Raw genomic sequence first — 71,596 nt, 5'->3', positions numbered from 1 at the left:
CCAACCGAGTGAATAATCCACAAGATCTAACAGACGCGTTGTTGAAAGCAAAGAAGGAAGCTGAAGAGGAAGACAAGTCAATCAAAGGCTTCCTTACAGATGAGCATCTCATCTTCACACTGACTGAGGTCTTCATGGCTGGGATGGAAACCACTGCAAGTACGTTGTGCTGGGCACTTCTTTACCTGATACGTAACCCAAACATCCAAGACATGTTGCATCAAGAGCTGGATCAGGTCATTGGAGAAAATGGCTCTCCAGACCTCGGGGACAAAAAGAAACTCCCTTATTTGGAAGCTACGATTGCAGAGACCCTGAGGATTACGTCCCTTACCCCTTTGGCAATTCCTCACAAAGCGACGGTGGATGCAACTCTGCAGGGATATCAAATTCCAAAGGACACCACAGTGCTGGTCAATTTATGGTCCCTTCACCACGACCCAGAGATATGGGATGCCCCCGATGAATTCAGGCCTGAAAGATTCCTGGACGACAATGGTGACTTTCTGCCTCCGAAAGCTGATCTTTTCGTTCCGTTTTCGGGAGGGCGTCGTGGTTGTCCGGGTGAGTCTCTGGCTCGAATTGAGCTCTTCTTGGTGTTGGCACGCCTGCTGCACAGATTCAGGTTTGAGAACCCACCAGGATGTGACCTTCCAACCTTGGAGCCTACCGCAGGGATTGTTTTGATGCCGCAGCCGTTCGACGTTTGCGCGATCAAGAGGCATGTATTTTAATGGTCTTAATCTTCTTAACGTTTGATTGATCTCCAATAACTGCCATCAATGCTATGGTGAATTGATCTAGCTCCAAGTACGCTAACGTTCTTTGAGGATCTCAAAAAATTGCGTTATTGAAGACTTGTTGCTGGTTTTAGTTTAAAAATAGATCGAGTGAACTCCAGATCTAACCTCAACTTTGTATGAGTAGATACAGACCGGAGACAGCCCACAGTTCAGTAAATAGAGTTAAAATTCATGTGTATCTTAATTCCTGTTGGGGGTCAGTCTTTAATTTCACTAGTCCATTCCTTAAATAAATAACTCCCTTCCAAGACAAGTCACTTCATGAGTTTTTGTCCAGACTTTGAAATGTGAGATTGTGACAGATTGCACTTTGTAGGCAAACAATAAGAGTAGAAAACATTAAAAGTAACTCTATTTGTGATATTTAAGGATTGGATCGGAGTCTTTTCAATCTCATGATTTAGAATCGGATATTTTCTTGAAATTAAAACATTAACACCCGTTTTGGAGTTAAAATTGATCTTTTAAAAACGTCTCCGCTGTACGCGAATAGAATAGAACCGCCGGTTTATCAGTTCATGCAGCACTTAGTATACTATACATTGTTTCAGTATATGAATGGTGTATTTTTCTAAACTAATTTGTTACATTTTTGTGCTTATGGTAGCAGTAATTCATTGTATCATTGTAAAAATTGTCAAGAATATTAAATGAAATGTGAAAAACTGAAATATGAAGTGAATCCTCTCTTGGTTGATTGCAAAGAAATCCTCTTTTTTTGTCCAGGGGACACCCTTCAACACAGGACTTGCCAAGCAACATTTTTAATCACTGATCGGACGCATAAACTCTTTACAAACACTTCTTTTTTTTTTATTTAACACGCTTTATTTAAATACGCAAATACCCTAATACACTTAGGTTGCTTACACGTATATAAATTACTTTCACTTATACAGCATCTGAATTTTACAAAGTACTTTTCTGTTAAGTTAAAAGAGGAAAAAATAAAGACAACTAAGTAATAGAGAAAAAGAAAAGAAGAGACGAAAAAAATATTAGGATAACAAAAGAAGTTAAACGAAAAAACTACAAAATCGAGCCTCTGCATTAGCTTACATATGTGAGTTACGAGAAAAAAAAATGCATCGCATCATTCATTTTGATTGAGAGCAGAAATTCCATTTAAGCACATTTTTCTAATTTCCATTGAATAGTAAGTTTGTTTACAAGTTCATCTAAAGACAATTCTTTCTGAAGGTGTTTAGAGGAGTAGATATATTGCTTGACCAAGATGATGAGTAAATCTAGCCTGCGTCTTTCGGGGTCCGAGAGCGCATCAGTTACATGATGTATATCACGAAAGACAATTTGTTCGCTCGAGAGTGTTATTGTAGTACCTTGGCACTGGTTGAACCATGATATAATTTGCGAGTAAAGTTTTACAGACTCCCTGCAATCAATAAAGGTGTGTTCTATTGAATCAGCACTAGAGCAATACAAACACTTCACTACGAGAATATATTCGTCAAAAACTAAACAGAGCCTGTTCCGAACACATTACATCGGAGCTATAATCTTGTCTCTCCCATTTAAAATCATAAAATCGAGTCAGCCTGTTTAGATCTGTTTAAATAATTCCGTGGAACTTGGTATAACAGATGCCAAACGTTATAACTATTTGTACTCTACCCAGAAGGGAAAGATCCCTCCATTTCCACGTGATAATTGTTTTCTTAAGTGGTTTTAAAGTTTTCCTAAAATTTAATTCATTTCTTTGTTTATCTTCACTTCTAAATTAAACTCCTGAAATCTGGACAGCATTACAAAGGCAGTTATACGAGTTAGAAGGATCTTCCCAAACTGAGATCTGTTCGGCCAAGAACAAAGGCTTCTGTTTTCTGCATTCAGTGTTGACTTTCAGACCAGAATACTCTCCAAAAGTACGCAATAAATTTGTATAGGACACTCTGTCTTTCAGAGAGCAAGTTATATCATTAGCAAAGAGTGAAAACTTACCTTTTTAGTAGTTCACAATCATAAAAACTTGGATGCCGTGTCATTTCTAATCCTGTTAACAGCCAAGATTTCTAGTTCGATTATGAAGAGCTAAAGGGAGAGGGGGCTCCCCCTACCTTACCCCTCTATAATAACAACAACAACAACAATAATAATAATAATAATAATAATAATAATAATTTATTCACTTAATAATATAGCGCCTTTTAACATTAAAATGACCAAAAGCGCTTTACATGAATTTAAAAAATTTATATAAAAATATAATAACTATGAAGAATTATGAGAAATATCAATAAAAACTAATACTAAAATAAACAATTGACCATCCCCAATGCCATTGCTAAGAATTACTTGCAGTAAGCTAAATTAAAAAGATATGTCTTAAGTTTTTTCTTTTCCCTTTACAAATGGTCCTGTTTAGAATCGTTGTTCATTACGCAACTAGAAGATGTCAGTGGAAGATCGATTCAAGTCTCCGCTGCCACCCCGCTTAACTGATCCTCATAGTATTGGCTGTCTCACTGATTGCAGACAAGAGAAAATAAGGGGACAGAGGGAAACTAGGGGCGTTGGCTGGGATATGTGAATTTCACTTAATTTATTTTTAGACACCGTCTAAACGGAAGTCGGTTTCCTGAGATGCCCGCAAACGGTCAGTGTGACGTCACGAGAAGTCATTTTTGTGTGCCAACCCCTCTCTGTCCCCTTGTTGCAGATCATTGCATGTCTTGACTTCGTAAGAGCTGCCATGAGCGAAAATGCTCCTCTCACGTACCCAAGCACAGAAATTCTGTGGTAAACTGAGACATAGCTGTAAACAGAGCAGCCAATCAAAAACAATTTTGTTTTCAATTTCCCCAGAGTCTCTCCAGGCGATCAACCGCTGGCCAAAGAGCCTGAGGACACTGGGTATGGAAGTATGTTATTTGTACCCGCTAGAACCTACGAAACACGTGACTAGTCACCCGTCTAAAATCAAACCGACGATTCAACTGTTTTTCAGTATTATTTAAAATTATATTAATTTGATAGCATCTGGAAGTTTATGAGATGCGTTTAGGGTGTTGTTGCCCGATTTATGAATGGAATAAATTGCATGGGCTTAGCGAAAATGAACGAGACAAGCGGCGCCAGAGAAACATTTGTAATGATGTATCTATTCAAGTATGAGTCAATTAAAGTAATCAGTCTTGAATACAAATTCCGCCGAAACGCCATAATTACAGGCGACGATTTCAGGCGGTTTTTTTTTTCATTGTTTTTGTTGCGGAGATAATTTCATCCTTGACTTAAATGAAAACCTTGGTAAAGTGAAAAAGAGATTTGAAAACATGACTTTTTGAGTGCAAGAAATGACCGGACGATGCTTAAGTTATCGATTTCAAGTAAACTTCTTTGTTGTCTTTTCATTGTGTTGAATATTTGTTTATCACTTGTACTTAATTAAGCCCTTTGTTCTTATTTCTTTACACATCTTGAACACGTTTACACAACTTAAACAAAGCTTCAATAGAACAACCATGTCATTTAATGAATTCACGATTAGCCGACAAGCTTAGGCAAGTAAACATTCAAACAGTTTGGCGGTGAGTCACTCCACTCTCGGTTCCATTTAGTGAAGAATAAAATAAACTCGAGTGCTTCTTTTCAGTCTTTCCGCTGGAGCAAGAGGACAAGAAGTGAGCAGCAAACTTTATCAAATCAGGTAAGTTCGTGTGTTTTATAAAATATTTATAAGAATAGTTTTGTTTTGCGTGAACTTAAATACACGGTGGATGAATCGCACGTTAGCGTTTTGTCCACGTGGATTTTAATACAATTTTAGCTAACTCTCGCCATCGAAGTGCAATATTAACAAAGAAATATTTTCTGAACTATCGCTGACACTGACTGCTGTACTCAATAAAAACTGGTGTTTCCAGTTCCATTTGTTTAGTTGAATTAGTTCTTACACGAGCTGCATCGTGGTTTCTTATCATGAAAATGCTTTCTTCAAATTTTTATATTTGGTATTTATAATCTGTCTCAATCCTACCGACCCAGTTTCGACTATCTTCGCTTTTAGTGCTTTGTTATCAGCTCTTTGACATTTTATGCCTTAGTCCATTGTCTTTTAAAGGTTTTTTTGATATGAAAAATATCTTTGTCGAACTCGCCGAAAATAATGTTGGATAGCCGGGCTCAGCTCGTCTGCAACTGGAATTATCAAAAAGCATTCTCACGGCAAAAGATAAGCAGTTCCGTAGCAACTATTTTTCCTTTTCAATTTAAATCACTGCAAGGCGAAAAAGATTTTCCGGAACAAGATAAACAACGTACAGATCTGAAACCGACATGAAAACGAGAAATGAAAAAATGGTGATCCATCATATCAACATTAAATCACTACAACTAATTGTGAACCATAAGGATTTTACTAACAATTGTAACGTTCTTTTAACTGAAATATATGTTAAGTTAAGTAGAGCAGAAAAAGGGTTAAAAATATGAAGGGATGCAGAAACTCATTTATTTAATATTTTTATTAACTTACTCTTCCAAAGAGAATAAACCGCAGATATTTAATGTTTAGTATTTCAAAAGCTCCCTTTTCAATCATCAACAAAACGCATTCCATCACGAATTTAAGCTTTGTTTGTGGTGGTGTACACGTGCTCTACCCGCCAAAATTACATTCAGAGCCCTCGCTTATTGTGGTCAGTCATTTTCATTTTCTTTATGTATGCCACCACTGACTATCTCGGTTTGTGCACGGTGCTGATCTGATACAAAGAAATACACGTTTCTAGTAGGGTCAGATACATTATGCCGGCATAATTTTGAGCATTATACTATGGATGGAGCATCAATCATAATGCCGGCATAATAGGTCTTTTTTTCTGCAAAAATATTAAAAAGCAATGAAAAATCATAAAAACGATCTTGGAATCCATTCTTCATGAAATCGTAACGAGTGTGTCAAAGGATTTCATATTCCAAAGATCAATAAGAGATAGAAACATTCGCGATGGCTAGGTTCATTGAACTTGAATTGAAAAAGGTGTAGAAAAGATATGTAAATAAGATATTTCTTTTGCTAACAAGTTGTAAGACTAACAAGTTGTAAGGCATGAGCTTTCTAGTATTTGTGCTTCTCACTTGGAGAGACCAAGAGATCGTTTTACTATACAGTTGTTATTAAAACATGTTGAATGCAATAAAAATCAGGTGAGCATAATGCTATATTTTTTCGAGCATAATTTCGGGCATAAAACTAGGTTTTTTTGGGTGACGCTCAAAAGCATAATACTCGAATTTTCGAGCATAATGTATCTGACCCTAGTTTCTAGCCGCTCACTGTTTCTTGTTTCTTCAATTTTCCTGTCTTGTTCAATTACAACTAAGCTACTGAGGCAAACCGGTCATTCGACAGTCGGCGACCATATTGAAATACTCGGATGTTCGCGAGAATCCTCAGTGGACGGAAAGAAGTCAAGTTGTAACATTTTCAGTTTATTGCATAAATCTTGCATAGTTTTTGAACATCGCTTCCTCCAAATGAGGGCCAATCTAGAAGAAGTTACCTGAACGAAATATTATTTACTGACAAATGGCAAAAATGTTCTCTAAATTGATTAACCTTGTGACAGCCCCTGAAGTTGCTGTATCCCGTTCCGCTCAACTAATCCTCTTACTCAGCTATAGCTACTGATATTGCTTAAGTATTTACGCTCATTAAAAGGTTTCATTACTTGTCGTTAGTCAGCATCGTGGAATCAGGTGACAAAATATAAAAGATACTTTGTATTTTTTGAGGTTTTTCTGTAAAACTTTCACAGAATCAGCAGATTTGCCTTAAATATTGAGCAGCTTACCTGAGTGCTGTGTTCACGGATACGCTCCATGAGTCAGGGTGTTTTACAACGCAATGTTCTAATCATATTTTAAATGCACAAATTTCAGCTTTTAAACCCTCCACTGAGCATACATTTACACCACGAATCTCACTAATTTTTGCAACAAATCTACTTCCTATAGCCCCCCCCCCCCCCCCCCTGAATGAAAATTAAGCAGAAATCCTGCCCAAACTCCTAATCTCTCCGCTTCCCCTTCAAAACAAACTGGAAAACCACTGGTGTTCCTGTCTTTTGATAAGATAAGGCAATCTCTATAAGCTTTGCTGAGGAGGATAGCCCAGTTGCGTGTTTACGGTATGACACGATGGCCGTATCGGGCAAGTTCACCCATCCGCACGGCTCTGTATAGGTTTTATTTATATATAAGTTTCCTTTTTCCTGCCCATCACGACATCAGAGGGTCTAAATTGAACTAAATTCGCGCTAATTTAACTGAAAAATGCCTCGTCGCGGGAAACCATATTAACGTTCATTACTACAGGAAACCGCTCAACTCACTGATCATGAGATCTTGAAGTATAAGCCACTTGGAGGATGTGGTATGTTATGATAAATTTAAAAAACAGTAACGTCAACGTTATCAGTTTTAAAACCTTTCTTCAGTTTTTTTTTAAAACAGTCAAGTTACGTTATTGGTCGCTTGCAGAGAATAGAAATTTATAAGAGTGTCCAAAGAACCCGCTTTACATTCATGAACCGATGCCAGATCGCTGATGAAAATAGTAAAATGCCTTGCACAAAAGGGCGTAACCGCAAAATCTGAAATTTTTTGAATACCAAAAGTGATATTAACTAGCTGCTCTTATGTTTAATAAATACGTCTAGACTGATTTATAATCTTAATATTGTTGCTCCTTAAATGCCTCCCCGGCTGCTGAATATTTCCGAAATTTACTGGATTTTGATTAAGACCCACTAAAGGTCACTTAAGGAAATCCTGAATTGCCAGTTACCTTTTTTTATCTATTTTAGCAAATTGTTGTTGTCTGCGTGTGTGTTGAAACACAAGCATAGCCGACGGGATGATGAATTAAAAGGGTATTTACGCCGAAGGGTTTTTTTTTTTTTCTATTATTGATTGCTTTTGCATTTGAGTTTTTGTCGGGCGATAAATCCGGCAGTAAATTACAAGTTAGTTCCATCGGAATTCTAGAGGTACAGAAATACAAAAAACTATGTTAAACATTCCTTCACCCATGAAGTAAATTCTACGACTTCCACCAAAAGCTGTGCCCCCGCCAAAATCGAATTACATAATAACATGATTCATCGGGAAATTTAATTCTCTCCCAGTTCGGTAGTCCCACTATGCAATGTGTCTTTTGTAAAAAGCTAATTGGCTGTGCATTGAACTTTCTGTTTATTTAAGAAACAGTGAACATTCCTCCTTGTTTCAGCTCCCGAAAAAGAGTTGTTTACCTGCTTCTTCCAAATTTTCTTAGAAAAATCTGGTTATGTTTATCCAGTGACAATCTGTAACCGGGAAAACGTGATTCTCGTGATATAAACAGTCTACCTTAATATAATTAAAACTGAAAATTTAACAAATTCATTGAAGGTTATATAAGGAGCTTACTGACTAATCGGTTTATTGAAATAACTCAATGGGTCTTTTTGAATACCTCCAGTGACTTTTTCCGGGTGGAAGTCCTTTTCCATATACCCTTATCTTTTTAGTATACTCTCATCCATTCTAAGTGCAATTTGTATATTTTGTTTGAAGATTTAAAATACTTGTTCAGGTGTTTGAGTATCAAAAGACTCTTATACCATTTATTTCAGTGATCTTGCTAAGCAGTGTGCTGCCACCATCACGAAGTTCGTTTTTAACGTTAAACCAAATTCTTCTTTAAAGCAGCAGGAAAATAATGAGACTCCAGTATTAAAGGCTCCCCAAATAACTGGCAGGTCGAGTACCGTGATGGGCCATTCTCAAACCCCCCCCCCCCCCCCCCCCGCACTCACTCCCTAATTCTGTTTGTACATCTTGCAGTATTGATACTGCTCACTTTTCAACTGACATAGCTTTTACTAACTTCAGTTCTGTTTAATGTAAACTCGTAGCACCATGACATGACATGATTAAGTCTAAAATGCCCACTTGAATGTTAACTCAAATGTGTCGTAAGCTTTGATTTGTTTGCACACGAAATGTTCGGAACTCTTATTTAGTATGACCCTTAGCAAAAATTGAACTTTAAAGAGTTGAGCTCAGCCGGCAAACAAAGCTGGACAAATTATGAATGGATAAATTATAGCTAAGCAGTTACTGAATTTCATGCTGTTTTCATGTAAGGGACGGTGATTTGTGTTATTCAGTCGTTTTTGGCTGTTTCTGTTAATTGTAATTATGCTTAAAATAATTATTCCTTGAAAAAGCCTGCGCGATTAATGTTTGGTTATGCAGGTGAACATTGAGGCTTGACATTATGAGTCAACGGAATCTTAAATGAATGCCAACACGAGCTTTAAATCCAACACTCCAGTTGCAAGAGCTCTAGAGGGAAGGCGTGAGCTTCCTGTGCCACCCCCTGCTACGGTCCTGTAATACAGTTAACATTATTGAGAATCTCTACAGGGTTTTTCTACAGGAAACCCTATTTTTATTGTTGTTGTTTTTCTTTGAAATCTTTCAGCCACTTGTTGTATGGCCCACTTAATGTGGGGGGTATGTGTTGAAATACAGGTGTGGGTGGAAAACAATGAATTTAGAAGGCCTTTTGTTTGGCTATGTTTAGTTAATGCATGCTTTAAACGTCTCTCTTTGAATTTATTGTTCAAGTTGAGTTCGTCGAAAATCTTTATGGAACACTCTTGACGTTTGAAGTAAATGTTAATCACCACTTCTAACAAAAAATGCCTCTTCTAAAATCGAAAAAAATAGCGATTATTTTGGACAACATATTTCGTTAACAAAAAGTATTCAAGCACTTGCGCGAATAGCTCGACCAATATGCAATTGCTCACTGATTCAGCGTAGAAGTACTTCCCTCTCCAACGAGAACTTTGCCAGTTCGAAACTGCAGAGTCGACTGCACGCAAACATTCTTTTTTAATATACTGCTTCTTAAACCGCTAACAATTTGAAGTGATTTTCGTGAGAAAATTAGAAAATTAATTACCTTTTAGCCGAGATTGCAAATGATTGAAAGTGTAAAAAAAAAAGAAAAATCATTAGCGTGTGTTTTCCAGGGGTAGTCAATCGATAAACAGATAATCGATAACAATCGATACCAATCGATATCTGATATCGATTGCAATCGATGAAAAAGTTGTGAGATCAATTACTATCCATTGCCGATGTAAATCGATAACGATTGATTCATTGATTCTTATCGATTACTATCGATTGTTACCGGAAACGAATTTTGTCTTTTTACAAGACAGTGATAAAATCATTGATACAGTTTGTCTTTGGGTTTTAATGAGTTATTCAATCTTTGAACATGCAAGTGTTTTACAACTGTATCAACAAAACACTAGTAACTAAATCAACTAAAAGCAACTCTGTGGTCGTAGTGGTGTGCAATCCTCGGCTAGTCTTGTTGTAGCATCGCGATAAAGATGCTACAACAAAAAAAAAAAGACTAAATTCAGTGTCTTTGTGACTTGAATTATTTGTATTAGGAAAGATAAAATAAAGGAAATAAAATTTCAGAGTAAACAAAAGAAAAAACAAATAGTTACAAAGCATAGCAGTAGTCACTTTGGCGCCATAAGCGATCGACTTATCTCGTGTTATACCGCCATCTTCAGTTTAGAAAAATGGTCACATGCTTGAAACAACAAGATTGCAAATTATTGATGACATCACGACACGATAGACAGACCTGGATAGACCATCGATTGTAATCAATAACAAGCGACAAAAAATTTTTTCGGTGAGTTCGATTGTCATTGATTACCGATATCAATCGATAGCAATCGACAATTGAATTCGATTGATTTCCGATATCGATTTCAATCGATTGGCTATACCTGTGGGTGTTTTTAATTGAAGTTATCTCTTTTTTGGTTTTTATCATTACTATCTTGCATGTTTGGGGCCTTTGGGACTTTGTGGTTAATTCCGTAAAGTGATTTGATTCACAATTTTTAAATTGTTATTTACAGACTTTTTTCGCCATTAGTTTCCAAAACATGTTACCCCATATGTTTTGTACATTTAAATGTTATACCTGTACACTTATTAATAGATGCAATTATGATTTCTAATCCGTGCAAATGCCGACTGAATTCTCCCTTTGCTTGTGGCCGCGTCGTCTCCAACTACATCCAGGTGGTGTTCCCGCACCTCAGGCGGATGATACTCATGGTTTTTTGTTTTTCAAAACCAACCAATTCTAATTGTTAGGAAAGAAAAATAATTCAGCGCCACTTTTGCAGGAAAAAAGATGTCACCCGTCGACATGCGGACCGGCCAATGGTCCAAGCCGGTTTTCACTTTGAAGCACAAGATTACGACGCTAAATTAGAAGGTCTGAATAATTTGATCAACTTATCGCACTATTTTCGGTTTAAAAGCCTCTTGTTGGAAAATCCAATCGGGTTAAATTATTAGGTACTCAGTGGCGGGCTGAATAGGATCACGAGTTTATTGGATTATCCTACACGAGCCGCAAGCAATGGTCTCCACTTGAATTCATCAGTTGTCATTTTATTAAAGGGAAATATTCTAAGCACGATGGGGATACCACAACAATGTTTCCTTTAATAGAACGTTTATTCCTTGACACTTAAAGCTTTCGTGCAGTTCTCAAGACTTTTTTCTCTTTAGTATTTCCTGTCTCTCTTAAGAGCTCCTTGTTGAGGCGGCCGTAGTCACGAACTCTGTCAAAAGAGGTGCCTATAGATTAACTGTCAACGGTTCAACTTTGACGACAACCGTCTCAGAGGAAATCATTTCTAACATTATCGAAACGACCACGAAAAACATCCTACGGAAATTCAATCATTATAATGCAATGGAGGTCTGGATAACTCGAAACACAAATCCGATATTCGTTTTTATAAAAGGAAAACCTCACGTCAACAAGTCGATTTATTAATTATAAATAATATACTGAAGAAATAGAGCGTTGCAGTACGTCCACTGTGTTACGCCGTAACCTATGTGAACAAACGTCGGGTTGGTTGGTTCCTCTTTCTTTCAAAGCTTTGTCCGTTTGTTTCTATTGTATATCTCTAAGAGAAACGGCGACAGTAAAGAGCTGACAAGTGCAGCGAGGAAACAGAACCAACTCTTGTATGACTATGGCCCCCAGGTCCGGCGATTGCGTGCTACAAACCGAACGAGTGCACGCACCATAAATCTTCAGTGAACTCATTTCTTTTTTCTCGAAAAAAAAAAGTTAAAAAAACTTTATTTGAGTGTCAATGAATTTAGCGCAGAACACTAACTGTGGACACTCTCCAGATCGAATTGAAATTTGGAGATGTCGAGAAAAGAAAAGAAAAGCTGGGGTCAGAAGAATCGAAATGTTTGTTGTCCGAATCGACGTCTACGCCGTCTTTTTTTTTTTTTTTTTGAAAAATGACTTCTTCTTCAAGACTGAAACTAAAATAGATTTACCCAGTTCATAAACTATCCAAATGTTAAGAACTCCCTTTAAAAAAACTTAGGGTAGATATGAATCACGTGATTTCATTTCGTGTCTCTTAGGATCAGCAAAAACTAAGAAATAGTCACATTATATAATGAAAATATTTTGTATTTTTCGAGATATGAACATTTTTCTCACGCCTAGGCTGTCCTACTGAAATCAGCCAAGATCTTTGCCTTTAATTTAAAGCTTTGGTGTCAGTGCCTTTCTGGACTCTAGTTACTAGCTTCAGCTATTACAACAACAACAACAACAACAACTAACAAACAAACAAAAGAAAAAGAGAAAAAGTGAGAAAACATTTCTCGTATAAATGTGTGACTGTTTCAGAAATGTTTGTCGCTGGACAAGACTGATTTCCGTGTATCATGCCGGTTGAATTTAGTTATTTCTCCATTTTTCAAAAGTAATTTATTGCGTTTTAAACAAACTTGAATACGGTAAATGCTTAAGCATTTAGTTGTTGCGCATTAATTGCGATAGAGTCGGTTGATGCTTTCATCCTTCTTTGTACAACCAGCAGTTTAACTAGGCAACGCAACTGACAAAACAGCACCGTGACAACAATATTCGATCATTGAACTCGACTTTCTCTGATCTTAAGTGTCCATATTTCATATTTTCCTTAAAAGGAAGACAACGAAATAAACATTAGTAAATTATTTTCCATTTATTCAAACTACGAAGATAAATGAATCCGTGACAAAATTTATCTCTCAATGACGGACCATCTTATAACTATCGTGAAGGGTCGCTTAGCTCACATTTGTTCACAAGTGCTTTCATCTGCTGCTATAATTTGCAGCGGTTACTGAATAAATTTGTTCTCCAGACTGGCATTTATAGTCTATAGTGATTTGATCATGACTATCTATTATGTTGAGATCTCAGCAAAAATGGCCTTGACTGACCTTTAGTAGTATTGATGATTTTCACGTCACGACTGTGCCCAGTCTGCTCAATGTTGTCCAGCACTTTTTCTAAAGTACTGCTAGAAAAAAAGTGTGATTTCGAAATAACAGTTGACGTTACTTTTTATTTTCTCGGAAAACATCGCAATAAGTTTTCAAGTGTTTATCACCGCATAACCGAGATTGGTGACTTTAGTTTTTCTAGACCCTTGGCGCTTTCCTTTTAATGGGGATTCCTTTCTTTTCTTTGTAAACTGCAGTCTTTAATACTCAGATCTACAGAGCAGACTGAACGACCCATCAGTGGATCATTCCGTTTCGTGAACGTGCCTTTTCAACGAGGGAAGAGGGTAAGAAAATGTGTTAGTCTGTGGTTGTAATTTTATGAGATCGACTTAACCAGGTGAAAAAAGGATATTTGGTGCGGTTAACTGCCACACTGATTGGAGTTCTAGTAGTTGTATAGATTATTGCTCGAAAATATTTTTAAAAACATGCTTAATGGATTGCAAAGGTCACGGGGTTCATGTGGAGTTGTCGCTTATCTTCCCGGGTTATCTTTTATCGCATCACAACTGCTCCGCAGGCAGCGAAAGTTTGCTTACATAATATAAACATAACCTATTTCTAGTTATGCCTTGTGCGTATGCACGTGGGACAGACCTTACGTTTCCATATGTATATATGCTACACGGCATCTAAATTTAGACAAACTGACCTTCCATGTTTGCACGTGGCTAAAAATAACTTCCTTAAAATTTTTAAAAAAGCCCGGCGTTCGTGAAATAAATTCGCCGCTCGAGTTTCAAGAGCATTTGAATTGATACAACACACTGATTTCTGCTCACGATCTTTCTTCGCCCTTGTAGCGCAAAACTTGAGATTAAACATGTGGTAAATTTAATCTGAAATGGATTTAAAAATCACATCGGATTAAAGAATGGAAAGTCCGATTGAATTATAGTTAATCCTATTGATTGAAAAAAAAAAATTAAAAACTGTAGCCACGTAGCGCCCAGACGCTTATTAGGGTTCAAATTTACCTCAGTCTATATTGTCTAAAACACAACATGAAACAAAAGAAAAAACCAAAACAAACACTGCACACGCACATGAAAACAGCTCACGGTGCAAAGTCACGTTTATGTTAATATCATATTGCGTCAGTGTTTAGAGAAAATCAAAGGAAATTAACTCAAACGCATCGCAAGGCTGCCCATGGTCTGCAAAGGTGAAGATAACACATTCATGGTTGTGTTGATGCATTTTGTGGCTTTATCTGTCATTTTATCTTCTTTTGTTCCATACAAAAAGGAGCGGAAAATTAACCTCTTCAAGTTTGACCTTGTTATCACCCAGCCAGCGTTAAAAATAATTACAAAAGAATCATTTCTTTGTACGACCTTCATTTACAATTAAAGCATTGTTTAATTCACACATGGTAAACGTTGTCTTGTTAACACGAAGCTAAAAATATATTTGCTCATACTTTTAATGAGTGAATGAGAAATTTATTATGCGGCGCGCGCGCCTAAACTCACAGCACGGAAGCATAAAGTACAATTTTCGCGCTTAAACTGTCGGCTGTTTGCTCTGATCGATAACACACTTGTCACTACCCTACCCCACTGAGCCACACCTCCACTACTGGCATGCTGTCCGATCCTGACGTAACAGCAAAACCGCTATAATTGTTTTCGCTTTCTTCCGAAGCCGAGTGTGTTAAAGTGCACCACTTAAGCCCAATATCAGCCGTTTGTGTCATCGTTCCTACATACGTCAGTTGGTTTCAGAACTCGGGAACTTCGGCCGGCATCAATTGCGTCTTGAAGGCTGCTGTGAAGGTTGCCCCGGTCGAAGCGAATGTTACAGGGTATGTATTTTGGACAGTAATACACTTCTCCTTTCTTTGTCTTGGTTGACTTCGGCTCTTTGTAAATATTGTAGTCTCATTGCTCACAACTTGGCATACAGCATAAATCGCGTTTCTAGCTGCAAACCTCTCCCCTGGGGAAACATTTGTACTTTTTATTTACATTCGTGTTGCGTGTATAAAGCACTAGTAAGGCAACTTCTGACATGCATTGTATTTGTACGGATTTTTATGTTGGAAGCAAATCTCGCGGTATAACATAGGCTCATCTTCTAACCATGACAAATACTACTTCTCGGGATATTTTTAATTGAGTTCGAATTGACTCTTTGCTGAGAATAATTAACACACCGTTGCTTGATAAATTTATATATATATTTTATTTTTTCTATTGTTGCTCGAATCAGTAGGATATCAAATTTGTCATTGTTTTACGAATTCAGTTTTAATGTTTTCTTCTGTCTGTCGTCACCAAAACGTTTCCTGTCACGGAAGAGCAAACCGAAATTTAGTAATTACCGGCTGCTTCAGTGAGAGTCTAGAGAGTACAGTTTGACAGAGAAAAATGCCTCTAAGAGAGGAATGCTTTTGTTTTTCAATTCTTTGTTCGCAATCAATTTGCTGAGCGGAAGACCTCTTCATCAATGAAATCTTGGGCTTTGAAACAAGAGGCTTTTCCGGTTTCATGGTTTGGTCGAAATTTCCTGTTACGATGAGAGCTAGATAAGAGCTCAGCGCGTCGTACGTAAGCCCAGCTGTTATGGAGGTCGTCTTTGAAAAATGTTATCCTCAAGTAAGTCTGCAGAGTAAAGTTTATTGGATTATTGTGAAACTGATTTCGGTTTCGAGATACCTTTTGTGGCCTTTTGTGTTTTTGGTTGTTATGAACGCCCACAATAGCGATCAAGAGATCGAAATCTTAACTATTCTGCATAAACTGATTAGCTGAGATACGATTGACCACACATCAACCTTGAACTGTCATACATATTCAATATGAACCCTCACGGATGAGGTGACTCAAAAGCTGACTTTTTAAATTCATTTTCCACAATATTGAAATTACACTTCCACAAAGCTATCCTTTGTTAATCAAGGAAAGGTTTGTGAACGTGATTTCCTGTTGTCACCGACAGTCAGTTTGGCGTGCGTTTGATAAGACTAAAATAACACACAGTCCACTGAGTCATCCAATACGTTATTTTAGGACTGAAGTTATCTTTATACTGGAACATGAATGGCACCAATAGCTTCGCGCGGATCAGTGATATCCTTTGTTATCTATCATAAACCTTTCGTTCTCAATTGAAAATGTTATCTCAAGACAAGATATACACCCACATTTTCTAGAATTTACACGATTTCTAGCTCTCTGCTATGGATGCTTTATTGTCACGTACTTTTACGGTATAAATTCATCGTTTATGCGTCACTCGCTTCAACACTGGATCGAGTAACACAAGCCGGTATTTGTTGCCATACCGGCAAACTTCTTTTTGGCGGGAAACACTCCGCGCGAAATCCTTTACGCAGACGACGGAATCTGTGAAGTTGGAGCTACCTTCGCACTGTGGCGGTATTTTTAATCCTTTTAACACAATTAACCTAGCTAGAAATATCTTAAACGAATTCTGTGGCTTTCACCGAGTGAAATGACACATGACAAGCTCTTTGGATCGATCGTAAATCAGAAGTACTTGACAATTGGCATTTATTTGAAAATTGCGTGATGATGGCCCGCAATTGGCTACTGAACTGCCTCATGTCTTTGAAACATTTTAAATAAATTCAAATGGGATCAACTCTTGGTTTTAAAGCTTTACTGATGTATCATGCTACCAAATGAGCCACTGAGATAAGGGCCACAGAAAAGTGAGCAAATATTAACGGTATGAGTGTGAATAATTAATATATTGGTCCAACATTAACATAGGTGGCTAATGTTTGCTCATTACGCTGCTGCGAGTAATTAATGTACGGAGTTTGGCCGGAAGACACGTTAAGGGTTGATAAGAGCTCACAACTGAGAGCTACACTGGTTTAAAGGACAGTTCAAAACTCTGGTGACGAGGTTTGTATTTATTCTTTCTCAAACTTGGGATTTTTTCAAATGAGTTAGATATCATGAAAAAGAGGGTTACTATCGAGCTTCAGTTGTAGACTGGTTCAAACGATTTTTTTTCTTCTTCTTCTTCTTCTTCTCTCTCTTTCTCTTCATCTTAAAGATATAGCGCTACGAGAAAGAATCCTGGGTGGTTTGTGATACGTATTTTCGCTGATCTGTACTCTGTAGTTTCCACCCGGCGTCAGCCGGGAGTCCAGTTGGAAATAGAGCACACTCATGATACTCCAGGCAAAGGGAAACTATAAGCTATCTTCTGATTCACACCAACTGTAATGAATTCTACAAAATGCGTTTTAAATTTGTCCACACAACTTTAACTGTATCGTGATATTTTGAACATGTCTCTTTATCGGAATCTTCTTTACCAGCTCCGGTTATACTGCTCTTGTCTTTATCTAATCGATAAGATGCAGCTATCCTTCATATCTGGTCGGATTATGCGAACTGGCAATCCATTACCTCATCTGTAGGGTTAAACGATAAAGATAATTCACTACATTTGTAGTTCAGCTCAATGAAACTTTAGCGACATTTCCTTCAGTAGTACATTAATGTGCCAATACTGCCTGTGTATCTTTCCAGCTTACAAACACCGTTAGATTCGCTATATTGGATGTATGTTAGGAGGACTCTTTATGCTCTCGTGTTGGCTATGTAATGCTAGAGTAGTGATTATTTGGGATCCGGTGATAGAGCGCGACTTTTCCGTCTATCCTTTACTTTAAACTGACCGGCTAAATGTTGGTATCCAAAGATACGATTTAATGTTAGTGAATGTGGAAAGGGTGTTTAAACGGGAAAATTCGTTTGAATTGGAGGGAGTGTTACCTTAGAGTACTCATTGTTATCTTGTGGTATTGACGCTGTGGTCACTAAAGATGCTTCTTTTGCTTCAAAAACGATAAATGAACTAAGAAATACTCTCTGTTCCTTTTTGTTTATCGACGGATACGTCGTGTTTACTCTCACTAAGTGATATCTCACTTTTGTCATGTTACTCACTCACGTCTGATGTCAGAGCAAAACTAAATCTATTGCAAGAGCTTTATGGACTTACATTTATAAAATCCCCCAGGGGAGTAGGGTGTACTACATACTTCAAACTTTAATTTTAGTATTTTAAAGGGTCTAAAAAAATGTCAACTGAAACTCATTCGACTCACTCATCTTCATTGCTCCCGGCCCCGGCATGCAGTGAGAACCGAGGACAAATCCTGGTAGGAATTACAACGCAAAGATTTGGCTTGCCGCCGGAAAAGAAATGGAGTTTTTGTTGATCTTTGAGGTAGAAAGGGGATATATATATTTTTTTTAATGAAAGGAGTACCAATATCGCTAAGATTCGGTGTGTGAAAGGCTTTGGATCGAGTACCCCCCCCCCCCCCCCCCCCACTTTTCCAGGCTGAAACCTCCAATAACATCTATCCAGCTAACGCAGGCTGCTCGTTCAATGAGGCCTTCGGGCAAAACCTTCGCGTGGGTTAACTGTTCTTGCTCTGGTGGTAGAGTTGATCACTTGTAATTTCTGTTTTACAATATCGGCTGCAATTTTACTTTGCGTCACTTCATTCTCTAGTTTTCGTTCCTAATCGTTGTGGTCAGATCACATCACACTTTTTTCTCCAAAAACGAACAATTATTGCCGGAAATGAGCTAGGATTGCTATAAGATTGTAGAAAGTGCCCTTAATTTCGTTGTAATTTGCAAATAACATTTGCTTAAGGTCGCGCTGTTAATTACCACAAATGGCTTTTAGCAATGACCTTACAGAGCTCCAGGTCATGTTGAACCCTCTAAGCTAATCACGGGCTTTATCCCTTACTTTAAGAGCGCCAAACGTGAAAATGCTGTTTTTAAAATTGCATTCGAGAAAACGGCTTTTAGTTGCTTCTCTGATTTGAATGAATAATCACACTTAGTAACTTTATGAATACACATAAGCTTCAGCCGTATTTTTCTGCAAAAACAATCCCTCACAAAAATATTGCTCTATAGATAAAATCGTCCTCTGTCTCAAAAGCTTTCACTAGCTTACTAAATCGTTACAGATCCACAGAAAATTACTGTTTCATACTTTGTATGTGAATTTATATATAGCCACCTGACAGTATACTAAACAGCAAGGCACTGGAAACACACCCCGCACGCACTGAGGGCCTTCATGCACGCATGAGAGGAACTCAGTACTCTTCAGATGGTACATTATACCTCGTAATTATCAGGACCCCTGTCAATAACAAATTAAATGCAAATGCAAGCCTGATCATATTTCATGGCCACATAGGAACCGTGGGAGGGAAAGTCTTTCAGATCCACCTACTGAGTTTTTTTTTTTTTGTATCGACTGTAGTACTGCAAGTCTGCGTGCAAAATACAGTTAACATGGTGAAGAAAGAAACTTACAAACCCTCTTCTTCGAACAGATAAATGGCGGACGTGACTGTTACAGATCATTACAAGCGTGAATAGAGTAAAGTGGAATTTTCTCGCATCTTTGAAGGTCATCATATCGGTCACTCTTTGTTCTGATTTTAGCAGGATCATGATGACATAAGCTTCTTAAATCGTTGTTGTACGTGGAGTGAGCCTACAAGCGTGTTTCTTCGAACTGAAGTTGTTTGCGAATATCCGGTTCATATTGCTTTCATGAGGTCAGCCCAGCTCAATACTCAGGCAGAACAGTACGTGTGCTTCGCATAAACACAGAGATCATCGGCTGAGTCTCGACAATGAATAAATAACAAAAGCAGCACTTGAGAGCTGTAATAGATATGTTGTAAGACAAGAAAGTGAAGAAGCCAGTTACGCACTTATCAATGTCATTAGGCCAGGCTGGTGTGGGGCATCCAACGAAAAATAATAAACCATAATTGCACTACCAGTAGGCGTTTGAAAGGTTTATCAAATCTCCCGGCTTGGTTCTGGGATTTGACTTGACATTCCAACCCCATGATGGACATTCTGGGGAAAACCGACACTTCTACTCCTTGCCCATCTATCCCAACCCTTTTATCACCCTCTCCCCCTCTCCCCCTCCCCCTCCCAAAGATATTTTGTCTGGGCGTTTTATATGTCATAAAGTTAACCTTCATCCCAACATTTCATGTCTCGTGCAGCTTCCAAATGGGCTGTTAGCAAATTACCTAAAAAGTGTTCTGCCCACGTGGCCTATTCTTAAGGCCGTAAGATAATTTTAGAACTGTCACCAACTATTGGAAGTGTGCCCCTTTTTTATTTGCTCACCGAGTGGAAAAACGGACTTACGACGAGTCGATTACGTGTGATTTACGTCAACAGCATGATTGAATGACAAACATAGTTCTTGGGGCAACAACATAAAGCGGGGCACGCCAGGTTAATTACCAAAAGGGAACGTTGCGCTGCGAACATTGTGTATGTCACGTACAGGGCTAAAGAGTCCCAGTGTGAATCGTCGAAGTAATGTGCATTTAATGTCTTCCCATACCTCTAGGGTAAATTGTGATATCAACCGGTCTCTCGGTCTGTACGGATTTCTTACAGTGCCTTTGATTTTGCAGCTTAGTCATGGATCTGTGGAGATATTTGCTGATACAGGCAACAACTTTATTTTTCAATGGAAATCTCTGTTATTCAAGTCCCGTTAACATGAACAGTCATCCAGGTAATAACGAATAGCCACTACTTTTTTTCCTTTGGAGTCTTTGTTTTCTTGGTCGGCCTATTTGTTTGTTTTGGATCATTTCCCGCAAGGAGTTGACACATTATGCCGGCATAATTTCGAGCATCGAACATATGCCGGCATAATGGTACTATCTTCCGCCACAATTATTTTGTCTGTTTTACTTTTGAAGCCATCAATGTCAGTTAAGGTCAAGTCTGTATTTTAAAAATTTCTCTTGATATGCTGCTCGATTCTATGCTCTCACGTTTAATATAACAACTCATCAGCCAATCGCTGTTGTAGCTTCGGACAGTGGTTCTCATTATCATTTATTATCATAATTATCTTTTATTTTTGTTTCCAGTTTGTTTATTTATTTAATTATTTAATTTTCTTTCTCGAAGATTTCGATTTATATTCGATTTTTCTCTTATCAGGGATGTCCGTTATCTCTCAACCTTTAGACGATGGACAGGACTTTACTGTAATGGACTGGATTAGCGAGGCCAACAAACGTAAGCATTACATACATGTAATACAATGGTTTAAAGACCACTTGACAGGATTATCTTTTGGGTTTTCTTCTCATCGAAATAAAATGCTTTAAAATCGTCCCTTTTTGTTCCAAACACGTCAAAACAAATATTTGACTCAACCGTTCTCGTGGAGACCGAAAATTAAAGATGAGATATTTCACAAATTCTTTATTATGGTAGCTATGTTGAAAAACAAAGAAGGTGAGGTCTTTTGTTCGTCATTTGTCTTTGATGACTCAATGAAGTCAAAAACAACACCACTGTTTTTGCTGCTGTAAATTCGTGGACAGCCGGATTTCCTTTTACAAAACATATTCTCCGCGACATTTGCCACAGAGATTTTCGGAAGGAAGTTCAAGCATCTTTTAAACACCTCACAGCTACGATACTCCGAAGCTCACGTAACTTTCATTGTTCCATACTGCGCCGTTTCCCGCCCAAATCACGCGACCTTAAGTCGTGTCCAGTGGCCGGCTGGCACATCCGCGAGAGATTTCGTGATGGATTTCACGACAAAATAGCTCACAGTTAAAACAACCGAATTCCGACACGAATCAGAAGCGAACGTGAGAATTTTCCTTTGCTGTTGTTACTGTTGTTTCTTTTCTCAAAAAGGACCAAAAGAAAGACAAAGAGAGCTGGCTTATCAGCCTTGATGTTTCAAACGAAAAGTTTTATAGAACCCACGTATTTGAAAGCCAAGCTCATACTAGCGGCATAACGACAAAAGGTCAAGGTCACACAAATGCAAAAAAAATACCTTATGTCGATCTATTATGTTACAACTGTGAACAACACAACATAACGACATAGCAGAAATTTAAATCGTAGCAAACGTATAAGGAAAAAATTATGCTTTCTTTCGGTCGGTAGAGTGAACCAGGCCTTATGCTGAGTGTTTTGTGGGAGCCTACTCAAGGTAGTGGCAATGACAAGTTAACAAGGATTTTATTTCAACTTACCCTACAGTGTGTATCCTCTAGATATAAACATAGAGGCTTGCCAAGAGGCTTATAGACCCTACTTTTATCCTCAATTGCTGAAAGAAAGACTATTAGCTCAAGAAGTTGTTTCTGATGAAATATATGTGTCAATAGGAAGAAGTTAATCAGCCAACAAACACTTGGCTTAATCCTCTAGCTTTGGCACACATGGAAAATCCGCCACAGCTCTTGCGGTGAGATTAAGTCTACTAGGAAAGATGACTTGCTGTGAATCCTGGTAGTTCAAATTTCTTTCTATGCAAGTGCTCAGCACTTAGCAAATAAAAGTTTCCAGCATTAAATCGTAAGACGTTAGAACTACAGGGAGCGGGAAAACCTGAGATTCATCGAAACAGTAAATTATACGCTGAGCTTACAGAATAGTGGATCACGGATTGGGGGACAACAAATCACGTTAGAATGGGTCTTCCCGATTGTGTAGCCATGGAATAGGAAGACACGAAACCACCAGGCAAAGCTATTATAAGAACGAGTCATTTAGGAACTAATTCAATCGCAGACTTTCATAGAGAGCGGTATAACTAATTAAAGCTTTTAAAACATTCGTATTCCAAACGATCAATCATTCAGGGGGCTGATTAAAAAGATGGAGTCGCTTAATTTGTAGTTTGCTGTATCCGGGATCTATGGAACTGATAAAAAAATGCGTGCCATACTGTAATATAGAGTTTGTAAACATACACATCCGTGGACCCTGTATGTTTGCCTTCGCATTTCAAACAGTTTGAAAATGCTTGTGTCACCATTCAGCACAAAATGAAATCAAATTTACTGTGATTTAATATTTGAACTAACTGAAGGCCCTCCATTTCAGCATACAACATTGGACACGAAGGAGACATAGCTCTCACGGACAGGGACGGTAATGTGTACGAGAAAACGCGCTTCAGGCGAAACGCCGTGCGGCAGAGAAAAAAGGTGTGGCCCAACCGCGTGATCCCATATGAGATCGAGGAAGGACTAGGTAAGTTTCACCTTGATAAAATCTCACTCTGATTATTGGCTAAGAACGATATGTACTTAGCTGGATATAGAATGGCCTGAAGTTCTTGAAAATTGTAAATACAATAAAATTTGACCACGAGAGAAAAACAGTCTTTCACAAAAATTGGTATCCGGCTGACTTTACAATGAATTTAACATTCCAGCACACTACTTGAAAAACCAAAATCCCCAATTTTGGATTTTGCGTCAAATAGTTTTGAACCGTGGGATATTCGAGCCAAGTGGTTGTTGTTTATTCGTATTGTATTTCCCAGAAGAAAACTTTCCGGTGAACGTGCCACTTGAAACCGCAGCCTCATATACCGACATGATCGCATGGGTACGAGTATTGTACCGCGGTTTCGTTTCCTTAAAATTGTTTTTATTTTCTTAGTGCTATCTTTATTGCGGGGATGATAAAATGTTATAATAATCATGGTTTTATGGTGTGAATTCTGGGCGACCTGCAGAAAAGGCAAAACTCCCGCCATCAACGTATTTCTCTCTATAGAGAGATCTAGCATCGTATCTACGGCAAACGACAAATACCAGATTCGTGTTTACGTTTCCTCAAATGAATTAGTAAAGATACAGAAGAGAATAACTTGCAAAATTATTCTGGTCCGTGATACTAACACGAAACTATTCAACTTCTCTTAGAAACAGGAAAAAGTGAATGACAAACGTAGGGTAATCGTGGTCACGTGGCCATTTTTGCCGTTTTACGTAAACTTCCCTCAAGAGAGGATGAGCTTGTTTCCCTTTAAGCCGGACACATTTACTCGGTTTTGATCGACTCAGTAAAACTAAAGAAGGTCAAAATGATGCTTAAACCAAACTACAGTGAAAATAAATTAAATAGAAGAAAGATCCTCGCAGTTAACACGCAACTTAAAAAGAAAGCCTGAAAAAAATTCAGCTCCCAGTTGGCTTGATAGCTCAGTTGGTAGAGCACTGCACCGGCGTCGCAGAGGTCATGGGTTCGAATCCCGTTCAAGCCTGAGTTTTTTTCAGGAGGATCTTTCTTCTACTTAATCTTTCATCCGCAGTTCAAAATATATGTTTCATATATTCATATTCAGTGAAAATAGAGTCGTTTGAATATAAATAATCGAAGACACAAATAAGACTTTTTTTCGAAGATTTCGGTACAGAACATGACCGGAAGGTCACGCAATGTCTGGAAAAGATGTAAGATAAACTATTTCAGACTGTTTTTCAGTCAGCAACAACGTAAAAATTTCTTCTACAGGCCGGCGTATTTTTGTTTAGACTAACTAATCCACTAATCAGTTCACCTCCTTTGCAATTTGGTTTGAGACTACGACGGCCATTTAAAAATAGACGAAGTTTCTACTGTTTTCCTTTCTCGATTGGCTCAAACTGAATAATTAAATCGCCTACGTGGTGAAACGTCACGGCCAATTTCCCGAACAAATTCCTTCACAAATCTTGATGTCTTTGGCATACAAATTTCCAAAAGAAACTATTCGGGAAATAGCCACGAGACAGACGCATTTCAACACTAAATTTTTCTTTAAGAAAAATGCCTGACACTAGCATTTTAAATTTACAGCTTACCAATTTGATCTTTTGGGTGTAAGGTTGAAATTGAAAATTATGATTAATGTAGACGTGATTAATTTAGTCCTGACTAATCTGGCTCGGTCCATCTGTACCAACCAGCAACTACAAACATTATGCAGATTTTCTGCTTTCTAAAACTGTTTCGTTTTTATTTCAGACTCGTATAAGAATAACATCATGGCAGCCATAGCGGAGTTTCACAAACACACCTGTATTGAATTTAGAGAAAGAAAGAACGAGAGGAACTGGATCAAGTTTAGCCGAGGCAAAGGGTGAGTTGAACACGTCCCAGCAAGTGGAAATTCTAACTTCTAAATACATGGGTGAGATTATTCAGTGTAATCTCTCAACTGAAAGCCACTGAACAATAATTTCCTATGGTAGTGAGGCTCCCCTAGCTAACTTTTGAGCCTGTGGAGAAAGGTCTACAGCCTGGTTATTCCAATAAACTTGTCCCTGACAGACTTAACATTTTCCATATTTCTCCAGTTTTACAGTTCCTTCCAGATGGAATTAAGTTAATTCCGTCGTTATACGTTTGTTATTTGCACAGGTGTTGGTCCTACATTGGACGCCTATACTGGCGCAAGGGACCTCAGAATCTCTCATTAGGTCAGAGATGTAACAGTAAAGGAATAATTATGCACGAATTAATGCATGCAGTGGGGTTTTGGCACGAGCAGTCACGACCTGACAGAGATCAGTATGTAGAGATCCTCTGGGAAAATATTGACAAGGGTAAGTAGAAAATAGTTAAACAAAGATTATATACTGGGAGAATGTCTTTGAATTGGACGGCAAGATGACTGACAAAGACCAACTTTATTTTCTTGCCGAATCTTTCACGGTTGATTTTCAGTTAGCTTTATAAACTCTAACTCCAAGTTATCTTTAGAAAGCTCCGTAAGTACTTGCAAAAACGTTAGTAAACATGGGTAAAGTATTGTGATTTATTAGTCGCCGCGCGAGAAGAATCCTTATTCTTCATTTGTAATACTTGTACCTCTTTTTAGTGTTGAGGTTATTTGCAGTTTGCGTAGTAGACGCAAGAAGACATTATTATGGGAACTAATGAAACGTTAATTGCAATGCTGGAAGCTTTATGATTTACTAGCGGTGATAAGTCCAGATCTTTAATTTGTTGAATAATAAGTGGTTGTTATGAAATACTTTGTTCCACAGTAGAATTATTAGTGAACTTTCAAAGTTCTCTTTGTTTCTTGATTTAAATGCTAGCGTTTCTGTTATAGTGCCTTCAACAGTCCCGTCACTTAACCGCCATTTACGATTCTACCCGAAATGTCCGCATTTAAACGACAAATCCAGATCTTTACTTACTATGGTAAAGTTGTTGGTTCCCCTCGGCTTACAGGTTACCTTAAATCAAGGACGCTGGCTTAAGACTGTAGCCTTTGTTTTATAGGTATGGAAGTTCAGTTCAACAAGTACAAACATTCCAAAGTAGATAGTATGGGTTTTGAGTACGACTACAGCAGCCTGATGCATTATGGGAAGCGCACATTTTCCAAGAACGGCAAGTCGACTGTCCGAGCGCTGAACAACCCTTACATGTCCCTGGGGCGAGGAGACGGCTTTAGTGAACTCGACATCAAGAAAATGAACGCGCTGTACGACTGCAAAAGTAAGTGTATATGTCCGTCCAATTTCGGAAGCGTTTTTGCTCTTTCTTAGGCCACTTTGAATGTTCTTCCGTAATCAAGTCTGTGATCATTTACTCTTTTCAAGAGGAGGCGTAGTGCTGTAATGGTCAGAGCTTTCGGTCTGAAGATTTGGGGGGTTAGTGGTTAGAGGCTACTGGGCTGGCCTCTTTGCCCATGTATACACCTGGGCAGTCAAAGATAATCTAAAATATTTCTTGTCGATCTAAAGATCGGAGACAAAATACTAGAAGTAAACCTGAGATGGGCTAAAATCCCGTCCTGGGAGGAGTAATAATATTCTTAGTTGCTTCATGCCTCAGAAATCGAATTAACTGAGTCCGTTCATAATGGCCATCTGGGCCCGACTTTACCCAGTCGTTTAACATGCCTCTAAAGTATAATGTTAATCAATCCTGCGCAGTTCGCAGTCAAGCATTCCTCAAGTTGCTAAAGCACTAATTGCTTTTCTTGACACAAGAAAAAGTAATTAGCAATCCCTTCCTTGTAATATCATGAAGCAATTCCTATTCGGTACATTATCTTCCATTTTTGTTACCATAGATGAGAACGAGGTAGGATGGAGTGAGTGGTCAGCGTACACCCCCTGTAATAGCAGGTGCATGAAGTACCGGCAGCGGGTCTGCTTCTCGGCGCGCTCGCACTGCCCTGGGGCCGACTCTCACGGGATCCAAACTGACCGAAGAAAATGTACCCATGAGGAATGTTACGGTAGGTTACACATCCGGGTAACACACTAAACGTTGTACCCCTGCGGCGGGAGCCCATGGCTGGGAGATTGTCTTAATTGCTTGAGTCATCCCTTTCCTAAGTAGGTTTATTTATAAAACTCCTTTTCCTGCAATAAGGTATGACGTATGACAATTTACTTGTCATTGCTTTTCTTTGATTGGGTATTTGAACTGTGGACGTTCCAAAGGTCCCCTGAGACCCGTTCTAAAAATAAATCTATTCAGGAAACCGTTGACTCCAAGGCTCACTGAGAGATAGAGCCTCAGGGTCATGGACTCCAGCACATGGGGTAATCATCGTATTATTTACATTGTGTAATAACTCCATATATTTATCTGACTTTCGCGACTCTGGGTGAAAACGTTGGCGTGTGTCAACTGATTCACAAGGAAGCTGTTGGACATTATCTTACTCTGGTTACTTTCAACATGCTACTCTTTGGCTACTCTTTGAGTCTGTGGATGAAATCCTAAAATCATTCGACCATCCAAGCAAAGGCTATTGCGTAATACACAGGAGCCGTTTCTCGAACCCGAGAAGTATTTTCAAATCCGTCTCCGATCGCTTGGGGGTACCTTTTTGTTCCAACTAGCCTAATATATTTCTTAAATTGTAATGTTACACCAACGGTTGAGCTTTCAAATTTGTTAAAAGTCGAATTTCAGCAGATTAACATTTTGCACGTAAAGTAGTTTTTTTGGTCCCGGGACATTTTCAGGAGTTTTGAGAACGCACGCCAGGTTACTATTGTAATGTTGCGTTTGTTTCCTTTTTTTCCTCAAACGAAATTTAAGAAACAGGGAAAATTATGTTTTGGTGCAGAAAGTAATCAGAAATGGCCATCAACTCGTCTCGAGGTCAATCGACCGAGATTGCCGCATAAAGCAAGAGTTTTGTCACTTAAAACTTGACTGTAAATGAAAAACCAAACCAGGGTTAAGATGCACAGCTGGGCTGCGATAAAGGGATTGTGGTCTCATTCCCCTTTCCTTTTGCTCTTTAGTCTCAGGTTTCCTCTCTTGACAGGAATCTTATTTACTCCCTGAAAAATTCCATGTGTGGTTTCTTTGGTATGAAACAAGCTGACTGGAATCAAGCCAAACACTAACACTTTCTAAATATGGCCACACGCGTTACCTTCATTCAAAATTTCATATATAGTATGAGATGTGTATATATAGTATGTATATAAGCGCTCTCAGCAGTGTGTTCCGCATACATATCGAAGAAAATAATGACACTTCCTTGTTCTTTTCATTCTCAACGATGCAATCAAGGAGTGAGCACAATACAATACCGCCTATTGTCTTACAATGTATTCAGCTAAATGCAAACAAGGTAAATTACTTCTGAGTTTAAATGGCGACACATTGCGGTATCATCCACAGACTCAATGGCCAGTGAAACGTTTAGACAGTTTTAGGGAATTTTTGCATCTGTGTACAATTTTGTTTCTCATATACGCTTGGAATCAAATATAAATCACATTGTTCCTTTCGTGATTTCTTTAAAAAAAAAAAAGTAATCGTTTGCTTACTCAAATTTTGTATAAAACAGGAAATACCTGGTTAAGGAAGTTTCATTTTGACTTAAATAATGTTTACACAAAGCCTTAAATTCATTTCCTGTCAACATGATTCGAGGAAGCATGTACGACATCGCGTGATGTAATTTTCATACTTTTTCGGTTAGTGTTGAATAGCTGCACGCTTTTAATTTGTTCCGTTTAAGGACGAAACATGCTACACTCAACGTTAACAAGTTATTTCCTGAAATGGGAGTAATGTAGTGGGCACACCTATGGTCACCTATAGTGCAGAAGGTATGGGTGGGGCGGTTTATTGAAAAATTTCATTGACTGTTGATCGATGGCGTAAGATCAGTTTTAAAACATCTACATGGTGTCTTGAACCGGAAAAGGATTACAGGGTGAGTACAAAGTTGATAAACACCCTGTCATTTTCGCAGCATCGATCTGGCCAAACATCAAGTAATCGGAAGCCGATAAACGGCATGAAATCACATCTCTTTGATTATGAGAACGTTTTTACAAGGCAGAAGAACATTTCCGTCGAAGCATAAAATTCCTTACCATCTATTTAGTAGACTTCTTTACCAGTAGGGCACGAGCTGATAGTCTTTAGAAACAATCCAATCGGAGTGCGGTATTGCCCATATCCAGGGGCCTATTTATATCATAACACATGATATCTTGTAGTACAGCTGTTTTAAGACCGACTTCTGAACATACGGCAATGACAAATAGAAAAAAAATTAATTGATTTAATTTGCTGACAAAAAAATGTACATGCGATAAATAATGTACGTATAGTAGTGCACTGATTTTATTACCAGAGCTCCGACAACAAACCGTTTAAAAGCGTGTGACCACATAAAAGGAGATCGTTTAATAGAAGCTAGGCGGTGTTTAGCCGTCTTGCTATCGACTCGTGCCGAAGTCAATTCACCCTAATTAGCATGAATTAAGTTCGACGTTACTACGACGTCTGAATCAACTGTCGTGCCAGGTAATTAAACATGAAAAGCTCCGTTGCGCTAACAGTTGTGCCAAATGAATTAGCGGGACTTTGATTCAATCGTCGTGCTTATCTTGTGCCAAAACCAGTGCATACAATTGTGATAATGTATTCATTTATAATCACAGTGTGTGTACGTGCACTGTTGTAATGTAGTAATTTTGGTCTTGTACGACTGAAATAAGGGGGCTGGGGGGCTAACTTAACTACAGAATAAGAGTTGTTGCTAGGGGATTTTTAGGGATGGTATTTTGTGATACTCTTTTTTGTACTGTTTTGTGTCGCTTTATTGGTGAAATGTATGAGGGTGAACAGATGGATTTTGAAAATCGTCATCACACGCAAGTAACTAGTGCCAGTACTCAAGTGCGCAGCAGAGAGAAAAATCTCTAAAACTCGGAGAAAAGAGTTCCGAGTTTTTTCACGAGTCGAAGATATCCCAGCCTTCTTTGTAACCTTACGTATGCATTTACTGTTTTGTAGGATACATGTACGTGCTCATGACGTCATAACGTCTAATAAAAACTCAAATTCAAAAAATCAGCACCTATCGGCACTGTTTTCAACTTTCAAATGTGTACGCCGTTTGAGTTTGGGCCTTTTTCTGCTCTGATCACGTGACGTGCCAAATATGGTTGTAAGTCAAAATCTTGAAAACCTTTTTAATGGAAAAGCTTCTTGGTGGAAGTTAGGGTTTCCGAGATATGACGATTAGGAACTTTCCGTAGCAACAATTAGTAACAAGCCCCCGTTGAGTGTGATGCTAAAATAAACTGTCAAGCTACAGTCGAGCTTAATTCAATTGAGGTCCGACACAACGATGTTATTAGACCTTATTACTGTAGTAAGTGGTTGAGAAGCGTTCCATGATAATTCTTTAAATAACGAGTGCTATACATGTTGCTTAAGTCTGGATCTCAGGAGGGCACCGTAAATAATGTGACAGGCCAGGTGAATGATCATTCAGGAATCCAAGTCCTTTACCAAAATAAACCTGTTTTTATTCAGTCCATCTTTCGTATTGTTTCAGCGCCCGTCAATGGGAACTGGGGACGATGGGCAGAGTGGGAAGCATGTGACAAGCCTTGTGGTTACGGCCAGCAAAAAAGAAGGAGAACATGCAGTGACCCGGCGCCAAGATATAGCGGGAAAACATGTCCCGGCGCGGACACACAGTATCGAATGTGTAACATGATGGCCTGCATTGATAGTAAGTGAACCTTGAAGTAACAGATGAGAACATTCTAAGCGTTAACTTCGATTTAAGAGAACATGCTCTCTTGATTTTTAAAAAATGTTAGCGTAACATCAATGAGAATCAAAAAATGAACAATACACCTATAGAGTCCTAAAGTGATGACGTCATAAAAACTAAATTTACGAAATTATGGGATTTTTTTTCATATGATTGGAAAGAGCATGATGAAAAATGCCTACTTGCCAAAAATCAGCATCTTATTGCGATTTGGGGTCGAGATGTTATCTCTGTTATGCCCCGATGACTCCATACAAATCCTTCTAATTTTGCCTCAGTTCCAAACGTTTAACATGTCACCTCCTTCCTTTTAAACCCTACCCCATCCCTCTTCTCCGCCCCTGTCTTCATCCCTCCCCTTCTGAAAGGAAACTGAAGAATTACAATAGAGACAAAATGTTGGGAAAAACCCGACAAGACATACTGTGTAGGTCGGACTTCCGTCGACGTGAATCACGTTCCATTCAGTTTGCGCGAAAAATGAATCGTCATTATGCAGAACAATTATTTCCTCAAGGTACAACTATGATCATGCTTGTGAAACCCATCATTGTTAGCCTCACGGTTATTAAAGCCTCTCTTTGCCTAACAAAAGAAAACAAACGTGCAACTGATCTGACTGAGTTTTGCGTTTTCTTTAGATTCAGTTGATTGTAATTTCAATAAAGATTACTGTCACTGGACAAACGCGTGGAGTAGCTCACCATCATTCAAATGGTACCGTCACAGGGGTACCACCCCCAGCAGAAACACAGGACCGAACGGTGACCACGGTACAAAGAGCGGTAAGCGTACTCGTATTTGTGTTCGTAATGCCTTAAAAACAGTCATGTTTAATAAACCATATCTATCTATGTGCTACTGTAGATATTGAACATCAGTGTTCGTTCTCACTTGAAACATCGCTTCCGCATATCTACTGTACATGCTTTGCTTTGTTGTCTTGTTGTTGTTGTTGTTGTCGCGTCTGAGCAAAAAATGAAATTACCACGACGGACACCAAAACTCAGACATACACGAACCGTAATCAGTTCCTGTTATTGCTCAGATTTTATTTTGTTTTTACAATCCAAATACTTCAGGTCAAAGCCTAAACAGGTTACCTGTCCCAAAAAGTGCCCTCCAGTGAGCTCTCATAGTAAAATGAGGGTCCTGAGCGCTAAATTGAATCCGTTTTACGTTCGTAATAATCGTAGACGCAAGTAGTATGCCCTGCGGCCTAAATACGACTTCACCTTTGTTTCGTGTCTGTTCTGTCGCACTTTGTAATAATCATCGCACTTTGTAATACCTGTCGCACTTTGTAATAAAACTGTCGCACTTTGTAATACCTGTCACACTTTGTAATAACACTTGTCGCACTTTGTAATAAAATAGCTGTCACACTTTGTAATAACAAGCTGTCACACTTTGTAATAACAAATTGTCGCACTTTGTAATAAGCCTTTAAATTACTTTTGAATACGATGTTCTGTGGAAAATAAGTGAATTCACTGATCACCCAGGGGCACAAATACGTTCTTCTTTGATATTTTACTTTGCATGCTAAACTGAGGGTATGAAAAAGAAACGCGTTCTTCTTCACGCTTTCTCCTCGCAATTGTTATTTTGGTGATCACACAGCTTGCTTAGCAATGATGGAATGCAATAAATAAACAGAGGGGAGATAACTCTTGGTTAAAATGAAAAGATGCTCGAGAGGGTTGAGTCAAAGGGTTTGTAAAGCAGATAAAGACTTCTGTATATGATTGTTTTGGAGGGAACGAGGGGGGGAGTCACAGGAATGAAACATGAAAACAATGAACATGAAAAAAAAAATTTGATAATAAAGGTCTTTACAGTCATTTCCTTGTAAAGTTCCTTTTATCTGCAACTGTGCCTTTTGTTTGCAAAGCGACGCTTTTTCAAGAACGAGAGATTCTATTCATTTACTAGTACTATCCAAAATAAACACTAGGCGAGGGACGTCTCATATCAAAATGGTAATTTTTTTTCACGCGCTTACTTTTAAACCCGAAGGGAGCTAATGTTCAGATTCTCAAGACTGGTCACCAGAGGCAAAATTTTAGGTCCCCATAAAGCTTAAACTGGTTGCAACTTGGACGGTCAATATAAATAATAATAATAATAATAATAATAATAATAATAATAATAATAATAATAATAATAATAATAATAATAATAGTAATATGGATCATGGAACATGGATCCCTCTATGAGGGCAGTGCAACAGTTCGAAGAGAGGGCAGTAGAGAAGGGACACACTTCACTGATGAAGGAAGCGCATAAGTTTGCCGAGGAACTGGGCATGAGCCTGTCTTTGGAGTACCCTCAACCGTCGTGCTGGTCCGTGAGCGATCCTGAGACGGAGATTCAGGGGCCAAAGGTCAAAGAACATCTCAAGAAGGCAGATATGGAGAGGCTGAAAGAGAAGATCAAAGAGGAGAAGTGGCATGGACGGTTTTTGCAGGCTAGATGGCAGGATAGCGAGCTAAATCAGAGTGGATGTTTTGCTTGGCTGCGTGATTGGACCTGTGCTCCTACCCATACCATCGCTGGGGTAATGGAGTTGTACGAGCAGCTTACGCCTACTAAGGTATACACAGTCCACAAAACAGGTGTAGAACAGCGCGACGTCACGTGTAGACTGTGTGGGAAATCGCCTGAGACGCTGGCGCATGTGCTAGCGGGCTGCTCTGCTCTGGCCCAGTCTAAGTACCTAGAAAGACACAACGCAGCACTGAAAGTCCTCTTTTTCGAGATGACGAGGGATCTGAGGCTAATTGATTCAGTCCCTCCCTGGTACTCGTGTGCAGTGCCCAAACCAGTCTATGAATCATCTGAGGCATTAGCGTTTTGGGATGTTCCAGTTTATGCTGAACATACCATCGTCAAGGCTAACAGAGTGGACGCTCGATTTGTGGACCACAAGAATAAGAAGGTGTGGGCTGTGGAGATGTCCTGTCCGTGGATGGATCATCGGGAAAAGAAGTCCGAGGAGAAGACGGTCAAGTACGGGCCACTGCGATTCGAGCTGAAGAAGCGGTACCCTGGCTATGACGTTGAACAATGTAACATCATCATTGACGTGCTTGGGGGATGGTCAAGGGATGTAGACCTGACGATGAGGAAGCTCATTGGCAGCAGGGGTTATGACGTATTGAGAAGGATTCAGAAGGCTACCATTTCGAGTTCTCTCAACATAGTGAGAACATTCAAAGCTACCGTCAATTGACTTTCCTTGAGGGAATAGCGTAGAAGCTCCATATCGTTTTTGTGTCGGAGAACTTTTATATTTTATGAGATTTTCATATTTTATCGCTATTTTTTTTTAATTTTTAACTCAGCGGTTTTCTTTTTATAGTTCCTTAACATCGCATAGGTTACGCTGCGCGCCCTATGTGGTTCTATTTTAGCATGCACACGTTTTTTAACTGCACATAATAATAATAATAATAATAATAATAATAATAATAATAATAATAATAACTAAGCTAAACAAATTATAATAAAGTTAATTACATGGATAGTGACCATCTGAACATCTCCACCACAGGCTCTTCCGCTTATGGGTTATGTACCCTCTGCTCTTTTACTGATACAGCATGTCCCTACAAGTTGCTTTTCATTTTCTTTCTCTCTTACACCCCACGGAAACAAGCCTTGTTTTTTATTTTCGTCCGCAGGAGATGCCAGTATATTTCAAATTCGAATCTTTATTTAAGATCTTTTAAAGACCCCATGGTAACTACCTTTCTTAATACCTGAATTAAGCTATCATTTACAATTTAAACTAGTACCTAGCAATGGAGCGGCTTAACAAAACCGATTTTTAAAATTCATTATTCGTGGCGACAAAATGTTTCTGTCAAGATACATCGTAGTCAAGACAAATAACAATTGCGAGAAGCGTGGAGGAGAATGCGTTTCTTTTTCATACCCTCAGTTTAGCATGCAAAGTAAAATATCAAAGAAGAACGTATTTGTGCCCTGGGTGATCAGTGAATTCACTTATTTTCCACAGAACATCGTATTCAAAAGTAATTTAAAGGCTTATTACAAAGTGCGACAATTTGTTATTACAAATTGTGACAGCTTAATTTATTACAAAGTGCGACAACTTGTTATTACAAAGTGTGACAGCTATTTTATTACAAAGTGCGACAAGTGTTATTACAAAGTGTGACAGGTATTACAAAGTGCGACAGTTTTATTACAAAGTGCGACAGGTATTACAAAGTGCGATGATTATTACAAAGTGCGACAGAACAGTGTCATTCTCGAAAAGAAGGTATTTTTTTTGGTAAAACCTCTTATTCGTTGTATTAATTCTTACCCAGGACATTATCTATACATCGAGTCGTCATATCCCGCGAGGTTTGGATACAAGGCTCAATTGATGAGCAAGTCGTTTGAGCCAACAGAGGAGCGGTGCCTAAGCTGGTGGTACAACATGTACGGAAAGACTGTGGGCTCACTTAACGTCTATCTCATAAATAGTCACTTGGGGACTAGAACGAGGCTATGGTCCAAATCAGGAGAACAAGGAAAAGATTGGAAACAGGCGTACATTCCATACAGTTCCGAATCAAAATACAGGGTAAGATGAATTACGTTTATAGTGAAGAGTCAGATTCAAGAAGCCCTCTTAAGGACGATGCCTACTAATACAGAAGTATCTTTGTGCGGTTTATGACTATGCGAGAAAAGCAGTTCTTAGCAAGGGCTATTGGAATCCAAAAAGAAAATTGGGGGTAACCACGCATTTTTCACAGATAATTAAGCATTTGGATGCCAAAAGCACTTGCTCAAGTTCTGTTTTCTCTGCATTGTTTTAAACCGCGTTAAAATATCCCTGTATTAGTAGGCACCACCCGTAGGAAACCCGAGTATCTCGAGATGCGCAGAACGTATGCGCAGTAACAAAAGTAGGACCGTCCTTAAGTTAAGATGCCTCTCAGTATTGTCTCAAAACAATATCACATATTGTTATTTCAACAATAGATTATTGCTAAGAAAAAATAGTCACGATACATCTTAACTTAAGAGGTCTTCGTTAATCTGACTCCTTTATATGTCAGTTCTTGACTAAAGCTTTATAACAGTTTCCTGTATTCGAGATAACGCGGGATAGTAATGCGGACATATACCGTTATCTCGCTTATCTCGTTGTGGCAATTTCTTCCTGGATATCTCTTACCGCCTCGATTTTGGACATTTTTAATTTCCCAAGGTGATCAATGGATGATTCCTCCGTACATGCTAGCACCTCCCAAGGACAGAATGGTTATAAAAGGTGTTGCACCTTGTTCCCTTTCGACAAGATTTGGTGTGTTCTCAGTGTTCTGTTTTGCACAATGTTACTATTCAACCTTGCTTGAAAGTGAAGTCCTTTATTTACCAGGCAAATGCAATTTGGTCGAAACATAAGAAGTGATCACCTTCGGACTCCATACTTTCAAGACCTTCCAGACCTAGACATTGGAATACAGTCAACTCTCGCCTTGCGGACACCTCGCTGTTACGGACAGCCCGATAATACGGACAGCAGCTAAATCCCCGGCAAAAATAAATTACAGACGTTTGACTGAAATAAATTCCCGCTATTACGGACTCTCGCTATTAAGGACACTAACTCGCAGTCCCGGGGGTGTCAACAATACGGAGAGTTGACTGTGCTACGCTTCATCGGCAATAAACTATACATAAAAATTTTCACACATCTGAAGCCAGTTTACCATTTCAAAGTGCGAAAATTATGCTAACATTCGAATTTTGTTGCTTTGTTTCAGATCGTATTTGAGGGTACGCGGGGTCGAGGCTATACTGGGGATATCGGCCTGGATGACATTCAGTTCTTAGAAGGCTCCTGTCAGAACAATGGCTTTATCACATTTTAATGGACGTAAATGACGATTTAGCTTAGTTCTTAATTATCTACAGCACAAGTGCTCCCGCGTCACGGATGGAAAGAGCAAGTTGACAAGATCTAATTTCATAATTTTTGTCAACAGCCGGTCTAGGGAAAGGTCTAGCTAGTAGAAAAGCAATCAGGAAGTTTGTGGGAGAGGGGTATTCTTGGTTAATTCAACATAGTTTTAAACATGAGCCAACGACTGAATGTTTATTGTTCCCTTAGGTTAAGCTTTCGTTTATTCGTTTTTCCCCGGCACGTCCATTCTTCCGCTCGTTGTCGTGCTTTGAAGCAAGAACTCTGTGCCTCTCCTCTCATAAGCACAACATGCTTGGATTTAAGTGTTGGAAAGTGTTGATGCAGAAAATTTGTCTGATTGATAAAGTTAACATTTCCATGAATGCATAAGGCAAGGCAACTTTCTATACAATACGTCCGAGGTAGTTTTCCCAAATGAGGGTTTCAGCTTTTCCTTGCATCTCGCGCGAATAGAGGACCATCAAGTTGGCTTACAGTAAACTGATGGCTGTAAATATTTCCAGAATTTCTCTATTCTTTACTAATGAACAGTTTAAAAATGACTGATTTTCTTTTTTCCCATATCAAAACTCTTTAAAAGGCCTTCAAAAGGACGGTTTTATTAAGCATAAGAAAGAGGGCCTCATTCTACTGGCTTGTACAGCGTACGCAAATAGTTTGGTTTCATACAACTCTTTGATGGACAAAACCCTATAAACTAATAAAAAACAATTGTGTAATAAATGTAATGACCAACTTTCGGATGTATTAATATATTTGTATAAATCAGGAAAGATTTTATATTTTAATGCGGACATTGTTAAATTAAGGTGTATTTTTAAGCCGTAATAAACGTTTCTTAATTTTTTTTTTTTTTTGGTAACTCGTAAAATCTAGGATAGATAGTATCTAGGGATGGGGAAGAGGAATGAATATCTATGTTTCATTTCTATCTTTCTTTGAAATTTCCACTGTGCATTGATTTTAAATCGCATCCCTAAAAAATTTATATACAAAAAAGGCCAAAGAAAACATTTTCGATTTTTCCGTGTTTTTTAATAATTATCATTAATTTTCTCTAAAACATATTTTATACTCAAGTTCTTTTACTTTTTTTTGTTTTATCCACCAGTGCACTGATAATAAACTGAACACTTTGTGTGGTAAAACATGCAAAATACATCTGGTTTCGGTTTTTAACGTAGTTAATAAAATATAAAAGCAATGGTTATGAAGGCTGACAAACGTCTTTGTTATATGTGTTTGTTAGCATTTTTGGCCTTGACCCTGCACAAACAACAATAGATTTTCTGTTATTCGGTCAAGAAAGTGTGAACGTTAAAATAAGGGATTGTGCACGGTCGCGGCCCTTCCAACATAACTGAATTGCTGCACCACTGTTGTCATGGCAAGGTTTCGTAACTAGTCCCTCAATTAACTACGTTTTTAATAATAGGGATACTTTTACGACATAATATAATATGCAAACTTTTGCGAAGGTACTTCATTTCGGTCATAGGTGGCATGTTTGTAGATTTTTCCTGCTAGTCGGCTTTAGTTTTCTATATGCAAGAATTTGCCTAGTTTTTTAATTGATAGTACTTTTACTACAGTAGATTACCGCCATATCAAACAATCAAGAAAAAAATATTTTTTAGCAAGTGTGACTTTTCAGATGGGTACTGGTAAATTGCTATACCGTAATACCCAAGGCAGAAAATATAATTAAGTATAACCGAAAAGCATTATGCTGAGCAAATCAAAATTCAGTTCAAGGAAGATACAAGTCGAATTTGCGAGGCTATATTTACTTTGATTATAGCCAAGGCTTTCTTAATTTTACTGATGTCTTGCTTGTGGTGAGTCATATTTTGGTTTGTTCAGCAAGATATTGCTTTTTTTTTACTGATGTTTCATCTTGTAGTATCCAAGCCAGAGTACACGGTGTCTGATCCAGGTAGCGGCGATCTACTGTAGTTAGTAACTGATTTATGTTATAAACGATGGTTACTCGTAATTAATGAATATTTATAAACTTTATTTATCGCAAAATTTATGTAAACAATTATTTATGTGCTCTATTAAACGCTGTTTTTTAAAGAAAGCCGCTGATAGTCAAATTTTCACCGCTGACTGGGAGAGTCAGCGCCAGGTATAAGCTCCTGCGTATGATTGACAGTGAGAGCAGAGACTGAGTCATGGCTCCGGTGAACACTACTGCGTTAGTTTTAGCCTCCCGACTCCCTTAAGGGGGCATCTACCAGTAAGACTGACCAAAGATTTGGCGGGAGTTTTATTTTGATATTAGCAAGGTTGTTGTTGTTGTTGTTGTTGTTGCGTTTTCCTGGTACTTATTTTAAAAAGCAAAAGCGACCAAAGAGAAAGCTGACATCATCATCATCATCATCATTACCAACATCCGTTTCTCCCAGTGGTGAATTGTGTTGCACGGTTTCTCATTTCCATGCTTTCTGTCTATAAATTTGCTGCCGCATTTCCAACATCTGCCCAGGTTTCAGACCGATTATTAAGCTCTTTATCAATCATTCTTTACAGCAACGACCCCTTTACCTTTTCTATAGGATCTTAGTGAAGCATGGAAGAACAATATTGGTCCATACTGATTTGAAAATTCGTTCTTGTCAGAATAGACCAATATGTGTTCTTCAGTAAGATCTTGTGGAGAAAGTTATGTGAAAAAGACTAAAATATCTGGATAAGAACAAAATCTTTTTCAAAGTCAATATGGTTTTTCGCAAAAATCATTCAAGCAAACTAGCGATTACATAACTACGACAAAGATATTGCAGGTATTAGACAATAAAGAATATAAAATTGTCGTGTTTTGTTTTAGACCTTGCCAAGGCATTTGACACAGTGAACCATGAGATATTACTCCAGAAACTTGAGTATTATGAAATACAATACAACACAATTCATTTGTTAACCCTCGCGAATAGGCTTCTCACTGAATTACTGTTCACATCGAGTATATCAAAAAGAAAAAAGGAAAAGAACCCTAGACTAAAATAACAACATTCTGATAAAAATATAATTATACTATAAATAAAATAGCATGCCACTATTTACAGTCTGCATAATTCGAACTTTACTTCACATCTTTCTCGAAACTTTAACTAAAGAGAAGGGTCGAGAACTAGGGCAATTTTGCGTGCTTGCCGCTAAGCGAGTTCCAGGCCTTAAGACTGCGCGGTTGAAAAACGAGCATTGTGCGGAGCGGATGTTTAGATGGTCTCTTACCTAAATATAGAATTTGACCGTAGCAAAGGGGAAATATTGCAGTTTTGTCGAAAAACTTCGGATTTTTTTTGATTGATATTAAATTTACATAAAATTTGTGAACAGCACTTTGAGCAATGTTTACGCTGTACATTTATTATATCACTCGGCAGGTGGATAACGAGTCTCACACTTTATTAAATGTTGGCTTATATACGCGTGATAGGAACTGGCTGCTTCACCTGCCCGTGAATAAAAGAATCGTTCGCAGAAAATCTGCGGAATTCTGAAACGACGTGAATGTGGTCATGCGTGCTTAATACATTCGAAAGTGAAACGATTTGCATATTTGCTGCGTTAAATCATTCAACGCTCAATATCACTAAGTTAATGTATATATGCCAACAAACTCGGTTGCGGGGTCCTGATAAATGGATGAGAAAAAGCCACAGCACCAAGGAGGCCTGAACTTAACTGAACAACAGAAACAAACTGTTCGGTCTCTTAGACGTCAAATTTCGTGTCATTCCACGGGTAGTTCAACTACAGAATTAGAAAGTAGCGACCATTTGGTTACAAAGCTAAGCGAAGAAGAGATTTCTCTTCTTCGTAATGTCGTACAAACATTTAAAAGTTACAAAGCGGATTCAGAGCCAATTACAGACGAAGAAGATGGCAGGAGGGTAGAAAGGAACTGGTCTGTAGAAAGCTATCTTTTCTCGAGTCGTGAAGGCGGAACTTTTGTCAACCCGGGACGATTTTATGTTCGTGTCACGAAGGAAGATGTTCGTGCTCTGGAACAGGTATGTTTGGAATTAGACAGAGAAGAGGCCGCAAAGCCTTATAGCAATGACAATTTTGACAACACACATTCATCCTTGAACGGTTATGAAAATAAGTACAAGAGTTATGGCTTCAGTGTGGCGCTGACAAATCAGACTGAGCAAATTATTCTCCTTGAAAACACAACCACAACCACTGGGGCATCACCCAAACGATTTACAAAGCAAAACGATTTCAGTTTAATGAATGGAAGCGCTTCCCACAATAACACCGACCACAGGAGTAAACTTAAATATTTACCACCACGCGAGCGGTTTAAGCAAGCTGTTTATTTAGTGATAAACAACTTAAAAATGCGGCCCCGTAAAATGGATAAAGACTTCTCAGAATTATGGCGGAAACGTGGTGACGCAACATGGCTAAGCATATTTTTCACCGTTGTGGCGATTGGAGCTTTTTTTGCAGACATTGGAACTGATTTGAAAGTCGCAGCGGATCATTTTACGAAGGGAAATCATTACTGGTGGGGAAGCTTTACTCTGCTGTTGGTGTTTTTGCCTTCCGTGATTACAAATCTAGTTTCTTTCTTCTGGTACAAAGAAGACGACAAAGAAATCGGCAGACCACCCAAGAGTGGATGGAAAGTTGTATTAGTGACACATTTGTTCCTTGTAGGAATGGTAGAGAGGTAGGTGAAACCCACAACGTTTATTTAGAGCTTATAAATCTCTATAAACCCGGGTAGTTTTAAAATTAAAGGACTATTTCTGCTCGTCACGCTACACGTAGCATTGCGTGACGGCAATTTTTGTTACAGACAGGATTGGACTTGGGAACCCCACAGAGGGAAAGGAACTTTTGAAGTGCTTTTTCGATACTTTAACAGGAATAAAAGGCTATCATCTTAAAAAAAAGAAGAGAACCCTCCAGGAGAAGCTAAAATAAAAGTGTGTTGTGTATTGTAAATGTGTCCTAAGTATTGTTTGAATAATTAAAGACGTTCCTGCAAAAATCTTCAAAACTTGATTTTTTCATTGAACTTTTGTAGTAGCTAGGTAATGAGTTACTTGTGTCAGAAATGCCAAAATCTGAAAGACCTCCCTAGTTTTGTAAAATCAGTCCTTTTTACTCCTTATGACCCCAGTGTTTGTTAGCCTAACAATATTGCAAATGAATCCATAGGATGCAACTTTCTATAACAAATTTTATATGAGTGGGTCTATTGAACAAATTCCTTCAACTGGTGTCTTCTGTCAAAATGGAAACCCTGAGGGTCACAAGTTAGTGGGATTCATATGTCACATGTGACTGAGGGCAGGAAAATTTAATCTGTGGAGAATTGGAAAAGAAAATTATCTACCCCAAAAACTAGGGGTCCCTGACCATTTAAAACAATAAATTGTATGCAAAGTTAATGCAATGGCTACCATCCCTATATGTGATTGGATTTCTAAGCATGTCACGCACTCGTGCATGATGTAACTTAACATTGCAATATGAATTATGTGCGCAGTAAGAATGCGCAAGCAGAGATTCCAACCCTCCCAATTTGATCGGGAGTCTCCTGATTTATCATGAAATTCTGAAAACAAGGCAAAAAATTGCTTATCTTAAGTATTTTTTTTTTTTTGCCATCTGACTGTAAAACGTTACATATTTATTTTACATACTTTCCTATCAAAAGAAAAGCCCAAACATATCTGTGATAAGAATAAAGTACCTTATAACATACCACAAAAATGATGTCCAATGCAGGAAATGCCACTTGAGAGAAAATAAATTTGCAAAATTTAGGGGGGGCATACCCCCATACCCCCCTAGAGGCTCGTACCTTAGGCGCTCGTGTGAGCGCCTTCAGCGCTAAAAAATACTCCCTATATTCCTTCAAAAGGGGTTGGAATCTCTGGCACAAGAACTTTTGGCGTGAACGTCCTTACCACCCTGGTTGAGACAGGGACTCCCTGCTCTGTCTGATTGACACAGAAAGAGAAGGAAACCACTGTCTCTGCCTAGGGTAGAGTACCAAAGCCTGATGTTTAGAAAAACAATATTTGGATTCATCATAGCTTAGGAAAGCTCCATGACTCTGCCCCAGATTTCAAGGGGCTACTTTTGACTCTGCCGTATCAGTTCTACACATCCATGTAATTCCTGGCCTCTGTTGTTCAAAGAGCAAATAACACTATTCAGTGGAGCAGTCTCTATCCAGCAGATAAAATGTAATGGCTGGAGTGCATTTTATCCGCTGGATAGCGATTTATCCACTAGATAGAGTTATCCATTCTTTAAATAACCGGGGCCTGGATGACAACATTCCAGTTGTAAGTTAATACACAACAACATTCTAATTTGATGGCCAACCAATTAACCTGTTCTACCTGCACAGCCTAGAACTAAGAGGGCAAAGTTGCAAATTTGTTAATCAAACTGAAAGTGTTTGTGTCTCAGTTCTGCTGACACACTCGAATATTTCAAAAACAGAAGCCTTCGAATAGAGCTGCCTCTTATTGCTCCCAGCCGCCATTGAAGGGTGGGAGCCAGTGGAAGGTCGTTGCTTTAGTGGTCTGCGAATCAAACGTATGACCAGAAGTGGGTGGTTTCTGCCTGATTGTCGCGTTGTTTTCGTAGACAAGAAGTTCGACTCCACATTGTTTCCGGCTTTCCGGTAACAAATTTCCTGGAGTAACCCTGCGATGGACTGTATTCTATCCAGGAGGAGAAGTGAATACTAACTTCATGCCACAGAAATGGGAGTCTGTACCATTCATTTTATCTAATCGAGTTTTGTTCTTATTTCTCCCCACTCCCACCCTTTAGGTACTGGAGAGTTCTCGTCAAAGCTTACAGGATAAAGCGCAAGAAAGAAACCCGTGTTGTTGACAACAAACTTCTGATAGCAATGAACCTTGATCTGGCGCTTCTGCAGATGATTCTGGCTTTTACAGAGGACGCCCCTCAGCTCGTGTTACAGATGTATGTTCTAATCTCGCGCCATTACGTAGAGCCGTTAAACGCAACAAGAATACAAGACTTGTGGACAATGCTTTCCATCTGCTTTTCGTTCATTTCCTATTCCAGAGCAGTTGTCAACTACATCAGCTGTCTCCGTGATTCAAAACGCCACAAGGGACAGCTTCGCTGGTACGGTTACCTCTCCATGTGGCTATGGCGCGCTTTCATGATAATTTCTCGAATATTAGTTCTGGTTTTCTTTGCAACAGAATTCAAGACGTGGTTCTTTCTGGTTCTGTTTCTCCACTTTATTATAATTCTGGTATTTCTTGAGCGTCATGAAGTTTATTTCTTCCCTGGAACCAAATGGAAACAGCAATTTTTCCGAGTGGTCATGTCTTACATCCATCTGTTATGTTTCTTCTGTTTGGAGGGTGTTCGTACATACCGCTGGGCTATGAAATACTACATCTTGACATTCATCGAGATTTTAATTTTCTCTCTTTTGTGGTTTACCAACAGTACCAGACATTTACCCTGGCAAATAGAGTTGGCTGGATTCGTTATGATTTACGTGTTTTTCTCGCTTGGATTGCTGATGATGACTGTGTATTATAGGTTTTTGCATCCTCGATTCAACCGAGCTCGCTTCAGTTTTGCTGCGCCTTTGAAGTCTGAGCTTGAGGACAATGATTCAGAAAGAGGCACAGGTAACATTTCAGGAGAAAAGTTCGAGCTTTGGATTTAATGAGAGACATTATTCCTAAAGCACACTGGGACAAACATTATGGCCTCTGTCATTGGACATATCACGCGCCAGTTTAGAGGGCAATATTCATTAACTCATAGGTAACATTTTGCTGCATCTTGTTGCACAGTAATGTTTCCCTGCAAGTTGTGGCCTGGTGTTAGACCTATTACTAATGTTGCACTCAACTTGCTAAGCCACGCGTTTTTGAGTTAAACAGAGCAGACAGAGTAATGCTAAATGGACTTATTCCTCGTGTTAGCATCCTCCCCCCTTCCTTGGGAACTTGCCCTTGTGATGGCCAGTTCCTCATCTCTGGGAACACAGAACAATTCCCTACCCCTGGGGCTCTTAACAGTGACTAAAAATAAACTGCTTCGTTTGACAAGAACGTGAAAGTACTTGTTTCTTTAATTACAACAATTAAAAACACTTCAGAAGTGGAACAAATAAACTCAGTCAGACGCACAAGCGCTAAATTTTGAAAAAACCTGGAGGCTGAGTTCTAGAATATTGAAACAAATCAGTATCACAACTATTACAGAAAATCATTCTAGAATAGTGTCTTTTGCATCTTTCAGTGCTAATAGACTACCCGTTTTAAAAGACGATCAAAATGTTTCACTCCTAGTTTATAGTAACATTAAAACACGTTGCAAACAGGCCAATGAATTCTATCTATTAAAATATGAACACTGTCAGAGTAGTTTAAAACAATTAACTTGTCAACTTGCCCCGCCCCCTACCAACCCCTGGGTCAAGAACGCCTGAAAACGTCCCCACCCCCCGGCCCAGAGGGCCCGACTTTGTCCGGGGAGCTTACCCATGTGAGGGCATGGTAACAACAAGAATGGAACCATACATTACTTGAAGGCCCGTTGACTCCCCGTTTAAACGGTTTCAACATTTTCTTCAACATGCCATTAATACAATTGTTAAACCAAATGTCGGGGGCGTTTGAACAGGTCATTCAACATTGTTGGTATGCACTGGAGGATTTCGGTTTGTTTACTCAGGGACTAATAGATAGATATGGTTTGGCTCCCGGAGTTTGGCTCTCCTATGGTTTACATAAGATTGCGTGGTGAAATGATTCTGTGAATCAAGACACACAGATAAACGGAAAAATCTATTCAGATAGACCTGTGTTCACACCTGAAAAGCAAATTCGTTCAATTTTCGCCTCGAATGAAGCTACGTGAAGGCGACCGATGCAAGCGAAATGTGTGTCACTTTAAACCGAAAATTTTGCTAAGCTATTTGAAATATGACAAATCGATCAATTTAACATGTAAAGCACGGTAAAATTTACATTCAAGCCTGTAATGTTTTTTAAAGTGGACTACCAGGAACCCACAAAAATTTCCGAGAAAACTACAGCTCATGTTGCAGATCTTGTTTGCGATGGTGTGCGATCGCACATGTTTCACTTGACACAATCTCGAACAGGGATTTCTTCGTTATGAACTCACTCAGCCGAGTGTTCCTTAGAGGATGTTATTTTGATTTACAGTATTAAAAACCTGTGTTTTCCTTCCAAGAACCCGCACAAACTGCCCTCTCGAAAATTCACGCGTGAGAGACGGGGCAGCCATTTTGAATTGAAATAGGACCTTCCATGCGAATAAAGCCGACTAAGATCTCGTCAGCCTGTAGTGGTGAACTTGACCTAACTTCGTGTAAATTTCTACAATTCCGAAAGCTTCCGATTTACGGACTTACCTACAACCCCATAGCATAGTGGCTACGCCTGCGCCTTCCCAGAAGGGAGGCAGTAGCCACAAAAAGCGTACCCTTTGCTCCACGTAGTCCTCACGTAGCTCCATGTATATGGCAATGACAGACGTACCCAACGACCCTTTCAGAGAAAATTAATCGTATGTTGCACTAAACACTAGCTGAGTGTCCCTACGTTAATCTTGGTTATTATTTAACGTTCCTGGGAAAAAATACCCGCTGTTTACTGCCAGCGAGAAAGACTTTTAAGAAATGTAAATCCCAGTTAGCTTTAAGTGTGATGTCTGTCAACTAGCCAGCAAGCAAGCATCTTCCCGAGACTTAATTTGTTTATACTGATATTTTTGCGTCATCGGCAAACATGGCAACATGGCTCGTCAGGACCGAGTCGGGCAAGTTATTTACATAGATGAGAAATAACATCGGACCTGAAATGGAGCCGTGAGGTATTCCGGAGCTGACAGGCAAAGTATCAGCAGAGGTTTCACCTAGCACTGTTGCACGTTGGTAGCGACCCACCAAGTAAGACCTAAACCACTGCAAGAGGCTGCTTCCAAATCCGAACTCGTGAAACTTTTGCAGCAGGCAGCCGTGGTTCACCTTATAGAAGGCCTTAGACATATCCATATAGATGATCCCCCTGTTTTCCGTCGTCTAGTAGGAAGCCCACGTGGTCCAAAACTTCCAAAAGGTTGGAGGTACATGATTTCCCTCTAATGAATCCATGTTGAAAATCTCTTACCACCTCGTACAGTCCATCTTTGAAGTGTTAAATACACTTCGCTCCAAGACTTTGGATATCAGTGACGGTAAGGAGATGGGCCTGTAATTCTTTGTGCACTCGGATGGCGTTCGTGACATCAAGGGCTTTGAGCACGGATTGGATTTCGCTTACCGTGAGAGTTAATTCCGACCTATCAGGAGAAGCTGGTGCATTGGCAGCGCTTTCAGATGAAGGAGTGTCATGGGCGAAAACTGATGCGAAGTGGGAGTTAAACAGATTGGCTATTTCTCGAGGATTTTCAGCTGAAGATCGTAACGGCGTACGATTACCTGGGTCAGTGGACGCACTGACTATAATATTGGCGTCGAGACTTGATCAGGAAATGCATGCGATTTGGAATTCAGCTTCAGTATAGACCAAAAACGCTTTAGGTTTGTGTTGAGTTCGGACTCGACGGCATGCGCTTAACTGTTTTGCGCAAGTTTTTTTTAACTTCTCCCTTAGGTGGCTCGAGGGAGATAGTTTCAGCTTTTGTCTCTGAGATTCCTTTTTCTTGATCAAATTAAGTATGGCATCAGACAACCAAGATATGGGATCCCGTCCCTTAAGCTTCTTGGTCTGTATAAGGTCAGAGACCGCTACAAGAAACGTGTCTTTCTATTGATGCCGGCCATTATTTGTATCGTCATCTGCTATGATTGAAGAGAGAATAATTGCAGACAGAGCCGTACGCAAACCCTCAAAGTCGCCTTTTGCATAATCGTAGACAAATCTCAGTGTTTTTGGTGGGGCTTTTATAAAAGCGTTAAACTGGAATATAATGACGAATACATTTATCCAACTTGGGTCTTCATTGGGCGGCCCATAGCAAAAACAAAATAAAATTATTTGACAGGTAAGCGTAGTAATTTTGGCAAAACTGATCTCAAGCTGTTGCAGCTCGGCTTCCGATTCAGGTTTAAATTCCTTGACAGCTTTGAAGGAGGCTGTTTTGATTGCGATAACTGAAAACTCCACCACCACCTCGATCAGACCGATCTCTCCTAAATATTGTAAAGCCAGAATGCAATATTTCAGAGTTGCTGATATTTACATTTACATTTACATGTCATTAGGTCGGTAAAATCATCAGATATCACACCAACCGTAAAAATAAATAAAATTAGCAAACAAATAAAATACAGATCTATCAATATATAAAATAATGATATAAAAGTCAAATAAAGAAAACTATATAAACTACATACTAATTCTTGAGAAACCATGTCTCGTTGAGGCATATAACGTCAGAGTTTTTGGCGTACACCAGGTCCTGGAAGCGATAGAGGTTACACACGGATTGCCAGTTTGTTGTGCTGTCTTTGTGATAACTTTTTAAGCTTCTGGCATTCATCAATTGATCTTACCAGCAGTCGAAGCAGAAATCGGTCCAGGGTTGGGATTGATGTCACCACCATTAAGAGGCGAAAGGTAGCATCTGAGTTGTAATAGCAAACGTGGCACATTTTCGTTACATGGCAAGGTAATAAGTGTTGACTTAATAGCCAAAAACAGAAAAAAAAGCAACGGCTTTCACAGAGCTCTTCGAGTGACGACCTGATTCCCTTAACAATGTCAACAATCCATCGAAGGAGCAATCGTTTTCGGGAAAAAGGGAACAAAAATTGTAAGAATGAAATAAGGTAAAAGGAGTCCAAGACTAGCGGTACCTCCAAGACTACAGGTCGTTTAACCACGAGTCATCCTTCTGTCATTTAATCGTTTTAGCCCGTGCTCATGCTCAAACCTGAAAACGTACCACATGGAAGACAAAATGACTACATTGTCATATATATACATGGCTGAACCTCCGTTTAAAGTGTATATGACGCGAAATCTTTTATTAGCTTATTAGGAAGAGCTTTTAATATAGTGAAGAATGGCATCTCTTTTATTGTAATAGCATTCTTGGTTGCCGAGTTATTCAAGTTTTTGGTTTATGCAAAGTAGAGGACTTGTGACGTCACAAGGTGGGCACAAAATGCTGTAAAATAAAAAAAAAATGGAATATCTCTTAAGCCTTTTTCTGTATAGAACTGAAACTTTGTAGAGTTGTTATACTCATCACAAAGTTTCATGATATGATCTACTGTGACATTTCCATGGCAACACAATGGGCTCCAGACCCTCACCATCCAAAGGATAAAATCAGAGTTTCCCTTCCCAAGAAGCGCTATTTGCTCTTGGTGTTTATTCAGTGGGTGTGAGCGAATATGGACATTACACAGCACAAGTATAAGAAATTCTGTTTAACTGTGGAGCAATAAATAAGGCATTTGTCATTTTGGGAAGGTAGAGGTCTGGTAACGAGTACGTTGCTACAGTGACATCATAGCCACTATCACAATGTGTAGTTCTGTCAGCACATCAACCCTGCAAAATTTCAACCCTGTAGATGTAGTATTTGCACAGATATTCCAAATTTTGTGATTTCCCTTCATTTTGTGTCCACCTTGTGTCGCCACAAGTTGTCTAATTTGCATAAACCAAAATCTTGAATAACTCGGTAACCAAGAATGCTATTGCAATAAAATAAATGCCATTCTTCATCATTTTGAAAGCTCTTCCTAATAAGCTAATAAAATATTTCGCGTCATATACACTTTAAGTCAGTAAGGTGGAACTGAGGTGCCAACGAAAGGGATCTGTCTCATACGGACTAGGGGCCGACTTTTCTCTCCCTCAATGTCTTGTCGGGGACAAGGTATCGGAAAGCATCGCGGAAACATCTCCAGCTGGCATAAACGAACCGCGGGCCGAAATCTCGTGGTGCTTCGTCATGGTACAACGCTCCGGCAAAGTGTCCAGAGGTACAGCTGTAGGCTGTTTTCTTCTCTCTTTTTCAGGCATTTTGATATTAAGGCCGGCAATTCGCCCGAAGACATCGTAGGGAAAGAAGCGTTTCATTCATGTCCCTTGTCATGTCCTTGTCAAATTGTGGACGGGTATTGTGTACTATTCATAGCCTTTAAGCCAATTCTGCACATAAAACACGTTCCCTTGAAAATAAACATCGATAAATACATTTACCCGCAAGGGGGATCGCAACCCTTAGGTGTCCAAGATCAAGGGCTAGTTACGGGTTCCCGTCTAGCTCCTTACGTGTGCTTTTTATTATTATTATTATTGTTATTATTATTATTATTATTATTATTATTATTATTATTATTATTATTAACATATGGTAACATCTGAATGCCAGATATAAAATAATAATAAAAATAATAACAGCGTGTGTCCTTTGATTTTCTGTGAATTGTTTTTTTAGAATTGGAACTTTTAACTTGTAAATAGTTTGGAATATGTTGATTAAGATGTTGTTTTTTTATTATTTTTATTATTATTATGACATTTGTATTTTCTTTAAAAAAGTTTTGTGCTTGGAGATTAGTCTCGAAATCGGAATGAATTGTAAATAGGTTTTAATAGTTCTTTTCTTAACTTTTAACTTGTAAATAACAATTTCAGCTGTTTGGTTAATAAAGATTTATTTTATTTATTATTATTATTATTATTATTATTATTATTATTATTATTTTTATTATTTTTATTATTATTTTATATCTGGCATTCAGATGTTAACATATTGCCATAATAATAATAATAAGAAGAAGAAGAAGAAGAAGAAGAAGAAGAAGAAGAAGATAAAGGAGAATAATTATAATAATAATAATAACAATAATAAATAATATCAAGAATTTCATTAAAATGAGCTTTGGTGAATGGGGAAGTCAAACGTTGTCTTCAGGTACTCCTGCGTGAATGACAGCAATGTATATATTATTCCTTTTTATTTTAGTAATAGGTTTTTTCAAATTCGTGTATCTTGTAGCTTTAGGTCCGCAGACAAATAGTTTAATTTTTATGTTTAGGATATCTGTATACGGCAATGATAGGATGCATGTAACATTTTAAACCTATAGTATTTTAGATGCCTGTAGTCAACTAGTTTTATTTTAGGTTTACGAAACTCGTAATGTTTACAGTGCGACGCGCCTTACCGCGTGGCCACCCAACAAACTTTTTTTTACAAGTTAGCTAACCAGGATACGCGAATTTGATTAACGGTCACCCCTCCTTACAAAGTCCAACAAGCAAGTGACGCAACAACGAATTATTGAAAACATGTCGTTTTGTATTTTATGGCTAACTTGTAAAAGACGTTTGTTGGGTGGCCATGGTAAGGCGCGTCGCACTATAAGTAGAGGGGACACGTTAATAAAGTCATTCATTCACGATAAATAGGTAATTATATGATCCAATGCGTGCAATTTTAAAAGGATTCACACTTCTTATAATATTTGAAAACTCTATCAATTGCATCGGCGCATTAAAAGGCTGCTGTAATTTTCTTGGAATCTTCGAATATAACTGGCAGCATAAAATCACTTAATTGCGTTGGCACTCGTACGATTGCTATAGATGTTGGCCGGCTTGAAACGCTACTTCGCGGCCGATCATCACCGATAAGTGATCATCACTTATTACACCAGCCAACGCTACCCGGCTGTCAGATACAGCTTCACCTGTAGATATAGGGGCTTAAGGCTTTTTTCACGCTTGTACACCTTCGGCCTGGCTAGCTTACCGAGAATTTGGGGGGAATTGGAGCATTTAAAGAGGAAACATTTAAGTTTATTTTGAGTATTTGAGAATTTTATTTATTTCCTCCACTTACCACAAAATTACATTATGTTAATATTAAGTTTGTAAATGAATACATTGCTAAGGAGGAGGGGGGCACATCTAGGTTAACTAATATTGTGCCCCTTACTACAACTGTTATTATGGTAAATTAAATGAGAAAAACAGCTCAAATGAGCAGAACAGATATTTGTACAATTTATAAGAACATTATAAGAGCATTAGTATAATAAAGTTTCCGTGCTCTTTTAAATGTTTGTCTCGAAGATGTGTAAGTGGTTAAACATGCAACTTACTTCTTTTGCAACATGTCGCCACATTTTCCTTCACGAAATTTTGTTGCGTGGCAACATTCCACTGTCAGGTTCACGAATTTTCAATGAAGCAATTAATCATTTCTTTTTAACTGACGTCAGTGCCGATTTTGGAAGATCAGCTAACTATAGCGTTCGTTAAATCAAAAATCTAACATGAGCTAAGAGACAAATTTCTGCTTTTATTTGTTTCAATTCCAAGTGGTGTGGAGTCATAAGAAATTCATAATTTTGTCAAAAAGTTCCCGTAGTCGTGGAGTGGCTCACCCGATGGTGGCTTAAAAATAAGGATTACGTAAGACACAAAATCGTCAACACTGCGGTTTGGCCAGTAGTTTGCTTTCACCCCCGGGGCTTTCACCAAACGTAAAATACACTCAATACAAATTGCTGGTTGTGAAAAAAAAGTCTGACATAAACATTTAAAATGCATGCATTGAAAACTTACTAAATTTCCTTGGCTACCAAAGGAACTACGTGAGGTGAATGCATTCAACATGCACATTCAGTTACATTTTCAACTGGGTAGCGTATGCAGCTCACGTGTGGCTGATAGTAAGCGAACAAACGGCAAAATGGATCAGACGAGTCCCCCTATAAGGCACCAAGAAGGACTGAACTTAAATGAACAACAGAAACAAACTATCCGAGCTCTTAGACGCCAAATTTCGTGTCATCCCACAGCCGGTAGTTCAACTACAGAAAGCGGCGACCATCTCGTCGCAAAGCTAAACGAAGGAGAGCTTAATCTCCTTCATAATGTCGTACAAACATTTGTTAGTTACAGAGCGGATCCAGGACCACTTGCACAGAACATCAAAGGAAGAAAGTTGCTAAGAGACCTGTCTGGAGATAGCTTTATTTCAACAGCGAGTCATGAAAGCGGAAACTTTGTGAATCCTAAAAGATTTTATGTTCGTGTCACGAGGGAAGAAGTTCAAACCTTGGAACAAGTGTGTATTGAATTAGACGATAAAGAGACCCTGAGGACAGAAACGAAACTAAACCGCACTCAAAATTTAGAAATTAAGAATTTACCTTTACCCAACAATGAAAATAATCGAAAGAATTATGGTTTTAGTGTCGCCTTCACAAAGCAGACTGATGAAATAATTATGGTTGAAAACAAAACAAAACAAGCGTTACCCGACCATTTTACAAAGCAAAATTTCAGTTTAATTAACGGAAGCGCGCCCAAAAATAACAACAGCTACAGAACTACAATAAGACATCTACCACCACGTGAGCGCTTCAAAGAGGCTGTTTATTCCGTGGTAAACGACTTACGAATGCGGCCCCGCAAGACAGATAAAGACTTCTCAGAATTATGGCGGAAACGTGGTGATCCATCATGGCTAAGCATATTTTTCACCGTTGTGGCGATTGCAGCTTTCTTCACAGACGTTGGAACTGATTTGAAAGTCGCAGCGGATCATTTTACGAAAGGAAAAAATTACTGGTGGGGAAGCTTAAGCTTGCTGTTGGTGGTTTTGCCTTCGGTGGTTACAAATCTAGTCTCTTTCTTCTGGTACAAAGAAGACGACAAAGAAATCGGCAGACCACCCAAGAGTGGATGGAAAGTTGTATCAATAACACATTTGTTCCTCTCAGGAATGGCAGAAAGGTAGGTGAAGCCCACAGCATTATTCAGATAGACTGCAAGCAGTCCCTTTCTGGATAGTCGAGAGGTCGCGCGAAATAGCCGAGCGGGAAAAAACTGGAGCGAACAAGCGGAGTGGGGCTTCTCCTTGCCAGTCTCGCTGCGCTGTACATGTGAGCACACCCTCTCGACTAACCAGAAAAGGACTGCTTGCAGTCTATCATCCAGAGTTTGGAAAAAATATTATCGTTCATCACGCTACAAATCGCATTGTGTAACGTCCGCAAAAGTGAAAAGGGAGGATTAGAAAACTCGCACAGGGACATCGACAGTGGGAAAAAAAATTCCTGGATTTGTAGTCACCCATATTTGTTTTATTTTCCAACCAGAATAAGCTATCGGTTAAAACAAAACATTAGTTTCAGTCTCTCAGGCGTCTTATGTTAATCAGTGCAGGGGTTTCAGGTTCGTTATTAACCCCCCCGGGAGGGGGTTCTTCCTTAAAAGAAGCTAATGGGGATATACCGCCGGCCGGATGGGGTCGTATTTTCACGACTGGATTAACTATAATGGGGTTGCATTTTCAATAGAGTTACTAGAATGGGGTCGCACATTTTCGGGTTTTTGGTGTAAGAAAATTTTATTAAAGGGGCAGTATCATGGGAGATATCATGATTTTGGGCAAAAATTCACTAAATTCAAACTTTGAACACTGTGTTAATTAATTTCTAAATCGCTAATTTAACGAAATATTAATAGTGATTCTACTGAGACGAAAGGTTGAACCAAAATATAGTACAACCGATTTTTAGTACGTTACGACAACGAAAATTGAAAACGTCGGCCCGACGTTTTCAAATTTGCACCCATTTTTATTTCGCCATCTGCCGGCAAAAATATCCGTGGATAGTTTTTTTGCATTTTGATAGACTTTTAATGGCATTTTGGTCAATATATCTTGGCTGCTATCAACCGAATAGCGTCTCTTTGATTTTCAGTGCGTTACTAAAAATAGCGTGATAATGTCCCTTTAAGTAGGGATTCAAAACGGTCTCGGTTAAAAAGTTCAGAAAGTTGTTGTTTGTCAAATGTAATAATCACCTGACTATTTTTGACTGTACGTTTTATAAATATTTACGGTACCAGAATGCTTGCACTGTAGGTGAAAAATAAAGTGTTCTTCATTCAATTTAAAAAATGTGTCAATTCATTTAAGGATGACCTATTTAAAGGATTGATAAAGTAGATGCATAAATAGAAAGTGTCTTAGTTGGGTTCGCAAAAATTACATTTTCCAAAAAATGACTGTGACAAAAATGACCACAAAATAGACTATAATGGGGCAGGGGCTTTGAGAGGCCAGCGGCACATACCCAGCAAAGCTGAACCAAATAACCCCTCCCGGGGGAGGGGGGTTATTAACCCTAACCCTAACCCTTAACAGACTGTGTAATCTTTAATGGATGAGGGGTTAGTTTCTAAATAAACTTTGGTCCTGCGTCGATGGGGAGTGGAAACAAATGTTTGGTTTTTTGGACACCGTAAAGAGATTCAAGTGCTGACCCTTTGAATGTTAGCCCTTCATTAGGGCGAACTGATTCGCTCTGACGAAGAACTAACGCTTGAAACGTCAGCACTTGAATCCCTTAACAATGGCCAAATTACAGTAGCAAATCTGTTGATTAAGCCAAACATATGTAGTTTTTAGTTTAACTGTAGAGATGACGTCCCAGGTAATAAAATACGGGGAAGTGCATTTCTAACGCCCGCCCTATTCCCCAGCTGGGAAGAAGGAACTAAGCTACATGTCTGAATGATGAAGATTGGATCAATTTTTCCAGAGTTAAAAACACGAAACCAAGGAAATTTTCCAAGGAAAATTTAAGGAAATTGTTTTCAAATGGTTCCATGTTCACTGGATGACCACTAGAAGGCTAATAAAACTTAAATTAAAAAAATACAAGTTAAAACTAACAGTGCGAAAGTGTACATTTATTATGATCATGGAAAAGATGGAAAATGTGTAATAACCTAAAATAACGGAACCTTGTCCTTGCCTCCCCATTGTTTAGGTACTGGAGATGTCTCGTCAAAGCTTACAGGATAAAGCGAAAGAAAGAAACCAGTCTTATTGACCACAAACTCTTAATAGCAATGAAACTCGATCTGGCGCTACCTCAGATGATTCTGGCTTTTACAGAGAATGCCCCTCAACTCGTGTTACAAATGTACGTTCTCATCTCGCGCCATTACGTGGAGCCGTTAAAGGCAACAAGAATTCAAGACTTGTGGACAATTATCTCCATCTGCTTTTCGTTCATTTCCTATTCCAGAGCAGTTGTCAACTACATCAGCTGTCTCCGTGATTCAAAACGCCACATGGGACAGCTTCGCTGGTACGGTTACCTCTGCATGTGGCTATGGCGCGCTTTCATGGTAATATCTCGAATGTTAGCCCTGGTTTTCTTCGCAACAGAATTCAAGACGTGGTTCTTTCTGGTTCTGTTTCTCCACTTTGTCATAGTTCTTGCGTTCCTGGTGCGTCATGAAGTTCATTTCTTTCCTGGAACCAAGTGGAAACAGCACTTTTTCCGAGTGGTTATGTCTTACATCCATTTTTTCTGTTTCTTCTGTTTGGAAGGTGTTCTTACATATCGCTGGGCTGTGCAATATTACATCTTCACGTTCATTGAAAATTTAATTTTCTCACTTTTGTGGTTTACCAACAGCACCAGACATTTACCATGGCAAATAGAGTTGGCTGGATTCATTGTGATTTACGTGTTCTTCTCTCTTGGTCTGCTGATGATGACTGTGTATTATACGTTCTTGCATCCTCGATTCAAACAAGCTCGCTTTACTTTAGCAGAGCCTTTGAAGTCTGAGCTCGCTGATACAGATCCAGAAAAAGACGAAGACAACATTTCGGGAGAAAAGTTTGAACTTTGGATTTAAATGACACAATTATCCAGATCCATCCAATCAAGGCCTGGAACAAAACTCTATTAAAATTTCTACCAAAAGAAACGCCTTTTGTTTTTTTTAACGTGTTACATGTTATGTCTAAAAACAGTTCAAACTCCCTTGGTGGAAGAAATATTTTCGCTTTCCTGTGATTTGTTAAAATGTGTCAAGGGACTCAATGTGCCCCAGCTGAAACTGGGACATATTATATAATATTTCCAAGTTTTCAAACTGGAATCGTTTCAATGCCGATAACACTGGAGATGTTGTTTGAAAAAGGCATTGTTGACAATTTCAAGATGGAGGAGCATTTTGCAGTTGAAGTAGATGACGACATCTTCTTGAGCTCGATTCGTGGTTCATCCGATTTATCTCGACAACATGGCTGCTCTTAATTTATCGAAGGTAGGAAGTTAATTAGTCAACAAAAGTCTTGAATGCAGATTGATAAGGTCTCTATAAAGGATCATCGAACATAAAAATTGCACGAAATGGTAATAATCGACGTGAGTTCCAACATGGTTCTTATGTGAAAGCCAGACAAAACGGCTTTATCAAAGCGAGGCTAACGTATATACCAGTTCCCAGCCGAGAGTACCCTGAAACAAGCCTCGCAAGCGCTTATCCGAAGTCCATTACTGAGACTAAATAGGCTAACTAAAAATCATGGTTCATTGTCTCTTATTAAGAGTTTAGTAAACTTATACGTGTACGCTATATGAAGGTTAAAATTAAGTTATCCCCAATCAGCTACTTACCAATTGGAAAACTAATCAGGTGCCATCGAACAGTACCTAAATGTAAGAAAGGATAACTTCTGGATATTGACGTGCCAAATCCAGTCGCGATGGGTGTCTATCTCAAAACAACATTTGACCGAGCATTTGTAAACAAGCTGAAAAGCTGAAATGTACCAGGCGTTCTAGCCTGGCGCTTGAAGTTCATTTTGATTTCCTTGAATTCAGTTTGCCAAAGCCTTCCCAGTAATTGACTATTGAGTAGAAATACCGTTTAACGAGCATCTTTTCCACTGTGGCTAGAAATAATTCCGAAACCTGCAGACGAAAGGAAACTCGCAAATCGTTCGTCAATCAAAATGGCGGCACAGATGCATACTGTTTAATGACTTTAATATTCAGGGCCCAGTTGTTCAAAGCACGATTAAGGTAATCCTTGGTTAACTTGAAGTTTGATCCGAGTTTAATCACTAATCAATAAGTATTTTTCCAAGATTTTTGCCCTTTTCCAGATTTTTGCCCTTTTCCAGATTTTTGCCCTTCAGTTTTGTCTTTTACTTTTCTTTACCTTTAGCTAAAAATCAGCTGTTAAAAACATTTTTAACCAGCGAGACACAAACCTTGGTTAACTTTTAACGTGGCCGAACACAGTTTGCGCGCGCTTTACAAATTCTGTTAGTGATGCTATTAAGCGCGCGCTAGGGTTGTGGTACGTAAATAGGGTGATCCCTCAATTTCATATGAAATGGATAATAAAGGTAAGTTTTGATCCTAAATAACTAAGTTTCTTGTTTCTGGACTCTTTCTCTTTTCTTTCCGAGCAAAAAAGTCATTCACCGAGACCTTTTGCATGCCTTTCAACTTTGCCATGAAACCCAATTAAAGCCACGCATGCGCATTTGACCAAAAAATTGCAACTGGTTGTTTTCGTGGAAATAAACTGTTTTCTAAGGAACCGCTCATTAGAATTTCGTAAAATTTGGCATGAAAATAGTTCCCTAAAAGCGTAACTTGCCTACAAAGAGAAACCTAAATCTAACAGAGGGTATCTTCACAAAACATTAAAATGCAAAATCAATATTAACAGGAGATCTGTCTGTTAAAATTACATGAAAATAGTGCAACTGTGTCAGTGTTTTGTGAGTTTATCTGGATACAAAAAATGGAAAAAATCTAATGAGTACATTTTCTAAAAATAAAGGAAACCTACTTAGCTCGACAAGACGTACAAAAATCCAGTCTTTCTTAGTTAGTCTTACACCATACCAATTTTGGGCGCCCAGAAGTACATAGTTTCCAAATAACGTCTTCTAACACCTGTACACTAAAAAACTGTATTCGGCCACCTTAATCGGGGGCTAGCGTTAATCGCCTTTCGAACAACTGGGCCCAGGTTTGTTTATGTGTACATTTTTGTGAATTTTAAGGTGTATTCCAGTTCTGTTATATTGTCATCAGCTGAACGGAAGATATTTTCTTTAAATACAGTTATATGCCACCGAAGGCAGCGCGTCAATAGTACTATAGCTGGATTAGTTGGTATGTTTTTAGCAACCCCAGCTATCAAAGCAAGTGGGCTTTGGAGAAATTCAGCCACTGATATAAGTTTTATATTTATAGTAAATACAGCAAAATGCTTTTAATGCAGTTGAGACTAAATTGTAGGATACAGGGTCACTTATTTACATCTCACTGTATAAGAATAGCATCTATTGTGTTACGCCTCGTTCATGCCGACACATGTAACCGAGATGGACCAAAGTGGTCCTGTATTCTAGACCATTCTATAGTTGCTCCACCGTTGATCAAATTCTTTAATATAAACTTGCTAAGCTTAATATGTATCACTAAATATATTATTGTGATTGATTGAGTGGTTTTTGATACTTTTTAAGTCTTTATTACTGATCAATCATCTTCGTAGATGTATCAGAAAATTCCAGGTGTGATCACTTGTGGGCATATGATGTATCGTGTCAAATTTTCCGAGGGATGATCACGCATGGAGTTGCCTAGTACAAAATCATGCTTACATATCAGTCCGGGGGCCCGTTTCTCGAAAGTCCCGGTAACTTACCGGGCCCGATAAGTATATTTTGAAATGTTTTTTCGCCGATTACACAGTGATTACAGACATGGTACTTGGCCAATGTTATCATAAAATTATAAGATTTTAAAATTTAGTATTGAAAGCTACCAAGAATTGACTTCTGTTAAAAAACGTTTATCACCTAAGCCCGGTAAGTTACCGGGACTTTCGAGAAACAGGCCCCAGGCAATGTTTTTCAAGTTTGGATGCGAAACTCGCTCAAGCGTCGATCATGACAGCATTTACCGCAATAAAAATACGAGCAAGGTTAAGACTCACACTTGTATTATCTTGTCTTTGATTTAATTTCCTGAGTTTATTTATCGTTGGTGTTGGGAAGCGATGTAAGAAGTGTTTTGTTTTGGGTGAATATTCCAATCAAAGGGATAAAAATATTTAAAAAAGTTCAATGGTTTACCTCTCTGTTTATGTTTTAGGGTAGTATCGATCTATCGCTGATCAAACGCTGTTTCCTCCTGGTATAAATTTGGTACGAGCATGTGTTCTGTATTGGACTGTTTCTCAAGAAACTAACCCTTCCTTCAATTATGCTTGAAATTGGTTTTCCCCAGATAACAATAGATTGTTTACATTTCGTCAAGCCGTGTTCTATCGTATCTGACCTTAAGTTAACCTTTCGCTGGTATTTGCCTGGAAATGGCCACCCTTCTTGTTTTTATCGTTTTGGTGAGATTTTTCAGTGTTTCTTACCGAATTTATACCAGTCTATATTTTGTAGTCAGTTTTAGTTCCGCCTTTCTTCTTGGAAAGTTGTTGTTTTACAACAACTTCGCTGAACTGCTTGTAACTTTCAACTTAGAATTACAAATTCTTACTATTGTTAATGTGTAATTTTTATTGGTACAAATGTTTATTGTAATTTTTATATTTCTCCCGTTGCTTTATTTTGGTTAGACATTTCGAAGAACTTAACGAAATTTTTGAAAAAAAAAGTACATTTTCCATGTCAAATATAGGAAAGGAACACATTACAAATTCCGTTACCAACCATTCATAAAAAGGCTTACGTTAGCCTACATTAGTAGTTGACGAGAGTTTGACCGTAGGTTGTCAATCATACTCAGGCCAACATAAAAACAACGCGAGAAGTTCTTCAGAGAGAATTCTGTGAGTAGAGTTGAAGTCCACTTGAAGTAAAGAACTGCTGAACTACCAACTATGTATTTGTTCTACTAACTGTGTACATCTGAGCTGATTTCTTTGCGAGACGCTAACCAGTACTCTAACAAACAAATAGTTGATCTTAAATTTAGTTCCTTTCTTGGACAGATTTTCTTCCAGTTTTTTATGCTTCTTTACTTATTAGTTGAGGTGATATTGAAGGTCATGAATTGGGGTGTCTATATCAAGGCCTCGAAACCGTTGTAGGGATGAAAGCTGGGTTTGTCAGCAACTAAACTCAAGTTATATCAGATGTAAGGCAATACAAAGTACCTTTTGCCAGTTTCTATTGAATTGCAGGAATACGGATAGAAGTTTGGGAGAACGAGAAGCTATGGTTTCAATTAATAAGAAAAACGTCCCTATCCATTTGTTTTCATTTGGCCAGTATCACTTTTCCTTACGGATAAATTAATTTTGAGTTACGCTATGTTACACGATTACGTCATCGTAACGACAGCTCGGGTAGGACTTCACAACTCACTTTTTCCTTTTCTTGTTGGAACTGATAAGCGGATGTGAAGCAGATGTGAAGCGACACAATTTTACCTGGTAAACTTTATTTTCGGCCTTATGCGCCTACTGGCGCGTGGAGATGTGATGATGATAATGATGATGATGATGATGAAACTTTATTTTTCGAAGCTTTATAAATGAATCCAGGGGAACTAAGTGGTTGATCACTGTCTCTACAGTACTGCCCTAGCCAAACGTCTTGGGGAAATACAGCCAGTTAAACGGAGAAATCAAGGATTTGTTAATGGTTTACAGCTGCCGCTGGCTAGCTGGATAACTTGCATAGGTGACAACGCTTTATTGACTGAGCTGTGACGAGAACGGGAAGGAGACGAGTATTGCATTTTTCAGTACTCGCTTATTGCTATGATGATACCTTTTCTTTTATTGCTGTGTCATTGTTAATGCTTTGTTGTTGTTGTTGTTGTTGTTGTCATGATTGTTATTGTATCTTCTTGGTTTCATGAATTCACTATTGTAAATTTCCAAATGGGCCTCTAAGGATAGGTAATCAAGCTGCCTTAGAAAATTAATATGTGGTGTAATGGGTAGACGGCCACTTTCTCCGGCCAAGTCAACGATAAGTCATACAAAGACTAATTTGGCTCATTCAACATTTATTGCGTTTCATCTCTTATTTTATTTTATTTTATTTTATTTCATTTTTCATTTTATATTACAATTTCTTATTATTATTATTATTATAATTATTTTCAAGAAGCTGGGCAATCTGTTTGATCTTAACTCAACATTTTCCGTTTGTTGAGACAATTGCGCATGCCATAATTAGCGTAGGCGGAGTTATATTTTACGGCGGCTGTGTTGAGACATTTACTCGCCTCGGAATCACAATTAATGATGGCCTTATGTGAGCATCCTTTAACTGTTTCCCGCAGGCATTCTCTGTACTTTTTACAACAGCTGAAATAAAAAACAAAACAACTTGAGTACACCCTTAGTGCGTGATTTCACCGTTATTCAAGGCAGATAAGTTGCTAGGTAGACTGCGAGCATTCTTCTCCAAGTTTCTGTAGCGCGCGATGGATCTAGAAAAACACGAGCGCGGAGGGAACCCCTCCGCGACCACTTTTCTGCGAGCGTGATCTGAGGAAAAAAGAACGACTGCTTGCAGTCTAGTTGCTAGGCGATCTAATAGCGGTACACAGGAGTTCCCCATATTTTTTTTCTTTTTTTAAAGTATATGGTTCAATAAAGGAAGGACAAAAAGTTCAGTGGGAAATATAGAAACTCTGGCTCATTTTTTTAGGCGAAAAACTGCAGAAAATCACTGAGTTATCCCAATAGTTTTTGTCAATTTTCTATAAAAGATAAGTGCACCCTGAAAAGGCCTTAAATATAACCAGAAAGTAGGTCTGATTGACGCGATCTCCTTCTGAATTAACTTCTCTCAGAACTAATTTATTTTAAGGACGGTGCCTACTAATAGAGAAGTATTTTTGTGCGGTTTATGACTATGCGGGGAAGCAGTCCTTAGCAAGGGCTATTGAAATCCAAAAAGAAAATTGGGAGTAACCACGCAGTTTTTAGACATATTTATAATACAAAGCAATGTATGGCGTTTTTTCCCAAATGGAAGTTTTATTATCTCTTTAAAATGCATGGTTGCTTTCTCCGCATAGATTTAAACCACGAAAAATATCCCTGTAATAGTAAGCACCACCCATAGGAAACCTGCTTGTACCTTTAACTTTATGTCTTGTTTTTTTAAATTCTATTCTGTATTTATTATTATTATAATTATTATAATTATTATTATTATTATTATTATTATTATTATTATTATTATTATTATTATTATTATTATTATTATTATTATTATTATTATTATTATGGAACAGGGAACATTTACACCATTAGTCTTTACAACAACAGGCGGCATGGGAGAGGAGTGCAAGAGATACCATGACAGGCTGGCAGAGCTAGTCGCAGCGAAGAAAGGAGAGAACTATGCCACCACTGTCTCTTGGATACGTTCTAAAGTATCCTTTGCAATCCTTAGGTCCGCTTTACTCTGTCTAAGGGGGTCAAGAACAGTCAGAAGAGTAATTGGAAGCAACGTTCGAGACGCAGACTTCGAATTAGATAGATGCCTCGCCAAAATCTAGGTCCTATGATTTTTATACATACTTTTTCTTGTTTCTTTTTTTTATGATATAGTTTGATGGGTTTTTTTTAGGTAAAAATCAATGAATAATAATAATATTGTTGTAATTCGATGATGATTTTTTTTTCCCCTTTTCTTCAAAAAAAATGTGCTTAAAAATAGTTTTTTTTTATCGAAATAGAATTGTAAATAAGTTTTAATAGCTACTTTTAACCTGTAAATAACATTTTACTTGGAATGTTTTAATAAAGAGATTATTATTTTTTATTATTATTATTATTATTATTATTATTATTATTATTATTATTATTATTATTAAACACTAATACTCAAGTAGGACAAGCCAAAGAGCTTCTAACCGGTGCAAAAAACTCCTAGGACAATTAAACTCAGATGTTAGAAGTATAAAATTATTGTTTCAGTTACCGGTCCAAATTATCTACAGGATCCACGTTGTGAGAAATGTGCGTGCTGATTTCATTTGAAGCACCACAGTAGCAGCCGTAATTCTGAAAATCTTCCTGTTCTTTCCTAAACCTGCACGCAAATATGCCTTCAAACGCAAAATTCGGCTCCCATCTTTTCTCCACCTGTAAATTCAAAAATGAGCGGGGTTTTTATTATAATCTAACTAACTAAACTTTTACTTTAAATGATATCAAAAGGTCTTGGATTGAATTCACCGTGAGTTTTTCTCGACAATTTGATAGGCAAAAAGGAGGTATTTTTTCCATTTGAAACACTTTATTGGTTTAAAGTCGGATCTACGTGGGCCAATTTCCCCTAACGCAGCCGGGTTTTATGCAATTGTTCTCGAACATCATGTAAAACTATTATTTCAGTCATGTTTTCAGGTATTTATTCTACTGTATATAGGATCATATTTCTCTTGACTTGCTTTGTTTTACTAGAGGCGGAAGCCAGTGACATTCTATTTCAGTAATAAGCCAAAGGGTGGAAAGCCGGATAACATAGCATTGCTTTCCTGTGGCGTTGTTTATTATGCCGTACAAGGTGGTGAAATCGTATCGCGTAAAATGTGGCCATTCATATGAAACCTGTTGAACAACCATTTCCTGTAGAAGATCGTTATAAGTCGATTTTTCAGGCTGCAAATAACCTCCAAAGTACGAAATTCCTAAGCATGGCTTTTGTGATGGTTGCTTTGTGAGAAAAAGTCGGAAACAAATGGCTAGTTTAAAAGATAAAAACACTCACCTTTCGAAAATAGCAGTACACGTCTGCAGCCAGGAAAATTAAAGCGAGCCCCACGACTAAAGAAGTTGCCATGACGACACTATCCTGACTGCAATGACTCCGGAAAGTGTGGCTATTTGTCAATTTTATATACCTGTATTTATTAAAATCTGGATCATTGTACTACAATTCCAGGGATTTGATTGGCTTAGCGGCCACGGTATATGAACCATCTATGTACCATGCCCGAGAAATAGCGACCATTAGTTGTCTTCTGATTTTTCTTGCAAAGCGAACTCAGCAAGATCTAGCAACATTTCTTTATCGTTTTTAATAAAACAATTGTTTCACTCGCGCTTGAGATGGTTATAGCCAACTCGGCACGCTATCATCTCATATCCAACGCGCGCTCGTGGAATAATTGTTAAATATGCGCACATCTTGGTGTGCTAATAAGACAGCTGGAACCAAGCTTGTTTATAGTCTTCCTAGACGGCGTGCACAGTTTTAATTAAAAAAACGTTTATTATCCGAGTTCACGGCTTTTAACTCGGACGCGTGTAATCTGCACAGCTGTAGAAAGCTGATCAATTTGCTTTTTACTCACTTGCCTAAAGACGCCTAAATATCGGAAAGAATAAATTCGCTATACTGAAGTAGGTCTCAGTATGCTTCACTTAAATGACGGTTGCATTGACGGTGATAAAGAGTTGCAAAAGTAACATTTTGACGGTGATTCTGAGTCCTTAACGGCTAATTAAAACCATTTAGATCAAATGTCCACCGGAGAGACGGTTAACCTACCCTAAATTGTCCGTAAACGTTCGTCAATTCAGTACTTCCTCTTTTATCGCTTGACGATAAAATTTTTCATTAAAAAGCCATTTAACATTTCACGGCTAACCAGGGCCTTTGGACTTTCGAATAACTATATGAGCTTATGTGCACTTTTCTACATTGGAATCGAAAGTTACTTATGCTTCTGAAACCACAAAACGATTAATTTATATATGGCGTAGTCGGTTGCCTCAACGGGAATTCTAAGGCCTAGGGCAAACGTCGAATCTAAGTCGCGTCGGATTTATTAAAAATAGGTTCGACAAAGAGTCGAATTAATTCCAGTGTGGTAGCAAACGTCGAACCTGCGTAGACACTTGTTGGCTTCACACTACAAGCTAAGTTAGTTTCAAGTAAGCACTTGATTCAAGTGGACTTGAAAATCTCAAGTCGCACTTTAGAAAACTTGGCTTCACACCTGGTGACAAAGTATACACTTGAAGCACAAGCTGTCAATCATCGTTCGCGGTAAAATCAGAAATGCGATTGCTCGCCGGAGCCTTTGCAACGGAAAAACGTTTTATGTTGTTTACTCTTTACTTTGTCTTAAATTTTAACTCAGAGAGTTTTAACATTACAGGAAATACATAGGTACTTCATTGTTTACGAGTACTTGGCGACAAAACAAAAGAACAGGCGACATCTTCTGAACTGAAAATCGATGGTTCAGGCTGTCTGCAAAAGATGAAATTCAAATAAGATCGTAAGTTTAACTATTTGTATCGGCTTTTCCTTCTTTTTTATGTTTACTTACAAAAATGACTGCTCCATGGAGTCCTCAAACTGCGAGGCGTATCTCCAGCCATCCATTTTGATGTTTTTTTTTTTTTTGGGGGGGGGGGGGGGTTAATTTCAGTTTACGGCAAAATGTTTTTCTGTTCTGGCACCGCAGCACGTAGCTTTCAGTTGGTTTCCCTTTTCGTACTGGTCAAGTACGTTCTCAAGTGTGGTGTTGGCCATACTTGGCGGCGTACTTCGGCTTCTTTGAACTACGAACGTTTCCATGGTCATAAGTAAAGTTCAAGTTGGTAGGTTTTACCCCTTCACACTCAAAGTAGGTTTCAAGTGCACTTAGATTATACTTACAAGCTCTAGTGTGAAGCCCCCAACTAATATTCACAAGTTGCACTGCGTGAAACACGGGAAATAAGCACGTGTCCCCGTGCTATTAGGGACCTTACGAAAACACCACGGCAACGGCGACGACAACGCCACAACACAAAAGGCTTAATGAGCAAAACCAATCGCTCTGCACGTGCGTTTTACATTTTGGTACATTTCTTTGTCGTCCTCTGCAAAACAACAATGTGAAATGACCAAATTCAAGGTTTTGTGGAGAACGTGAACCCACGGGAGTGAATTTTTCGTTCTCTTCCTTAACTTGAACGGTACTCCTACCAATTTGGTTCCTGGGTAGTTTGTCGTTTGTGTACAATTTGAATGAGTTAAAATAATCGCGAAGTGGCACAAATGAAATAAAGTTATACTTTCAAATGACGTTTTCGTTGGCGTCACCGTCTTGCATTCGTAAGGTCCCTATTCACTCGATACCCGGCTAGTTATTGCTAGGACTTGCTAGCGAAATGCCGAAATATAGTGCTCGTCGGGCTTTTCTTTGGCAATTAATTGCGAAAAATAGAAAGAGAAGACTCGAAAATAGGCAATTTGCATTTCAATCATTTATATTTAGTGTTCATGAAACACGAAAAACACATTTCCATCACGCTTTGCGATGTCAGCAATGGCTATCGATAGCTCGCCATTTCTTTGTACAGCGCATGCTCGTCATGCGGGGAAATAGTGTTTGGCAGATGGGGAGTCGGTATTTTTGTGACGTTTGCGCAGTCCATCACATTTGAATCAATTATTTTGTAATTTGCATGATTTATGAATTGAGTTCAGCGCGTGTTTGGAACGGCGTTTGCTGTAACGCCGAACCACTGTCGCATTATCCGACTTGGCAAGTCGAACTTATGCTGAAGTCGAACGAATTAATTTGAGTCGAACTTAATTGAGGCAAACGTCGCACCATTCATGCGCCTATTTCAAAATTAATAGGTTCGACGAATTAAGTTCGACTAAGATTCGACATTTGCCCCAGGCCTAACTCCTGTAAAGCTGACAAAAATCGCAGTGAGTCAGCACAATAGCCGGTGACACAAACAGCTGTATGAAATATTCCTCGATTCGTATCTGTAGACGTAGTATCCTATAGAGTAATTGAAGTTATAGGCATCACGAATAACACATTAATACAAACTTTATGTTAGTGTCGATGAAGTACATGGCATATCCACTTACAAAGGGGAAAATGAGGTGATTTTCTGTTTCCTATCAAAGTCCTAAGTTTTTCTATTCACTCAATTCTGAGATGACTGCCGCTTCATCACTTGCCTCTTTCAAAAACGTTTAAAAACTTCTTTATTATAAGTTATTAATGTTTTTACCAATTGTTTTCTAAAGTTTTCTCTTTGTGTAACTTTTTTTTCATCTATCCTCTTGACTGCCATTCAAATTAGTGCTTTCAGTCTAAGTGTAATCTGTGAGGGAAACTAAGGCTCGAGCCTTCTTTAAGGTTTCCTCATCATAATGTATTATAAAGTATCGCAAAACAAATAACAATGTTTTTTTTGGCGAAATTGAATAAATACAAGATAAAAATAAGGAAAACTATTTTACTCCGAGTGCTTCTGGAAAATGTTGCAAGTATTAGTAACAGATCCGCCTATCCAGCTCCGTGTAGCCGCACCTTCATTCACTAATAGGCCTTACTCACGGTTTTCGAAGCCATTTTGACGAGTAGGCACTTAGGCTTGAAATAACAGTGTTTGTATGGGAATCCGGTGTCAAATAATTTTCATAAAACATCGCTTGTGAAAAATTCATGAATTGGAAACTTTTGGCACTAGGAAAAGGATTTTAAGAAAAATTTGGAGGGATGTAGCTGTGCCAGAAAGCGTCCAGTCGTGTTTTGAACTTTCCATACATTTCGCGAACATTTTCAATAGCAGTTCACGGCTGGTTTGCTATACAGACAAATGTATGGAAAGTTCAAAACAAAGGTTGAAAATGGCGTCGAAAACCGTGAGAAGGCCTATTATGGTTGGTTATACTTATGCTGAAATTAATATGGCTTTTAGGGACACGAGGCTCTATTGTTATACACTAACAAAAGCGTATTTTTTCCGGAGAAAAGTTACACTGCAGAAACATCTTTTACTTAACTGGAGCATGCGGCATGAGTTCATGAACAATACATCGAAATTGTAGAGTTTTCATTTATCACTATCAAGCAGTCAGCTTTATGCATCAAACAAATGACAAGAAAAACGTTCAGTTGAATCTTTCATTAATAATCTTTTGTTTTGCAAATGCTAAGTCTTATTTCAGTGAAAAAAAATTTTCACTGGCGAGTTTCATTGTCTTGATTTGGACGAAATGACCAGTCTTTCTCCATAGCCACCTATTAAACTCTTCAGTGAGAACTTTCGGTTCCTTGCGGTTCACTGAAAACTCATAAACTTGCAAGCAGAATTACCAAGGGCCAATACGGGAACACCTAAACAACACGTTTTTAGTGAAATTATTTGACTCACAAGTCAGTTTGATAAGGCAATGAGTAACATAATACATTTATGCTAATATTCGTGCAAAGTAGGCACGAAAACCTGTTCACCAACTTTAGCGTTGTCTGTGACTAAATTGAAAAATAAAAACTTTCTTCGTTTTTCAGTAACTCTTTTTTAGCCATCCTGCTAAATTCTTTCGTTCAAAAATGTCATCGCCGCACCGAGACTTACCAACCTTTTCTTTTTGCCCTGTTTTTAAAACAAAGGAATTAGAAGTCCTTTGCGCGCATCTTAAGTAGCGGTCCTTGTAAACATCTGCAAACATCTTTTTAAGAGGACCAAACGATCCCGCCTCAGCCCAAATTAAAGTTCGCATATTAATTATTTTTTGTTCCTTGCCCTTTTCCCCCGATTTACAGCATCCGCTTTCTGGAACGATGGAAACGAAACATATCAGTAGGATGGCTTGATTTTTAAAAAAGGTGCACATACACCAATTAAAAAAACACCTGAAAATGCTGTTGATTCGGACCAACTTTCCGTCAAATTTTTACTTCCAGTAAAATTTCCTTTGTCATTTTAAGATTGCGTCTGATTAATATTTGTGAAAACAGAGGCCTCAAAAACCAACAACTGCCACAAATAAATAACAGCTCTTATTTAAACCTAAATTTTGTCTGACCCGGGTTGAAAAATTTTCGTCGGTTTATTTAATAATCCACCGTAACACTGTTGGTTGCCCAGGCTCTTATAATAATCATAATCGAAACATTTCACGACTATTTTTTTCCGAGTATGCCTGTGCCATTTACTGATTAATAAATCATTCTCATTTATTCACCAGGCTTAACATCACATTCCCTCTTCCCTGTTTCAAAGACAGCCCATCATTTCCACACATTGACATTACAATCCGTAGCAGTATGCAGGATGTTTGTCCCATGAACCTAGTTTAATGGCCCTAACTCCCACGAGTCTCCAGTAGCTCAGTGGTAGAACATCCGAACTAGTAATCGGAAGGTCTTAGGTTCGACTCCTGATAGGAGCGCAGTCGCATTTTTTTAGGAGTATGCTTATGTCATTTACTGATTAATACATCATTCTCATATATAAAAACTATACTCTAAATCGTACTTAAAAGTACTATTTTGGCTGCCATTGTGTTTGTCCTCCGTTTGAAACCAGTTTCCACAACAGAGAGGCTTAAGGTCACCACACAGTTGTTATGTGACCAAAACTAATGTATGAATAAATGGAATGTCATTGTTATATTCTTTTGGCAGTAATTCCCGCACAACGCAAACCAAAACCATATGACATTTCTAACTAAATGAGGCATTAAAAGTTTACAGTAGTATTGAATGCGCACAGGTCTTTTCTAGGTCTTTCTCTCCTTGCTTTTCGTTTATACTGGAGTTTTTGTCGTCTTTCTTTTCATCAGAAAGGGTCCTTTCTAATCATTGACGGAAGATAAAATTTTAATAAAAAGTAGTAATCGGAGGGTGGGGCAAATTTTGCAAGGAAAAATGTTTAGGTCTCTTGTGTTAAAGACTCAGACCTCGCAAAATTGTACATTCACGCATGTTTTGTTTTAAAAGCCAAAAACAGCAAAGGTTAACCTATCTACTCGCTTAGCTTATTCACTCATGTTGCTTGAAATTTGAAAATTCATCAAAATAAGCACAGTTAGAATAATCTTATTTAGTTCTCTGAGCCATTACCGCGCGCCTTAATCTCTCTTCCTTCCAGTATTATTGATTATCCATTTTCAAACGTTTTTTCAAATTTAATTGTAACGTCCTCTGTTTTCATCGGTCCCCTAGTAATTGCGTTGTCAGCCTTTGATTTGTTCTCTCTTAATCATTTGTTGTTTTCCTATAAAAGACCAATACCACCCACCACTGAGATGGTTGGGCGGAGCCGACTACTAGTCGGCTAGTTTAGTAAACTCGATGAATCAATAGTGTTTATAAGTATTCTCATATGAATTCACTGGTACCTCGGGTATACCCCCTGCAAATCCACCCCGTGATAGATAGGTAGATAAATTATTAATAAAATACTTGGCAGCCCGAAAACTGAATTCGCGTTTTCACCGTACTGAGCTGATTTTCCAAGAGGTGGACACAAAGTGAACGGTCCCACTGACAGCTACCCCAGAATACACTGGACTGAGAGAGACTGCCAGAGATGAATCTTTCACCCTAAAATTAGTCTCTTTGAGTGGAGAAAGAGTGAAAAAATTCAGTCGGGACTACATAACCAGCCATTTCATCCCCAGCCCTCCCCCCTCCCACTTTAGACTCCTGACCTCTCTAATGCCATCGGTGATCAAGGCCAGTCCCTGGCCAGTGTGCTGATGTAGAAGGTGACGCCCCCCACCCCCCCCCCCTTCCCCTCAAGTTTAACCCAGTGCAACGCGTCGAAGCGTCGAAGTTGTTGGCTGTTTTCAGCTGCCTTTGAGCTGAAAACTTGTAGCCACCTTTTGGAAAATCAGCTCAGATATACAAAACTAGACACGCAAGTATCAGAATAGA

The 71,596-nt window shown here is 38.6% G+C and overlaps 5 protein-coding genes and 1 pseudogene across 10 annotated transcripts; 5 read left to right on the top strand and 1 right to left on the bottom strand.

Annotated features, from left to right (window-relative positions):
• The window catches only part of LOC146489531 (steroid 17-alpha-hydroxylase/17,20 lyase pseudogene), a 2,333-nt pseudogene extending 859 nt beyond the window's left edge, over window positions 1-1,474 (top strand).
• Window positions 1,475-14,782: 13,308 nt separating this feature from the next.
• LOC146489529 (uncharacterized) lies at window positions 14,783-38,297 on the top strand. 6 transcript variants are annotated; one of them, XM_085109286.1, is made up of 13 exons: window positions 16,607-16,624; window positions 16,982-17,119; window positions 20,713-20,816; window positions 21,254-21,331; window positions 23,171-23,320; window positions 25,085-25,199; window positions 25,481-25,665; window positions 26,351-26,569; window positions 27,150-27,317; window positions 30,906-31,085; window positions 31,772-31,915; window positions 35,471-35,730; window positions 36,923-38,297. In XM_085109286.1, exons 3-13 carry the CDS (start codon window positions 20,720-20,722, stop codon window positions 37,028-37,030), a joined length of 1,704 nt encoding a protein of 567 aa, XP_084965412.1. In that variant the 5' UTR covers window positions 16,607-16,624; window positions 16,982-17,119; window positions 20,713-20,719; the 3' UTR covers window positions 37,031-38,297. The 6 variants fall into 6 exon arrangements, with proteins under 6 accessions (XP_084965425.1, XP_084965400.1, XP_084965419.1 ...); XM_085109299.1 differs by lacking the exons at window positions 16,607-16,624; window positions 16,982-17,119 and adding an exon at window positions 14,783-15,019 and having other exon boundaries at window positions 20,696-20,816; XM_085109274.1 differs by lacking the exons at window positions 16,607-16,624; window positions 16,982-17,119 and adding an exon at window positions 14,784-15,048.
• LOC146489530 (uncharacterized) lies at window positions 33,343-34,572 on the top strand. Its single transcript, XM_085111718.1, has one exon. It carries the CDS (start codon window positions 33,346-33,348, stop codon window positions 34,363-34,365), a length of 1,020 nt encoding a protein of 339 aa, XP_084967844.1. The 5' UTR covers window positions 33,343-33,345; the 3' UTR covers window positions 34,366-34,572.
• Window positions 38,298-40,552: 2,255 nt separating the features above from the next.
• LOC146489528 (XK-related protein 8-like) lies at window positions 40,553-45,486 on the top strand. Its single transcript, XM_085109252.1, has 2 exons — window positions 40,553-41,773; window positions 43,903-45,486. Exons 1-2 carry the CDS (start codon window positions 40,734-40,736, stop codon window positions 44,783-44,785), a joined length of 1,923 nt encoding a protein of 640 aa, XP_084965378.1. The 5' UTR covers window positions 40,553-40,733; the 3' UTR covers window positions 44,786-45,486.
• Window positions 45,487-52,762: 7,276 nt separating this feature from the next.
• LOC146489527 (XK-related protein 8-like) lies at window positions 52,763-58,028 on the top strand. Its single transcript, XM_085111709.1, has 2 exons — window positions 52,763-53,867; window positions 55,916-58,028. The coding sequence occupies exons 1-2, from the start codon at window positions 52,819-52,821 to the stop codon at window positions 56,796-56,798; spliced, it is 1,932 nt and encodes a 643-aa protein (XP_084967835.1). The 5' UTR covers window positions 52,763-52,818; the 3' UTR covers window positions 56,799-58,028.
• Window positions 58,029-61,928: 3,900 nt separating this feature from the next.
• On the bottom strand, window positions 61,929-64,773 carry LOC146489526 (phospholipase A2-like). Its single transcript, XM_085111701.1, has 3 exons — window positions 64,675-64,773; window positions 63,883-64,046; window positions 61,929-62,252 (listed from the first exon to the last, which is right to left on the bottom strand). Exons 1-3 carry the CDS (start codon window positions 64,744-64,746, stop codon window positions 62,072-62,074), a joined length of 417 nt encoding a protein of 138 aa, XP_084967827.1. The 5' UTR covers window positions 64,747-64,773; the 3' UTR covers window positions 61,929-62,071.
• Window positions 64,774-71,596: the final 6,823 nt, after the last annotated feature.

The sequence above is a fragment of the Pavona decussata genome, unplaced genomic scaffold (genome assembly GCF_977016875.1).
Source record: "Pavona decussata unplaced genomic scaffold, jaPavDecu1.1 SCAFFOLD_6, whole genome shotgun sequence".
Taxonomy (NCBI): domain Eukaryota; kingdom Metazoa; phylum Cnidaria; class Anthozoa; order Scleractinia; family Agariciidae; genus Pavona; species Pavona decussata.
This window is presented reverse-complemented; position numbering and strand designations above follow the sequence as displayed.

Coding starts and splice junctions, on each gene's coding strand:
- LOC146489528 (XM_085109252.1), top strand. CDS start 40,734: ATGGATGAGAAAAAGCCACAGCACCAAGGAGGCCTGAACTTAACTGAA. Junction 41,774..43,902: donor CTTGTAGGAATGGTAGAGAG/GTAGGTGAAACC, acceptor CCCACCCTTTAG/GTACTGGAGAGTTCTCGTCA.
- LOC146489526 (XM_085111701.1), bottom strand. CDS start 64,746: ATGGCAACTTCTTTAGTCGTGGGGCTCGCTTTAATTTTCCTGGCTGCA. Junction 64,047..64,674: donor TGTACTGCTATTTTCGAAAG/GTGAGTGTTTTT, acceptor TTGAATTTACAG/GTGGAGAAAAGATGGGAGCC. Junction 62,253..63,882: donor CCTGTAGATAATTTGGACCG/GTAACTGAAACA, acceptor TTTTTATTTCAG/CTGTTGTAAAAAGTACAGAG.
- LOC146489527 (XM_085111709.1), top strand. CDS start 52,819: ATGGATCAGACGAGTCCCCCTATAAGGCACCAAGAAGGACTGAACTTA. Junction 53,868..55,915: donor CTCTCAGGAATGGCAGAAAG/GTAGGTGAAGCC, acceptor CCCATTGTTTAG/GTACTGGAGATGTCTCGTCA.
- LOC146489530 (XM_085111718.1), top strand. CDS start 33,346: ATGAGGGCAGTGCAACAGTTCGAAGAGAGGGCAGTAGAGAAGGGACAC.
- LOC146489529 (XM_085109299.1), top strand. CDS start 20,720: ATGGATCTGTGGAGATATTTGCTGATACAGGCAACAACTTTATTTTTC. Junction 20,817..21,253: donor TAACATGAACAGTCATCCAG/GTAATAACGAAT, acceptor TTCTCTTATCAG/GGATGTCCGTTATCTCTCAA. Junction 21,332..23,170: donor GATTAGCGAGGCCAACAAAC/GTAAGCATTACA, acceptor CCTCCATTTCAG/CATACAACATTGGACACGAA.